General features: G+C 39.5%; 1 long non-coding RNA gene across 2 annotated transcripts; it reads left to right on the plus strand.

Moving 5' to 3' along the window:
• The first annotated feature begins 43,150 nt into the window (after positions 1–43,150).
• LOC126469762 (uncharacterized) lies at positions 43,151–56,484 on the plus strand. Of its 2 annotated transcripts, none has more exons than XR_007586067.1 (3): positions 43,151–43,303; positions 43,384–43,479; positions 56,407–56,484. It is a non-coding gene; the product is annotated as an uncharacterized LOC126469762 (long non-coding RNA). The 2 variants fall into 2 exon arrangements; XR_007586068.1 differs by lacking the exon at positions 56,407–56,484 and adding an exon at positions 52,613–52,740.
• Positions 56,485–72,089: the final 15,605 nt, after the last annotated feature.

Here is a 72,089-nt window from a genome sequence, read left to right on the forward strand (position 1 = left end):
CCAGAGTGTCTGTATGCATCTGAATGTTTAGCAATGAACACTAACAAGGAAATGGAAGCTATAGCAAAAAAGGAGTGAAAAATCATTAGAAAAGTACTTGGGCCGAGGTTTGAGAATGGGACTTGGAAGCTTAGAAGTAATAGAGAAGTGTATGACAAAATTGAGAAAGTGGGAGATACTATGAGGAAGAGAAGAGTAAGCTTTTACGCCCATTTGGAAAGAATGAATGATGAAAGGCTGACAAAGAAAATATTCATGTTTTTTGACAAGATCCCCAGAACCCAAATTACCTGGTTCAAAGAAGTCAAAGCAGACTTAGAGGAGATGGGTATAGGAGATGATGATATAACCAACAGAGACTTAATGAGAGACAAAATTCAACATTTTGAAGGATTTGAAGTGAAGAAGACAAGAACTGGAGGAACAGTGTGGACAGAAGACCGAAGGGAGCAGCACAGAGAGAGGATGAAGACATATTGGCAGAAGAGAAAAGAGGAGGAGCACAATAGGAGAAATGTACATTGAAAAATGGTTGTTTAACGCAGTCCCTAGACGGCCAAAATCGGAATAAAAAAAAAAAAAAAATACGAGGGTCACTCCAAAAGAAATGCACACTATTTTTTTTTAAGATCAATCTTTTATTCTACATGTTTGAAAGGTTTACAGTGTGTAGATACATCCTTTAGGAACAATATTTTCATTTCTCCACACAATTTCCATCCCACTCAGCTGCCTTACGCCAACTTGGAACCAGCGCCTGTATACCCACACCGTAAAATTATGGACCAACCTGTTGGAGACACTGTTTGGCAGCATGCACAAGGGGGTCATCATCTTCAAACCTTGTTCCATAAAGAGAGTCTTTCAGGTTCCCAAAGGGATGATAGTCACATGGAGCCAGGTCAGGACTGTAAGGTGGGTGTTTCAGTGTTGCCCATCCAAGTTTTGTGATCACTTCCATGGTTTTTGACTGACATGTGGCCATGCATTGTAGTGCAACAGCAAAACATCCTGCTTATGCCGATGTGGTCGAACACAACTCAGTCGAGCTTGAAGTTTCTTCAGTGTCATCACATATGCATCAGAATTTATGGTGGTTCCACTTGGCATGATGTCCACAAGCAAGAGTCCTTTGGAATCGAAAAACACCATAGCCATAATTTTTCCAGCAGAAGGTGTGGTTTTGAATTTTTTTTTTCCTTGGGTGAATTTGCATGATGCCACTCCATTGATTGCCTCTTCGTCTCTGGTGAAAAGTGATGGATGCATGTTTCATCACCTGTCATGATTCTTCCAAGAAATTCATCTCCATCATTCTCGTACTGTTCCAAAAGTTTGCTGCATACCGTTTTTCTTGTTTCTTTGTGAGCCACTGTCAATGTCCTGGGAACCCACCTGGCACAAACCTTTTTTAACGCCAACGCTTTCAGTATTCTGCAAACACTTCCTTCCCCTATCCTAATGTAGCGTGACAATTCATTCACTGCAATGTGTCTGTCAGCAGTCACCAATTCATTAACTCTCTACACATTGTCTGGAGTGTGTGCAGTATGAGGCCTGCCACTGCGAGGACAATCCTCAATATTGCTGCGTCCGCTTTCATCACATAACCTACTTGCCCACCGACTAACTGTACTGTAATCAACAGCAGCTACTCCATACACCTTTTTCAACCTCTTGTGGATGTTTCCCACTGTCTCGTTTTCACAGCACAGGAATTCTATGACAGCATGTTGCTTTTGATGAACGTCAAGTGTAGCAGCCATCTTGAAGAAATGCTGTGACGGCACCACTCACGGGAACAGGTTGAACTAAGTTTGAAAACAAGCAGGAAGGATGTATCTACACACTGTAAAACTTTCACACATGCAGAACGAAAACTGTATTTTTACAGAACTAGTGTGCATTTCTTTTGAAGTGACCCTCATATTTCTTTGTCTTCTCTGCCTGTCTGTCAGTTTTGAATATGAGTATTTAATTGATGTGCCATAACTGTAAGTCATATATTTAGTTTCCCATTGGAAACAGCAATATTTTGGAATATACAGTCCCCAACTACCAAAAATTCTCCCTTTAAGTGCTTTGTGCTGTTCTCTAACTCCCCTTCATTATGTTTCTTATTTGAGGCTGTTCATTTACATGTATTTGTCTTTTACAAAAAGAAATATATTCTCTCAGTTATTATTTAGCACCAAGTTGTGCAATGAATACTTGTATGTATCGATAGTCATTTGAGATCAATTCAGGTTCCATATACATCATGTTTCAGGACATGAATACTGGTTATTGCTGGTACCTTCATCACTGTTCTCACATTTTAATTTATCACTGTCTTATTTTATTGTTGATATTCCTTGTTTTTAAGTGCTATGTGCTGTTCTCTAACTGCCCTTAATTGTGTTTGTTATTTGAGGCTGTTCATTTACATGTATTTGTCATTTTACAAAAAGAAATATTTTTCTCTCTGTTGTCACTACTTAGCACCAAGTTGTGCAATGAATACTTGTGTGTATCTATAGTCATTTGAGATCAATTCGGGTTCTGTATACATCATATTTCAGGACATGAATATTGGTTATTGCTAGTACCTTCATCACTGTTCTCACATTTTAATTTATCACTGTCTTGTTTTATTATTAATATTTCTTATTTGGGCATAGTTCATTATGTTTAAGTGATATGTGTGCACATAACACCAAACGTTGGTTGATGGACCAGCTGAGTAGTGTCTTACTGTCTGTGAAAATGGTAGTTAGTCCATCAAGCCCTTATACAACACCAGACAAAGCATGACAAATATGCTTCTATGCATCAATTGTATGACCAGTCACAAACACTGGACTCGCATTCGGGAGGACGACGGTTCAATCCCGCGTCCGGCCATCCTGATTTAGGTTTTCCGTGATTTCCCTAAATCACTCCAGGCAAATGCCGGGATGGTTCCTTTCAAAGGGCACGGCCGACTTCCTTCCCTAATCCGATGAGACCGATGACCTCGCTGTCTGGTCTCCTTCCCCGAAACAACCAACCAACCAGTCACAAAGTTAAAGTTCTGTTGGTAGTTAAGGCCTCTACATTGGACAGATGACTTTCAGTGAGTGAAACGTGAGTTCAAGGCTGAAGATCTTTTAGGCTTAGAACTGCATCAGAGAATAGATACTAAAATTCTCATTTTATTTCTGTTCTATTTTGCTTCATTTTCCCCACAACTATTTCTTTTCTCCTGTGCTCTGCACTTTTTATATTACTTCTCGTTTCTTTTGTATATATGCCATTTTTGTTTACATACTAATTCATAGTTCTTTCTCACTTGATTTTCCTACTGACTGACCCAAAAAATCCCTCATTTTGTAATATAACCCTTTTTTTTCTCTTGGAAGGTCCCCATAGTTATTTCTGCTACCCATCTCCAGTGGTGTTTTCAGGCTCATTCTATCTTACACAGTTAACAATCACATATATGAATACTGCCGCTATCATCATCATAACTAACCACTTTAAGTGCTTCAGACGATGACTGTACCTTGATCCTGGCAAAATACATGTTCTGATCTTTAAAATCATCCACAAATTGTATATAACCAGTACAAAGGAGGTACCAGTAACAAACTAATGTTCTCTTATGGGTCTGGCTACAATTTGCTTATGTATTATACCGTATACATAACATGGTCATCATGATAAAGGTCATTATTTCCCTTTCAGAATTGTAAGTTTATCTGTTCAGATTTTCAATTGATTGTTAATTATGGCAGATATTCAACAGAAGAATAGGGACATCACATTGTTTTAGAAGCAACATTTGTAACAGACTGCAGAACAAGTGTACGGCTGCTGATATTCATCTCCTGTAAGAGGTGTAAGCAAAAATTAGGGGAGATGAGAGCTCATTCACATATCAAAAAAAGTTTTGCATCACCTTGGTTCTGAGGGTTCCAGAACCTGTACAGAAAATTGAAATAGAGACCAACATAAACTTCATTTCTGACTTTTATTGCTCATGAAAATCACACATTGCATATTGTACCACCATACAGCAAGACCTTCAGAGGTGGTGGTGCAGATTGGTGTACACACTGGTACCTCCAATACCCAGTAGCACATCCTCCTGCATTGAGGCATGCCTGTATTCATTGTGGCATACCATCCACAAGCTCAGCAAGGCATTGTTGGTCCAGATTGTCCCACTCCTCAGTGGAAATTCAACGTAGATCCCTCAGAGTGGTTGGTGGGTCACATCATCCATAAACAGCCCTTTTCAATCTATCTCAGACATATTTGATAGGGTTCATGCCTGGAGAACATGCTGACCACTCTAGTCGAGCAATGTCATTATCCTGAAGGAAGTCATTCAAAAGATATCCATGGTGGAGGCACCAATTGTCATCCATGAAGACAAATGCCTCGCCAATATGCTGCTGATATGGTTGCACTATCAGTTCAAGGATGGCATTCACGTATCGTACAGCCGTTACTGTGCCTTCCACGATCACCAGTGGTGTACATCAGCCCCACATAATGCCACCCCAAAATATCAGGAACCTCCACCTTGCTGTACTCACTGGACAGTGTGTCTGAGGCATTCAGCCTCATTGGGTTGCCTCCAAACATGTCTCTGACGATTGTCTGGTTGAAGGCTTAAGCGACTCTCATCAGTGAAGAGAATGTGATGGCAATCCTGAGCGGTATATTCAGCATGTTTTTGGGCCCATCTTTACCGTGCTGCATGGTTTTATAGGTGGACCTTGTCATGGACACCGGAACTGAAGTTGAGCATCATGCAGCCTATTGCGCACAGTTTGAGTCATAACAGACATCCTGTGGCTGCACGAAAAGCATTATTCAACATGGTAGCGTTGCTGTCAGGGTTCCTCCAAACCATAATCTATAGGTAGCGGTCACCCACTGTAGTAGTAGCCCTTGGGCAGCCTGAGTGAGGCAAGTTGTCAACTGTTCCTGTTTCTCTTTATCTCCGCCGTGAACGAACAACATCACTTTGGTTTAGACATCTGGACACTTCCCTTGTTGAGAGCCCTTCCTGGTGCAATCGTACTGCGACCGTCCAGGCATGGTTGAACTACAGACTACGTGAGCCGTGTACCTCCTTCCTGGTGGAATGACTGGAGCTGATTAGTTGTCAGACCCTCTCGATCTAATAGGCGTTGCTCATGCATGGTTATTTACATCTTTGGGTGGGTTTAGTGACATCTCTGAACTTTCAACTTTGCAGCGCATCAGCAATCGTAAGTAATATAATTATGAAAAATCTGCCTCGATAGCACGAACTACCTGGTGTTTACCTAGGTTTCAGCGTGGATAACCATAACTTCTTCAGAACAAATATAAAACAGCTTGCCTAAATAGGCATAGTCAAAGGCTAAAGTCAACGCCTACAGTGACAAGACCCCATAATTTTTTTTTTTTATTTACAAATACATGGTACATATGTTCCAAGTCAATAATATTACTTATCTCAACCCTGTGTGTGCTGCCTCGTCCCAGCCAACGTGTGATGGTCACTGGCTCTCCACCGAACTGACGCACCGCAGGCTGCTCACATGCGCGGTTATTGAAATCACTGCGCACGCGCACTGCCAGGAAACGCTCTTGTTATGCATAGGAGCGGGATTACAAAGTTAATACAGATTGGGACCTAGTTGATTGCTAAAAGTTGTCACACAAATAGCAAATTGAGCAAATGATAAAAGCGATGATGCGGGAATTAAGACATATTTAATAGCAATGCACGACAAACTTTGTGCATGGATGGTAAATCAGCCACAAGATAATATGGTGGCCCTAGAATTAGGTAGAAATTACAACTAAACTGAAAAGATAGCTATGCTAAGGATGTTATTGTCAATGGATAAAACCGCGCTAATAATATCTGCAGCAGAAGCAACCAAAGTCGCTACATTGCCATAATACTAAGCAGCCGACCAGGCCGTAATCAGAAGATGTTAAAGATTTATAACATACCTTGGCTCCATGATCTTATAATTACATATAAGCCAACGAAGATACATAAAATACCTCCAAAAGTGGGCATCAATAAGAAAATACAAATGGCGTCGTTACCATCCGTGAACAATCAACATCGTGCGCGTGCATCAACCAACTTCCACGTCATGCAACTTAATGTGAAGAATTAAGTAAGGGACCGAAACCTTAATTCTTCACATTAAGTTGCATGACGTGGAAGTTGGTTGATGCACGTACATGATGTTGATTGTTCACAGATGATAATGACACCCCTCCCCCCTTTGGAACGTTTTCCCTCCTTTTCCCTTCTACTGTGTTGAGGGTTTGGTTAGCCAAGAAGAACACCATTTGTATTTTCTTATTGATGTGCCTGTTGATGACTCATCACTGCTATTTGGTGAGTGGTCTCCTATGCTCCTAAATATTTTGATTTGTGATCTATAGCCACAGTGTTCAAACATAATCCATAGATAAGGAAAGTTTGTTTTTTTAACTGCATTAAACTGTATTCATATTACAATTGGTGTACTTCATATATTAAACACAGCCAGAAAAACTACAGCTATGTACTTGGTCTATTTAAGCAAACAAAGTAGAATATATTCATTCAGAAGTGTGATATTGTGTCATGGAGAATCTGTATTTTCTTCCTGTGCCATAGACACTGACACATTGCTTTGAAACTTCATTACTTTCTATTACCGGTACTAACATTTTGGTTGTCTATTACTTCAAACAACTTAAATCTTTTCATTCGCAATTAACAATTTTCTGTGTGTATGCTGTCTATGTTTGTACACCACTTTCCCATTGTGAAAAGTGTTTTGCAGCTAGCAGGCATTGTCAACAGTTGCATGTGACAGTTACTTGCTATTAAACAAAAAGGTCAGGACATGAGCAACTTATTTTCAAACACTTATAAGTGATTCAGTTGAAAGGCAATGATCAGCTTACACTGATACATGTGATTAAACGCTGACATTTTCCACCTCCATAGCTGAGTGTTCAGCATGGCAGAATGCCATTCGAGGGGCCCAGGTTCAATTCTGAGCTGAGTCAGAGATTTTCTCCTCTTGGGGACTGGGTGTTGTGTTGTCTTCATCATCTTATCATCCTCATTGACACTGAAGTCACCAAAGTGGTGACAACTAAAAAGACTTTTGCCAGGCAACTGGTCTACCTGATGGGAGGCCCTCATCACATGATATTCCATTTCAATGCTGATATTAATATATTAGTGTTGGTCAGTTTGCAATATGTGCTGAATGATTCATTTTAACACGTAAAATTTGTAAAATGTAAGTCTTTTGTTGTGCCTCATGAAAAACTTTGGTGCCGTGGTGTACTGAAGTTTGAAATAAAGATTTTCACTATAGTGATACTACTGCTTATGAATTTTTCTAGGTACAGTGTGCTGAGCACTGTATTGCACTTGAACTGCACCAGCTAAAGAAATCGACAGCTAACAAAGTACCACAGCTGAAGAGGAAGTAACAGTCTATATGCCATGTGTGGTTTCTTGCTCATTTACTGAGAAAGTTAAACTTTTATACCATATTCTATGTAACTGAATACCGGTATTAAAATATTTCAGTGTGAAAGGATGTGCAGACATTGTGCAGCGCTGTTTTTCAAAGATATTATGCTGTTATCTTGGTGACACTGGTCCTTTTAGGTAGGCTACTGCTGTTGAATAACATATTGCATATGACATTCCTTATTTAAGGATAACTATGTTTACCAAATTACCATAGTCGAAGAGAATATAATAATATGAATGTGCAAATTTTTCTTATAATTTCTGGGATAAACTAGTTCTTTTAATTAATAATGTTCTGGAAAATGTAACATGTATTAATATATGTTAAGTAACAAGTAAGCAGAGATTATTTTCATCTTCATTTTCTAATAACATCTGGGGTAAAATAGGTTTTATACTTAATAACATTCTGGAAAATGTAACATGTACAACATGTATTAACATATATTAATTACAATTTAAGCAAAGATAGAAAGTTTATTTCCATCTTCAGGTCGTTAACTACGTTCTCCATAATAAGAAACAACTGAGAAAGTAATTGTCTTCTTGTAGTACAAGGTTTTTTTTGTATTACTGTAGAAATTTTAAAAGATGCTTGTAAATATCCTGCCATCATAGACATCATGTGAAAATCATCTTTAATCATCTGTACATAACATTATCACTGGATATTTGTGAAATTCTACTCTACACAGCTGTAGATATCTCTTGAATTTCGAATCCTTTGGCTGTGGTCCATTATCCACAACAATTGTGACAGGAATTAAGTATGAAGGGATGATATCATCTAGTATTGCAGTAGGTGAAATTACTGTGGTTGAGAGAGCTACTCTCACATACTGCCATTACTGTAGGCATTAGCAATGATCAATAATATTGTATCTGCAGCTTGTCATGTGTAATATATTTGTATCTCCCCTTATAGTCCTTTAGGATACTCCCAAAGATGGATTCAAAATTTTCGAGTAAAATGTTTCTGTCTATCACACTAATTGCAAGATTTGGTGACTTGTTCAATAACTGCATGAGTAATATCCCAGTAAATGTAGCAGTGAGCAGTGACCATCATGGTGACATATCCTTCATTACATGTATGTAGAACATTCTGAATCATTTACCATAGTGTCATTGGAATTCTCAAACAGTATGCAGACAGCTACTAACACATTCTTAGCTTCTGAGGGTTGTATTCACCACATTTGAAGTTCCTTCCTGCCACCAGCAGTTGTACAATCCAACCAAAATCAGGCTCCTCCTAAACCATATTATTCCTCCCACACTGACCATTATCAGATTTGGCATAATGTGAATTGTCAAATTCTTAATGAGCTATTTCACCTTTAAATGCAATTTTGTGAACAGCTTGCATTATTTTTGGTAATGCCTCTTGAGAGTAGTAATTTGTATATGTGTTGTACTTTTTGAGTTAGCATTCAACCTCAAAATAGAAAGGAAAAAGGTAATCAGTGTAGTTTGTCATATTACTAACACATAATACTGGTAATTATTTATTTGGATGTAAAAGTTGTGTGAGAGGCTTATGCTCTGCTATCAGCAAAAACTACAAGCAAATTGTTAATAGAGGAATATTTGTGCAGCCTATACAATTGGCAATACCTCTTTCTTATTGTGAGTATACTGCTGTTCAGTAACGTTTAATGTATGGTTGGCAATTTTTGGCCATTTTTTGTCATCTTTCAGTTGATACACCGAAACAATAACCACTCCTATTGTATTTACATATCTTGTTAGCACTAGTGGGAGGGCAAGATCATCAAACATCAGAACTTGTGAACAAATTAGTGTACCATATTCTTGAAGTCATAATACTGTCTTTCTACAGATGTTGCCTTATGTAAAAGTGTCCATCAGAAGTGCACCTCTCAGTGGACTGCTTCTTGTTGTTCTTTATGTAATACAGAAAGGGTAGTACGTAGCTTTATGTAGGAGTGGGTGTAATTCTTCTTATGGCATTGCTTAGGAGCATACCATACTGCTTCAGTGTCCTTATTTGAACTTGTATGCCATTGGAATCTGTTCTGCGGCCTAGAAAATGCAATGTTGAAGTGCCGAAGATTCATTTCTTCCAGAAAGGCAATGTTTTCACAAGAAGTATTACTAGATTTCCCAATCCCTCTGCAAAAATCTAATTTATCATCAAAGAATTTTAACCAATGAAGAAGATCTTGTTAAATGGTTTCTGTATGACCATGTCAAATAGCAGATATGTCTGCCACACCACAGGCCATAGGCTCAAGATTAATTAATCATTGTCTTAATTTTTTTACTGTTAATGCATGCCCAAATTCTTCATTCACCGGTACATCAGTATAGGCATCAGTAATAACCAGACAGTAAAAGATTTACGCTATTACTATCCATAGGACAAATGTTCAAGTTTTGGCATACAATGATCACCAATGCATGAATTTAAACTCATCCTATGGTTACCAGTAATATGTATTTTTTCATTTTTTGTGGAATCTCAATTGGAGTATTTGACTTTTTCATAGAGATCAGATGCCACTTGAGACTTACCTATCGTCAGTAATTCTCACAAAGTTGAGCCTCCATTTGGTAGTGGCTCAAATCCTCAACTACCATGGATATACTTATGTTTTGTAGTCATTTTATTAGAGGTTGTAGATCTACTTCCATATGTCTGAGGTGCTTTGAAATGGTAGAATAATAAAAAAAACTGTGTGTGATATTTAAATATAATCACACATCACAAAATAAAAACATACTGCTCCACTATGGCCATCTACAGTGTTGGTTTCATATTATATATAAGAGTTATAATGAAAGTGATCAGTGGTACACACATTTATTTTTAATACACAAGCTTATACATTCAGTAAAGGCACTACCCAATTCAATAACATTTTTCATGTAACAAAAAATTTTGATTTTTTATTACATTTAACCAGATAGTAAAATATAATTTGTTGTATTCAAATGTGAAAACATGTAATGAAAAGCTTTTTCAGACAGAAGATTTTAGTACTGGAAATGTGTCAAATGTATTTTATAATTTGAACAGCATCCATTATGACTATTGTTATTATTATTATTTCTACAATTATGTAAGATCACTTGTAACATTTATAGTTTCAATTATCAAAAGTATTAATTACACATAAAATTGTCTTTGCTTGTATGATTCAAGTTTAAACAACATCTTCATACAGCAAAATATAACACTGATCTCTTTGTCTTTCTGGTGTGTTTTAAGCAGTTTTTGTTGAAAAGGAACTATAGACTGTCAATGGAATGTTAAGGCAGACATGTTTATAGAAAAGTTTTTTTGTAATTCACGATTTAGTGTGATATGATGTGGTCTTAAAAACAGTTATTATATGATCAAAATAATCAAGAGAAAAAGCTTCACAGAAAATCATGTTAATGTTAATGCATAGCCAAATTAACGATACTGGATCTCTTCTCTTCAAACGGGGAATATACTTCCCGATATACTGTACCAACAAAAAAATCAATAAAACTATAAAGAAAAGACAATGTTACAAGTGTTGTGAGTTATTATGCTTCACAATGATAATTCATCACACTTTTGTATGTTCTTAAGTTATTGAGAATTATTTTCACACACCATATCAATGTTTACCAAAGACGTTCACAGAACAATTTTGAAAATTACTTTTATCTCACTATGAATGAGAAGGTTAGAGAGTCGAAGATGTACAGTAACATCTGAAGCTCTTCCTCACACAGAAACACTCCACCAGAACTTGTACTTTCAGCTCATGCTGCCTTTTTTTTATTTTTTTTTTATGGTAACTTATAATATGATACTTAACCACGTCAGTGAAGGTCTACGCCAGATTTATGATTTGCCTTAGGAATCTAAATATCACATTTACAACTTAAAATGACATTGAAGACTAGTTATCAGTTTGATTCTGTATATCAAAACAGAATTTGTGGGACCTTCAAAGTTCTCCTTGCATGCTAATGAGTTTTACTGAAATGGGTTGATATGGTCACAGAAGGGCTTAACACACAAAAAATGGAACTCACTACAAATATGTGAAAATAAATAGCATTGTTGTTTTAATTTATATTAATGAAAACACTATCTTTTAGTTTAAAAAAATTATCAGTGTGTAAATCTTTTCACTTCATGCATCAACTGTGGTACTTCAACAGCTCCAGAATGCTTTCTAAAGAGAATGTTGAAAAATAAGTTGACTGATTCTCTCATATCAGACTTTGGGGACTACTCCATAGAAGCTATCTCTCACAAAAACTATCATGTCACACATAATAAGAGGTGGTTTTGTTTCCCATAAACTGAAGTGGGGTAAGCTGCAAGCAGGCCTTTAGAACCAGCCAAGTAATATGCAGCCTCAATCCTGCTGCTAGGTGTTGCAGATTGTGGCAGCACAAACTGTAATCAGGCTATCTGGAAACAGCAATATTGCATTCTGTCATTGGTGGTTCACCATATTCTTAGACAGTGCAGCACAATGTGGCATTTCCACAATTGAGTATGTAATGGGAGCCTGCCTGCTGTAACAATGCACCTGGCCATGGGGCTTATAAATATTTGTGGTTTAGTCAGCAAAATCATTATGCATCCTACATTCAACTAGTTCAGTCTCCTGGCTAGTCATCAACTGAATGTATGGCTAGATCATGTTGTCCCTCATCAAGCAGCTGTACTGACTACTAAATAGGGTCACTGGTCTATGAGCCATCAGTGATGCCTGATGATTCTAGGCCCTGAACAGGATCTGCTGTTGTGAATTCAATCAGTGGCTACCATTGCCAGATGCATTATCTGAGTGGCTGCAAGAGCATTTCGGAGTTCAAGTCAAAGTGTCTGCATCCCACCCAAAGTGCCAGTGTCCTTTCTACTAACCACCATAGGTCTTCGGCAATGTGCAATACCCAACCACCTCACCTTTTGATGGCAAAGCTGACATACTACTTGGTGAGCGAGGATGCCGATGCTGCTAGCAACTGTTGCTCTGCCTTAGCAACCATGGGGATATCTCAAATTACCTGAGGGTCATGGGTCACACTATGGCAGCTTTTGCTATGTATAGTCATTGTCCAATAAGTAAAGTTGAAATAAGAAAATAGTTTATGTCCAACACAATCACACTAATTTCTAAACAAAAAGCTGACAATGCCCAAAACCAATACGTTTGTTAAAACATTAGTGTGATTGAGCTGGACAGTAAATTTTTGAAAAGAAATCATTGTGCATCTACAGTTTGAGTAAAATGTTGTTTTTTGCAAAGTTCAATTTGTTGATCCATTCCTGACTCCGCATCTGCCATGGTAGTGTAGATTCTGTCCCACTGGCAGCACTGGAGGCAGAATTGGTACAGTAGTGTTCACATATTATTTTAATAATTCTGGAGATACTTTGTAACAGGGGACCCAGATGCAAAAATTTGTAATACACAAACGAAGTTGATGAAGTAAATATAAATAAAAAGATTGATATTTCCCCAAACAAACATAAGTAACATGTTGCATAAGGTATTCAGATTAATGAATCATGGTAGGAGTAAAAATATTGTGCCATAATAAGAGAATAGCACTCTGTCTTCAGGCCACAAGTGGCCCATCGGGATCATCCAACCGCCATGTCATCCTCAGCTGAGGATGCAGATAGGAGGGGTGTGTGGTCAGCACAAAGAGAAGCTTTTGTGAACACTCAAACCAAACCACAATTCCTGTTTTTATTAACTATTTTAAACAATATACACCAATAATAATGTAAGTCATATCAAATACAAAAATGTCAAATAGTGACACACAAAATTGCAGGACAAAGACCAAAGGAATCTAAAAACATCATCTAGAATGAAATGGATCCAATGGTATTTATTCACAGTAACCGAGAAACTAATGAAAAAAAAATGATCCCACATTAATGACTAGTATATAACAGTTACTTTTAAAATGTAACACAACAACTGATTATCAAACATCATGGCACACAGTTATATAGCAATAAAGTACTGCCACATTCATCCCTCTGTTGCCTGCAGAGGTAACACTTGTCATCCACACGATTTTCCAACTCTGTTTCTTTCTGACCAGGCTGGATTAAGTTTTTTCCATTTCCAGTACCATTCCATTAACTCCATTAGCTTCAGCCATCACTGGCTTTCTTTTATGTGGAGTTGCATTGCTTATGAAACATTATTAAAGGTTGGAGGGACCTGGTCATCCATACAATCATTGCTACTATGATTTGAAACAAAGTAGATGTATGTTACTTTTCTGATCTCCTAGAGTCAATTCAACTTTCATATTCATAATTTTAGGTGTATTGAAACTAATAACAGTTAATTTGATTTTATCTAGAATACTTACCTACAAAAAGTAAGTAATAATTTATGTTGTGGATGACATATGTCATCCGCAAGAGTGACAGTTTCAGGAATTATTGTGAGAGTAATGGAGAGTTGAAATTTCATACAAATACACTGTTCATGTCACCATTTTGTCAAAAACTGACATTTTAAGACTATGGCTGTGTACAAAATAGAGATTAATTCTTGCAGAGAAGGAAACAGCAACCAACCACTTTTAATAATTCTATTTATTCACATAAATAGTGCTGTCGCCAATTTGAGCTGAGAGGTTTATAATCAGATGCCTGTTCACATTAATGTGCATGTTCACACCAGTTTTCACTTTTTATTCCTCCTTGCAGTGAAAAATTCCTTGGGGCACTGGTGCCATACAACAAAAACCTGATGTGAGACACAGCCTGTTGGAATGTAATTGTACAAGTAGTGTGCTGAAATAAAATACACATCAATAAATGCTGAGAAAAATGTCTACTTTGATTTTCTGCAAGTAAAATATGGAGTAACTCATGGTTCAGGACTAGGATCTCTACTCCTTATCTTATACAAATGACATGCCCACTGCAGTAAAAGGAAAAAATTAGTTTATTTATCTATTTATTTGTTTGCAGTTGCCTAAAACACAAACTAATATCCAGACCATGAATGTAGTGTACTGATCTCTCCATCATCACCAAGAACTCTGTTGGATATCCAAGGAAAGCTCTCAGAGAACATTGTGGAATTATATGGTGAACTGTCTGCTTTTCAGTATGACAGTCACAACCTGGAGAACTTACTTTCTTCCACTTGTGCAGAGACTTTGACACCTGTCAGTGTTGGTTCTTATTCAGTCAAGAGCTGACCAGATCTTTTGTTACATTCAAAGCCAGCAGGTTTGGTTGATGTGCATGGCACCTTAAGTTGTTCCATTGTAACATTAATCTGCCAAATGTCTCTTTTAGCCAACTACAGCTTATCTACATCTGCTAAAGAGATACAACATAATAGTCAGGCAATAACTTCTTATTTCCTTAAGCTTGAACACTAATAACTGACAAATCTAAGTCAGTACAAAGAATACTGATAAAAATCAAAGTGTAAAGCATGTTGTCTGTGCACTCATTGCCACGGAATAATGCTGTGTTTCATTGCACATTCACAGATGTTCTTCTGATGACTCCCACACAGCTCCCACACCTCTGAGAATGTAGGAGTATTTATATTTCACCCAATGTCCAGCTATTGTGTGTTCTGAAGGCACTGCTTGATATTCTTCAGCCTCCGGTGCTGGCAATGATACTGGTACTTTCTCTGTGTGAAATTATCTATTGCATCAAGGAATGGCTGTCCATTCCTGATAAACTGGAATTATGGCTTGAAATGCTCAGTCTAACTTTCCAGCACCATGGTATTCTAAACAAAGATACCAAATTTTTGGTCGGTGTTAGTGTGCTTGAAAACAAACAGCAATGATCAGCACAGATATAATACCCTGCCTGCCTGCCATATGGAAATATTCTCATTTTAAACAGTTACTCCTTGAGCAGTTAGGTCGACCAGTGGTACAATGTACCCCACAAGCACTACATGGTGAAAAGAGAGGAGATAAGTCACCTTCAGAATTTTGGCGGCACCTGTGAAGCGTAGTCGATGACACAGAGTTGCCAGATATGACACTGCAACATGTGTGGCATGTACAGTTGCCAGAGGCAGTTAGAATGGCTGTGGTGCTTTCCGATGCATGCAACATTTCATCATTGCTCTCACTAGCTGATGAGGTCTACGTCTCATTAGATGCAGGGCATATATTATCTGTGATGTTCAAACACAGCAGTACAGACATTCAGGAAGCTGCAGCGATACAATGACATCAACAAATTGACATTATTCAACAACTGGACAAGCTATGAAATCACATTGATGACTTGTGGTGACAGATATCGATGTCGCTCTAAGGCAAACCAGCCACGTATGAAAAGAGGAAGGAAGATGGCAAAATGTCTAAGGAATGTATCTGCTGGTATCATCGTCACTTCAGAAACAAGGTGACACAATGGACATCACACTACATTCAACCAAATGGTGACAGTGGTCAGCGATAGGCACCACTGATTGCAAGTCCAAGCACCAGCGCCTACCACTGCAAGATGACAGCATTTATGGTGTTACTTCCTCTTGTGGTGCCAAGACAGTGTCATTCATGTCCAGTGGTGTGGAAGATGACACATCATGTTCAGTGTGTACATCCTCTTTGGTTGGTAACATAAGTGCAGGTTTTACACATTCCAATGGTACCAACCGGGCCTTCTCATTTTAATCTGTATGCATGGTATGTTCATCCCAGTAGAGAACTGTATAGGTCCCAGAATATGGGGCTGCAGCGGTGACTTGACAGCGTCTGTCAGAGGCATCAGATATGTACATGTATATAGTTACTGCCCCATGTCTTGAGACAGTGGATGGGCGAAGTCTGGCCATATGGTCCTGCACTGTTTGCAGTACATAAGGCAATTCAGTGTTTTGTGCTCTGGTTTGATTGGTGAAGAATTCTGCGGGCAGTCTTAAGGGTTCACCGTAAACCAATTCTGCAGTGGATGCTCCTAAATCAGCTTTTAATTCTGTACAAAGGCCAACAAAACCAGTTGCAAAGCTGGTGAGCAAGACTGTGCATGGCATATTAACGCATCTTTTAATGTTCTATGCCGGCATTCCACCATTCAATTGCTTGTTGGGTGGTAAGCCATGGTATGATGATGGTGAAAACCACAGAGTTTGATCAATTCTGAGAACAGGGTTGATTCTAATTGATGCCTGTGATCTGTGGGGACATGTAAAGGGCAGCAAAAACATGCATTCCACAATGAAAGAAATACCGACACCATTGTTCCAAGGAAATGTCTGATAATGGAACCACCTCCGTCCATCTGGTGAAGTGGTCCAGTACAGTGAGGAGATAATGATATCCTTCCGACAGCAATAGATGTCCCTCAATGTCCAGCTGCACATGTATGAAATGTTGGTTATAAGTGGGAAGTCTACTACCGCTTTGAGCATGTGTCATCCAACCTTGACCCTCTGATGATCTAAGCACATATCTGCCCAACTATGGCAGTCCTAATTTATATTGGGCCACATGAATCTGTCTGGTATCAGTTTCACACTGGCGTTTATTCCCTGATGAGCAAGTCCATGGATGGTGTCAAATAATTGCCATCGCAATTTTGTAGGTAGAAAAGGTCTCAGTTTTCTCAAGTATACGTTGCACTAAACTTGCGAACATTCACCAGCAGGTTGTGTTTGCCACAGACATAACCCAGATGTACTGTTGCAGTGGAATTCGGTGAGCTGTTGGACTGTCTCTTGCACAGCAGCTAACTCCTTGTAGTCAATAGCCTGAGACATTGATTACAACTGAGACAGGAAATCCACTATTAGGTTCTCAGCTCCTTTTATATGCTGCATTTGCTCATCTAAAATGGAATTCAATATACTGTGTGGGAGTCACCAGAAGAATATCTGTGAATACACAATAAAACGTTGCATTATTCTGTGGCAATGACTGCACAGACAATCCGCTTTACTCTTTGATTTTTATTAGTATACTTTATACCAACCAAAATTTTTTAGCTATTACTATGATTACTGTGTTGTATCTCATTAGCAGATGGAGATAACCTGTGGTTGATAAAAGAGATAAAACATAGTAATCAGGCAATAATTTTTTATATCCTTATGCTCGAACAAAAACAACTGAAAAATCTAAGTCAATAGAAAGACTACTAATAAAAATCAAAGAGTAAAACAGACTGTCTGTGTGCTCATCACCACAGAATAATGCTGCATTTCATTGTGCGTTCACAGATGTTCGTCTGGTGACTCCCACAGTCTCAAGCACTCATTAGTATTAAAGTTATTGCCAATTAACATTGTTGCTGTTTCCAGATATGCATGATGAGACAGAAGATTTCCTTTACTGATGGTTGGAATGTCTGTATGAACATGGAGGAGAGAACTTTTCTATAGTTTTTTGTACTCCCATATAAGTGCTCTTTCCTGCTGCAGAGACGGAGGAGCTCTGTGAGCTAAGTAGGGTAGCCAGAAAATGGGTATAGGTGTGACTGTACCAGTTATAAGCTGCATGACATGGTTGAGTTTTGTGTTAATAAGTCTTGCGTGAGAACTATTTATCCAAGCCTGTGAGCAATACCCCACAGCAGTGTAACCCAATCTCACAACTGAGGCACGGAGTGTAGATGCAGAAGAACTATAGCAAACATATATTATTTGAAATACATCTAAATACCAATGAGGATATCTAATAATTTAGTTTGCAAAAGCACTTCACATAAGCTCACATACATTAAGTAAATAAATGAGAATACCATGTTGTATTTGATGCACAGTGCGTGTAAGATCATTTTATGCATTCCACTTCACATAAAACTTCCCAAACCACTGCAAGCACCAAAAAAATGGACAGAATTTTATTGACAGACAGAATCTACAAGGCTCACACTATCAGTGCCCTACTGTTAGCTCAGAAAACGATTGTGTGTCTCATCTGAACCAATCAAACCCTACTCATAGGTGCACAGAGCCACCAACAGCCTCAACCTGACAACCACAGTAGTTAGTGTCCCATGGTATCCACCATAATTCATTTCAATAGTTGATAAAATTACTTACATTACATTTATTAACCAGTTTGTCTCAAGTACTTCTGGTACTTTCCAGTATACTTACCAATCACATACACACTGTACACAAATGCTGCTAGGAATGATCTGACTTTCAATGTTGTCAATGTGTCCCAGACTCAACATACTGACTGTAGGTAGGATTTCATGATTCAGTTTCGTAAGTCACTTGATACATCCTCTCCTCAATATTGGTATTTGTACTTATTACACAAAAAATGTTCATCCAAAGTACAGGACTACTACTGAAATTTAGTTACAACAGACAACCTTATACCAGCATTGCATGTTAGTAAAAAGGAAGGCCTGCATAGTGTTGAGTGAGGGATCAGTCCAGTGACTGCTGTCCACTTCCCTCACAGCTTGATAACTTGGCTTCCTTTTCTCAGCTGCTAGAGTTGTTGCAATACAGATAGTTTTTTCAGTGCTGCCACACCACAAGAATGCTTTCAGTTAAGTTTCCAGAGTACCATGCTACCACTCAGGAAGTCATATTGGAATGTCAATGACTGTCTTTAATGATATAACAAAACAGGCAGTCCATATAATGACAACTCTGTAGTCCTAACCAATTGCAGTCAAAAGTGACCATCTTCAGATTGGTGACTCTGAAATTAACAAAATGGGTCAAGTATGATGCAGATATTTACCTTCCAAAATAAGTTACAAGCAATAACAAATAGCCTCTATTTATTTCTCTTCTGTTTCAATATTTTTGTTTTTGTTTTCACTTTTGTTCATCTTTGGAATGTACCACTATGACTTAAAGCAACATAGTTTTATCCACATTCCTATGTACACATTGTTGCCTGTTTTTACAGTGAGATGCCTTTCATATTTTTTGTTACAATTTATGCCTAGTAGTTGCCCCATATTTGGCAAGCACTCAGTATTGGGCACTGAAAATCACTGTTCTGGCACTTAAAGAGTTTATTATGGTTGTGCAACCATGTTGTTTCTCCAAACGAGACTATTTGTTTCCTACTTAATATACTATGTGCTTACCTGATGAAATTTCATGCTAGTTACCATTACATTCAAATGCAACTGTAAATAGTTCATGCAAACACATTACAGACCACAGTTTGGTAGTGTTGTCTCTATATTTTAAATAAAAATTCTAGAAGTTGTATTTTATAAAAGTTTCTTTCCTGATTTGTAATTAATTGACTGTCATTCTGTGCATGTAAAAGTTTTGTAATTAAATCCCACACAATGCTGAACATGAGATGGGACACACATCAGTCTACAAGCTCATTGGATTTGCAGGACATGGTATTGCTGGGACAGTAGTATGAGTAATCATGTGTCCTCATGGCAACTAGTTATGTCCTGCACTACATGTCTTTGTTTGGTTGCTTGTATTGTCTGTGTTACACCAATGTAAATATTCTATCCAACACACACCAGCGGGCAGTCTATTTATATTCTACCAATTACTATCATACTTTTAAGTTTTTAATTACTTTATAAATGGTTTAAACATATTTGCAGATTATAAACAACTTTACATCATGTTTGCTTATACAATATCAGGTTCTTGCTAATTGTATGCATGTTGTTTGAGAATTTAATTGCTCATTGATTTACTCAATGATCACATATGGAATGGTGGTTGGAGCAGTTATAGCCAGTAGCATCCACATGCTAGTCAGCAATTGTTGACTGGTAGATATCAGTATGAATAAAATGTTCTGGGTTTTCTAGCCACATCAATTCAAACAAAATCTTCGAGCTTTTGATGACCACCTCCACCATCATTGTCAGGAGTTCACTGACTGCTGGGGCTGCTATGGTTTCTTGCGTGTATAGGCATGATGACATCATCAGCAGCCAATCAGATAGACCAATGTGGCCAGCGCAAAAGTCGACATGGGCAGCTAGCGGAGCTATTGCCCATGGCCACACTGGTGATGTGATGTGGCGCCAGGGGCAGGCGCCATGTTTGAATGATGTCATCATGCCTATATAAGCAAGAAACCGTAGCAGCCCCAGCACTCAGTGAACTACTAATGACGGTGGCAGAGATGGTCATCGAAAGCTCGAGGATTTTATTTGAATTAATGCTGCTGGAAAGCTGAGAATGTTTTATTCATGTATGTCGTCACAAAAGAGGACACATAGATTTTAGTATGTAAAGCAGCTTTGTGTACCAGTTCTGCACATCATCAAGGGTATACATATAACATGTTTTGTAACTATGTTGCATGTATCTTAGTTTGTAAGGTAAATAACTATATAATACTTGGCTCCTCTTGTTAATTTCAGAGTTACTGATCTAAGGATGCCCAACTTTGAGTGAAAGGGGAACCAAAATTAATAAATAAATATTTGTTACATTCTGGACTGACTGTTTTATTATAGTGTGCTATTAAAACATTTAAGTTTTAAACTATTTGATTTTGCCATTGACACCAAAACTTCAGATTAATTAATCCAGTTCATTCCATTTACTGGTACTGGTATCTTGACATTCCTTCCATGATCTAGTGGCAGGCCTGTAAAAGATCAGTAGTGACTGAATATTAGGATGTAGGAACAAAACTTGTAGAAGTTTACTTTTAGTTTTACTTGGAAAATGTGTCATTTCTAATATGGATAGCCCCATGAATCATGGACCTTGCTAAAATGGGGTGGCTTTTGTGCCTCAAGAATGCACACCAAACCATATCATAAGTTAAAATGTAGCAATATAAAATAGCTCCATTGACTACAGTTACACTCCCTTATAATATATTTTTTCTCTTATCTATCCATTCCAATAATGTGTAAAACATCATTACATGGAATTACAAAATCCTTAGTTACACTCTGTCTTGCTACACTTTAATTCTCACGATTCAGACTACAGATTATTGATGACTCCTACAAATATTTTTGTGACACATTCTAAATTTAAGATACATGTAAATTTGATCCCACTAGAAATTTTTTGTTTCTAGCTTGCCATTTGTTATTTAAAAGCAATCAGTCCTCACATTTTAACAAACATTTAACTTTTTCAGGAACCATAAAACTGAACAGTTATACAGTACGTATACAAAATTATTCTCTTCCAGAATGTTTGAATCTTAAAATAAATCCTGTTAAAATTTTACTGTTCCAGTTTTGCAGCTATGAATTTTCTGGTTACAAAAATGTACAAATTTCTTAAAGTAACATGTTAGGATTCGAAATATTCCAGTTTTAAAATTAAACTTTCAGAAAATTCTTGGCAAGCTTTGGAAATCCAAGTGCATATGAAAAGTTCTGCATTGTAAAATAGAACCAACAATTTATTAGTTAATGATTATACACTTTATAGTTACTCAAGATAACTGCAATAACTAACTCTTGTATTTCACTTTTGTTTCCTTTATATTATAGGCCTAATCTGAAATGTAATAGCTTTGTATTTTATTATTTTGTAATTGCTGTCCCACACATGCCACTCAATTGAAACACTACGCTGCTCATGGGCCAGTAGTCAAAATGCATGCATCTGTAGTTAGTCAGTGATGAACATTTAGTCGGTTCAGTTGCTAAGGTCAAAGGTATGCAGCTATCATTTGCCACTTGTGAATTTATGAAGCCACTCATGGTCTGTGTAACTTACTGGCTGATTGACAAAATCTGTATTAATATGACGCTAGCCAAACGTCAATATTGAGCTTAGTGTCAATAAATGTAAATATAAAGAAAAATTAAGTTCAACAGTGCTGTGCAGGTCTGCTTAAAATCGGTTTATAACATCTAATAAGTGTAGGAGGAAGGTCAAAGAAGATGAACTTCCATGAGACTTAAGATGTACCCAAAATCAGGCCAGTAACATGACAAATGATGCTCAATGCCCGATGAACTGTGAGATATAGGCATTCCATAATATCAGTAAAAATGACAGAAATTTTACCACAGGTTAAGGGAAATGAAATACATACAAACACATGTATAAAGTGCAAAGAAGGGTGTGACATCACATAAGACTTTAACAACTAGCAGTATATTGGACACGAATACATCAACTGTTTGTGAAGTGTTTATTAGTGAAGAACAAGAGAAGATAATATTTAGAAGTGAAACGGGCTACAAAATTGAAGTATCTTAAAGCTCAAGCCATATTTACATCCAGTCATTGAGACATTAGATGGAGTCAACAGACTGTTAGCCATATTTGGAGGATGACAGAGAAGGGAAACCTGCTGGCTGTAAACAAATGAACTGGGTGGAAAGAAACAAAACATCAGTAACATGCATCAGCAGTTAACGCCGGCAGAAAATTATAATTCTTTTGTTAAAAGCAAATTATCATTTTGAAGGCGAGTATTGAAAAAGGTGTGGGCAATTCATTACACAGAAGAGAAAAAGAATAATTTAGTAACAGAGGAAATGATATGCATAATGCCTTAAAAGTGATGACAAATTTAGTGTATAAATGAAAGGATATAATGATAAAACAAATAATGAAGTCAGTATTTAAATTCAAAATCAGATAATAATGATAGTGACATAATTAAGGAAACTAATAAGAAACTTGATGGTTTGAAAAAATAACACTTTCAATGAAGGTTGTTTTGAGAATGGAATGAAAAGTATAAACAGAGAATTTAATTATAAAACTGCATCTGTTACAAATGAATGTGTAGTCAGAGAAAAGGAAATTGAAAACAGTTGTAAGAAGCAAATGGTAGTAGCTGTTAATTCTTGTTTCACCAAGTTAGAAGTAGTAGTGCCAGCATATATGACGATAATACCAAAGACCTGGATCAGATCTGAACTGATGATCTACAGCATCCCAGTAAATGATGTTAACCACTTCTCCACAAGGATGTAGAAGAGCTGTGTTGATTGTGTAACTAATGGGGACGTATTGAATCGAATTGGGGGGAAAATATATTGCACAACTGGATTAAAAGAAGGGAATGGCTAACAAGACACATCGTGAGGCATCAAGGAATTATCAGTTTGGTAATTCAGGGAAGTGAGGGGCGTAAAAATTGTAGAGGGTGACGATGCTTGCATTATGAAAGTTCAAATGGATGTAGGTAGTAGGAGTTATTTAGAGATGAAGAGGTCTGATTAGGACAGGGAAAGACGCATCAAACCTTTGAGACTGAAGATCACAGCAAAATAGTACATGCCATTTAAAATAGTTTTTTGCGTAAACAGAACATATAATGCTACACCAACATTACATTGACTACTGCACTTATAACTTGGCTTGACTTGAGTGAATAACTGCTTTACCTTTATTTGTTGGACGATTTCACTTTTTTGCAAATACGTATGTCTCATCCACTAGGCAACTTAGTATAAATAATTAAATTCTAGTTACGTTATGAAATCGGCTATCACTACTTAATGATTGATAATAGATTAATAAGTGTAGAACGTTATAATTTCATAAATTAGGAGCAAAAGTTTTGGAGTATAATTTACAAGTGCATTTAAAACAACGCGCCAAATGTATTGCCTTTCATTGATTGGTTGGTACTTCGAGGTACGTCAGCAGCAATCGAGTAAGGGAACATTATTCCTCTTAGAAAACAAATCTAGAATTTTCTACGTTTGAACTTACTCACTATGTAACTGTAGATACGCTTTAAATATATGTAACATCATACGTTTTAAGTTTAATTACAGAGAAGGACAATGTCATCTAATAAAATCTTTGGCGCGACAGGTTATGTATTCCACTTGTTGCTTGAGCGGCAAGAAGGTGCGGCTTCGCAGTATCGCGCTGAATTTATTGTGGAAGTGGCAGTGGTGCGTGACACCTAGGCAAGCAATATTATTGTTCTCTAGAAACTTAAATTCTGAATACTCAGATCTGATTTTTTCTCAACATGGCTGGAAATATAAATGACCCAGTAAGAAAACTGTCAATTCTTACAGATTGAGGAAACAAGAGCAACTTCGTTTGGTCTTAACATTAACTTATTTCTTACAGTATAAGCGTTTGCTTAATACGTACCAAAATATTTCGATACAATGCCTCGAGTCCTGCGTGCCAACGCTAAGAAAAACGAAGACGAGGCGCGGAGAGGTAATTACTATTGGAGTGATTTATAGCCTTGTGTTTCTGTATGTAGCTTCCCAGTTTATACGGCTTTTGAGCACGAAGAATTGTTTGGTACCATGAATTGTATCACGAATCCCTCCGCTTCCCCAATTTCAGTAGGAATTGCGTGTGTGTTTCAGGAGAGCAAAAGTTTCGGGGAACAAGTTTGTTTTAAAGTCTAAATGTAGATTCATTGGAAAGAAACACTAGAAACAAATTGATAATGAAAGACAAAACTGATATCTTCACCTTCGAAATACAAGGACCAGCACACTCAGCAAGAGGCTTAAAGCCATGTTTTATAAATATTGGTCGATACTCGTAACTCAAGCCATGATTGATTGCTTTGTAAATCCAACTGGGAAGCTTTTATTTTTTAATAGGGCTTGATAAGTTTCTCTCTAGTTGAAGCGACTGATTAACTATCTAGCTAGGGCCTATTATTTTAGCGTGCTATTATACCGTAACCTATGGAAATACATTTCTCTTAACGGTGTCGCAATCAAGTACTTGAATTTTTATTCCTTTCTTTCACGTGTTCAATGTTTAATTTTGGGTTTACGTTAAGGAAAGATGGCTCACAATTATATTGCATTTAAACTTTGTATTGGAATTTGGCGGATTTCATACTTCCCTTCATCACACACGCCGTATCGTCATCCATATTTCAAATGCAATTCATTGTGTTTCTGTTCTACAATATGCCAATCTATCCCTGAATGATGCTCTTCTTAATTTTCACGACTACTAAATGACGTTCAGCCACTCTTATGACACATCTGTTTACACTGATCATTTGAGTTATTCATCTGAAATGCAGAAGCAAGTCATTCGAATTATATTGAAAAAGAATCGTGTAAAAGTTGTTTCAAAGAACTAAACATTCTAACGTTTTCATCATTGTATATATTCAAGACCACTGTGATTGCACTGCATGATCACACAAAACTGGAGACTAATGAGACTGTTCATACACACAACACAAGGAACAGAAAACAACTGCAGTGCATTCCATGTAGATTTAAGATTTTTGAAAAAGGACCCAAATACTCTGGCATCAAGTTAATACAAGCAATGCCAAGGGAATTACAAGACCTCATAACTGAGAAAACGTCCAGCAAGCTAGTATCAAATCTGTAATTGCTTGTTGAAGCTGTCATCTGCGTGCAGATGTATTGAGGTTTTCAGTTTGCCCCATGTTCGTACAAAAATTCTGCAACATATTCCATGTCACTCACACTAGGACACATAACATTAATGTTATTGATATATACATATCTCAGTCACATATTTCTTGCACACAAGACAATGAGCAAGAGCTTTCACATTTCAGTTTGGCAGATCATTTTGTAGTGAAAATATGTATGAAATGCAATTTGTTTGATGTTAATTAATGAAGAATAAAGGCTCTCATCTACTTATGGCCTTATATGGGCATAGACCTCCATTGAGAAAATTGAGATGCAATGCTTTTGTTACTTCAGATATGCCTCCTCTTGGCTCTTGGAACAGAGAAATATGTATAAACGAATAAAATAACCAGGACTAAATGTAGTACCCTGAAGTTAGTGAAGATGAATGTAATGGATGAAAGAAATCTTTATGTTAAATGTTATGGAATTATTGAATATACTTAACTATGTTCATGAGGAAGATGAAGGAAATCAGCTGCAGGTTCATTAGAGGAAACATTTCAGCTTCCTCCTTAAGTGATTTAGGCAATTATCAAAATCTAAATCAGGAATAGAAGGGGACAATTTGAGGCCACACTCCAAATGTACAAGTCCACTGTGTGAAATCATGCACCATATGACTTCATGTTATTGCAAACATTTTGGATATTTTTTTATTTTGTGTGTGTCTGAGTGCTATGGATATACGTTATCTGGTTATTGCATATTGGAAAGCTGTTGATTAATAACAAACTCATAAAACTATTGGTGTATTATTTGAGAATTGTACACTGTATCTGGCATATTAACAAAATTTCATAGTAGTTCTTAACAGAAACCATCTAACATTGTAAATGTGTCACTGAGAGAGCATTGAAACCCAGTATTATTGTTAAATATCAATTTTATCACGACAGCTCAGGAACTAAGGTTACTATATGAACTCTTTTTTTCTGTGATGTGTTCTGAAGATTCTCGTAATTTGTATTTACAGTGAAAGAACTCTTTTTAAGCACCCAGTGCCTTAAAAATGACAGTTGAACATACAACTTTTGTGTATAACTGACTTGCTTGTTCTAGTAGCTGGTAAGGATGTACTCCCACTTAGTGTTTTATTCAGTGTTCAGTTGGTACTGTATCTGTTATTTATTGTAAAACAGGCCCAGGTTGCATCTGACACCTCTGAAAATCAGTGTCTGAGAATTTAGGCTAGACTGGGCATTTTGACAATCATGTGAGATGTATGATCTTTTCACCAAATCACAAGATGTGCATAGTAGAATTGATTACACTCTGAGATCCAAATGAAGATGTTAGATGTCTATTTACTTATTTATTTCAGGATCATCTCACGAGGGTATTAGATTTGTTATCGTAGTACAGTAAAAATAAATAACTCAAAAATATACGTGCAGGTAGAATATATAAGAATGCTTTTATGAGGATAGCATAACTGGTTAGCCATAGCCTTCATGAAGGAACCATTGCAGCATTTTCATGAAAAGGTTTAGGAAAATCACTGAAAAACTAAATCAGTATGGCTGGACAGAGCAAACTCCAGCCTCCTGGTTATGGGGTCAGTGTCTTAACAACTCCACTGCCCTGCTCAGTTGATCCATGTTTTAAATTGTTCTTTGACATGAACACATTCATTGCTGCACACATCAGGGACACCTGTTGGTGACTCTGGAACAATGAACTTGCTGCTATGTCCCTTGAACTAACCCTAGTCCATTAGGAAAACTGGTTGCAATAAAATTATTGTACATGGAGATTTTAAACTTTGAGTTGCTATCAACCAGCAAAAATCACAGGCAGTTAAAAACATTGATGCCTGGCTTTAACATACTCCCAGTAATCTTATTTCCAACAAGGGCATATGACTGCAGTATGAATGCTATTGACAGTGTTTTCCTGCATCCCACATATTATAATGATGTAAAAATACTGGCTATGTTAAATGGTCTGTTGGATCATGATGCTTAAACAGCATAGCAATCCTAAGACTTGCCAACTGGGAAATAGCTAATGAAGATACCCAAGTTAGGTGTGTTAGAATAATAAACAGTGAATCCACTAATATGTTTAGTAACAGTCTACAACAGGAACTATGGGAAGAAGTCTACCATGAATACACTGTGGATAAGAAATTTAATTCATTTCTAAACCTCTTTTCCAAACACCTTGACAAATTAAAATTAAATCAAATGCAAGTAGGCATTAGGAGTGGATAACAACTGGGATTAGAATATTATGCACCAACAAAAGCACTTTACCTAGAACAGAAGAATAGTACACACAAGCAGTGAAAATGCACTATAAGAGATATCCTAAAATCTAAACTATGTAATCAGAAGAGCCAAAAATATGCATTATACACAGCAAATTAACAGATCAAGCAATAAAACAAAAATCTTATGGAAAATCATAAAAACTGAAATATATAGGGACAAAAAATTAGAACAGTTAGGAGTACCACATTTCATAGATATGGAACAGACAACAGCAATATGAAATGAGTAGCCTCTGGGCTCAATAAATTTTTCCCATCTCTTACTGAAAGTATGGGAACAAAAATCACTCAGCCTCCCTCAGATGTCATAAATTACTTAATCTTACTAAATGTACACTGATGATGACACTGCAATTCAAGTGCACAACACATAATGAAATTACAGAAGTCATCACATACCTAAAAATCACCAGGTTTTCTGAATATGACAGAATATCAAACAGGGCACTAAAAGTGAATAGTGACTTAATCAATAGTGACTTAATCACCAAAGTACTGTGCTATTCATGCAATGAAAACTAGATTATTTCCTTATAGATTAAAGCATTCTACGATGATACCAGTACACAAAGGTGGTGGCAGACATGTGATATCTATCAGCATGTCCCACTGCTGCCAATTCCTTCAAAAATATTTGAGGGGGTAGTGTACAATAGGCTACATGAACACCTAACACAAAAAGGATCACTAACACCCTCCCAGTTTTTCTATCATAAAGGGCTCTCCCCAGGTGGAGCAATATTCAGTCTCACGAAGGAAAGTCCAGGTGAACTGAACTGTAGAAGGTGTCCTGCGTGGATTCTCTGTGATCTTGTTGAGGCCTTTGGTTGTATAAAACAACATATTACTCCAAAAACTTACAAAATATTACATCAAAGACCAGCCACTAACTTTATCAAAATCTTACTTACATAATATGAAACAAAGAGTTGCCCTAACAGATTCAGGTGGAACAACAAAATCAGAGTGGAGAGTTGTTGTGTAAGGTGTTTCCCAATGCTTGATCCATGGGCCATTGATCTTCGTAGTGTACATTAATGACCTACCAGCATCAGTAAATAACAATACAAATGTAGTAATGTTTGCTGATGATACTAGCATCTTCATCAAGGATTTGAAAACCTCAGTAGAGATTGCTACAGAAGCTATAAATAGATGGTTTGCAGTGAATATTTTATTGTTAATCCATTGAAAAATGCAGTTTCAGACAGCAAATAACAAGTGACCAGCTCTTAAAATAGATATATATATAATCAGAAAATTAATGAAATTTCAGATGTAAGATTTCTAGACATACAAATGGATAATTGGTTAAAATGGAATGAACATATTAATCACCTCCTCAAGAAAGCTGCTGAGAGTACTTTGCACTAAGAGCTATCTTGTTTTGTATTGACAAGGTAATAATAATGTCATCATATTACACATATTTACACTCTCTCATCTCTTATGGTATGATAGCCTTGGGAAATGCTTCAAAAGTGGAAAAAGTGTTTAAACTACAAAAATTAGCTGTGAGGCTGTTCTTTGGTGTTACAAAATGGACATATTGTTAAGCATATATTCAAGAAACTTGGGATATTGACATTCACAGTCATTGTATCTATTCATTGGTAATGTCTGTAATAAACAACACAAAACAAGACTAAATATGACATGCACAACCATGGCAAAAAGCAGAAGCAAAGCCAGCACAAAGTCACAATAGCCCTCATTGTAGTGCAAAGAGGAATTATCCAGTCTGTTATAAGGGGTTACAATAAGCTCCCACTGCATATAAAAACTAGTACTGACAATCCTCATATATTCAAGAGGAAACTGAAACAATTCCTCAAAAATTATACCATGTATAATTTTAAAAAAAATTGTAGAGCTATAAGTGGTGTAAAAGATGTATCAGGTTATAAATGAACCTATAATATTCTGTGCATACATATGTAGCCTTGAGTACCTTGTATGTATATTTCTTGCAGTATTTCCACTTTTTTTAAACTTTGGATATAGTATTGAATGCCTTAAATTTATATTGTTTGTTCTTTTTCTCTTTTTCATCAAGCAGTATTGTATACTTTGGCTGGTCCTACATTACAGTACAACCATTGTACTGAATGTATTATCGCCACCAAATAGATATAAAGTCCAGGTCTGTAAACATGCCACTGTGCCCCATGCACATCTTCATGGCCCCCATCAGTTCACCTGAGAACTGAGTCAGCATCACGCCATGATGAGATGTTGAACGCAGAAGAATGACAAGGCATTACCATCAGGCACTATAGATATTGGCACCTGTTGTTATATATTAATTATAATTTTGATCTCCTTGGCAGTTTATCATATAGTTACTGAAAGAAAATGCTGTTTTCCACTTTTTGTTTGTTTTTTTGTGCTAAATGTAAGTTCACAGTGCCTTTTGTTCCTTGATTATATTCCTCTTCAGGAATAAAGGAATATATGTTCCATAAACGTTAGAGGAAGAAGGCTATTTGTCTTATTTTGTTGAGAATGATGACAGTACTAATAATGAGATGCAGTGGGAGAGGTATGAGGAATGTATGCCATTTTATTCTGTAAGAAACACAGCAAGCTGATATGCAAATGGACAGGAATAACTTGCAGTAACAAAGGCATAAATGGAAGGAGAACACTTGAGCAGAATTACAAATAATGAGTGAATAAAAGAAGTTGAGATGGGATTAGGATAGGATAGGACAAAGAAGTGAATATAATACTGGAAAAAGAAGTAAAACAATTAAAAGTAAAGGAAAAACAATAAAACAAAGGGAAGTGTAAAAGCAACTTATGAAAGCATAGGAATGGAAAGAGGAACTGCCTGGCATTGGAAGTAATAATGACACACATATCAGTATCAGATGCACTATGGGAATGTAACTTGTTCTAAAAAGACAAATGGATGGTAATAGTTCTGAGGGCTTTTGTTTCTTAGAGATACCACAGTGCATCAGATGAAATTATATTACTTAAAATTAAAATTATGGAAATCATAAAAAAGTGTACAGTCGATGGCAAAAATGTTATTGCTTTAAATATTAAAAGAGACTGAGGCTGGCATGTGTCAGGTATCGGGTATTCAGGTAGACACAGCAGTGGATAGAGGTACATCTGCCAGGTAATGATGGATTTGCATTATATGAAGTATATGGCAAAGTAATCAGCCAATCCAGAAAGGGACTGTTTATCATCAGAAGGTACATATCTATGTATATGTGAATCAAACAGCAACACTGGAAGTTGATATTCTCTCAGAGGCTATTGTGTGATGTGGATGCACTTGTGTATGAACCCGTCTAACTAACTTTGAGGTGCAGGTGACATCAAGGAAGTATTGTTGATAGATTAGAGGCAAGGTGACCTGAATCTGCAACAGAATTTGTCATTCCCACATTCATAATCATGTTTTATTTTTCTTCCCTCTAGCTCTTTCCAGAGTCCTTCTCACTCCTCTTCTACACACACAGTTTGTATTTTAATGTTCATTTATTATTTTTTCTTTCCTTGTTTCTTTTCCCACTGATCATTCTTTAGTTTGTGATCTCTTACTGTGTGATGAAATCTAATCATATACCATCATAACTCTCCCTTGATGTCTTGTCTCCCAACCTTCCTTAACTGTTATCCCTTCTGTGTCTCATTATACACCATGGCAAAACTTTGAATAGTCTCATCTGGTCTCCAGGGAATGCAACTTCTGATTTGATAATTCACATTAGAAAAAAAAGAATTCCACTTCATTGCAGATTCTCCATCATTGACATAATACAACAGGAGTAGTCATGAATGTAAAAATGAGAAGGGTATTAAATTGTAATGTTAAAAGTGGCAGCATTGGCACAGTTTCCCCTTACTGCATATGTTGCAATACATTTTTAATAATGTGAACATTAAGTGAGCCTATGTGTGCCACATTCTGTTTTACTCACTCCATGATGTAATGTATTTTAACCAGCAGAAACAATGACATATACTTACATATATTTTACATTGTTCCCCAAAAGCTATAAAGATACTTGACTTCAAATGAATCAACACCTCCAATATTATAAAAAATGTTAATTTCTGGGGTAACTTTCACTATTAGGACCAATGTTGGGACCCTGAAGATTTCTTTGGCTGTAAGGAAAATTTTAATCTAAATAAACAACGTAATGTGTTTAATGATAGTCGTACTGACTAAAAATGACAAACTAGGCAGCCCGATACAGAGTCACAAAACTGTGATCATGTTCTTGAATTTTGGAGGAAACTGAAAACAAAAATATAGACTCTGAGATGTGTTAACAAAACACATGTAAATCAGGCAGTTCTCCCACGTCAGAATCAATAACACTTATTTTTTAAATTAAAATCTTTTCTTATCCCTCCAGTTTGCATTGTATTGTGGCCCTATTCCACACTTCTTTAACCTCTGACTCCTCTCTAAATTTGTGACCCAGTAAATGTGTGACTAATGCTTTCATTTCTTTATGTATGAGTGGACTTCTAAGAGTAAGTTGCACACTATTATGGGGGGCCAAGTAACTTTCATTGAATACTGCACTACATTTCCAAGTGACACATATAAATGACACTATGATTTGTATTGACTGTTTTGTTTAAGATTGATAATTTCCTCACTACAAAATAATGTAAAAATCAATTTGTAAAAATTACTTGTAAATATGCTCTCTTGACCTGTCCAATATCATATGTACAATTGTGCAATTCTATGATTGCCTAGATAAATAAAATACAGTACAATACAATACAATACTATTTTTCAACACATTCATCAAGTATCTGTAAACAACAGTCAGATTTTTCTACCAATGATTCAGCTCCTCAATGATAAAAATCTGCTGCTTGGTAATGGAACCATTTGAGAATGTCTGTGTGAACATCCTCATGACTGGAGAATCTCTTTATCACTCAGATATTGACCTTTGACTACCTGGTCATTGCCTTCTGTGGCCAATGTCAATGTCCTTCCTTCCAGATCAACATTACCCACACTGGTACATCCTTGATCAAATTATTGGCACCATTTCACTACGCTATATGTGACATTGCATTAGACCCATTTACACCAGAATTTCACAGGGAATCTGTGTGCAAATTAAGCATTTTGCCCAGAAGAATCCTACTGTGGTACGGACTTCAGCTTCGGAGGACATTTCAAGTTGCTGTACCATTTCACTCTGACAGTATGATGCACTTGTTATTGTAGGCTGTTCTGACAATGTGGCACCATTAGCGAATAATGGTCTTAGCATTGGATGGGATGTGTAACTTGCTTTCTAAAGCCTCTACATTATTTTTTCTGCGCAGTTTTCAAAATATTTTAAGACTAGAATTACATACCGGGTGATCAAAAAGTCAGTATAAATTTGAAAACTGAATAAATCATGGAATAATGTAGATAGAGAGGTACAAATTGCTTGGAATGACATGATGTTTTATTAGAACCACAAAAATACAAAAGTTCAAAAAATGTCAGACAGATGGCGCTTCATCTGATCAGAATAGCAATAATTAGCATAGCAAAGTAAGACAAAGCAAAGATGATGTTTCCAGAATGAGATTTTCACTCTGTGAGTACCGGGCGTGAGTCGTGCTTCGGTAGCTCAGTTGGTAGAGCACTTGCCCGTGAAAGGCAAAGGTCCCGAGTCCGAGTGTTGGTCGGGCACACAGTTTTAATCTGCCAGGAAGTTTCAAAGATGATGTTCTTTACAGGAAATGCTCAATAGGTCCACCATCATTCCTCAACAATAGCTGTAGTCAAGGAATAATGTTGTGAACAGCACTGTAAAGTACGTCTGGTGTTATGGTGAGGAATTGGCGTCGGATGTTGACTTTTAGCATCCCTAGAGATGTCAGTCGATCACGATACACTTGCAACTTCAGGTAACCCCAAAGCCAATAATCACACGGACTGAGATCTGGAGATCTGGGAGGCCAAGTGTGATGAAAGTGGTGGCTGAACACACGATCATCACCAAACGACGTGCGCAAGAGTTCTCTCACGCATCTAAAAAATATGGGGTGGAGTGCCACCTCGCATAAACATTGTACGTTCCAGCTGGTGTTTATCAGCCAGGCTGGGGATGATGCGATTCTGTAACATATCGGTGTACCTCTCACCCTTCACGGTACAGTTGCAAAACCAGAATCACACAATTCCCCGAAGAAAAAAAGGCCCTATAACGGTAGATGTGGTAAATCCAACCCATACCGTGACTTTCTCATTGTGCAATGGAGTTTCCACGAGAGTTCTAGGATTTTTGGTAGCCCAAACCCCGCAGTTGCAGGTGTTGACAGACCCTCGGAGCATGAAATGAGGTTCGTCGGTCCACAAAACGTTACTCAACCGATCATCATCTTCCGCCATCTTTTGAAACACCCACACTGCAAATGCCGTCCACTTCACTAAATCGCCAAGTAACAGTTCATGGTGCCAATGGATTTTCTATGGATAGCATCAGAGGGTATGCCTCACTGCCAACCAAACAGTAGTGAATGGAATGCCAGTGCAATGTGCGACTCCACGGGCGCTGACTTCCCCGTGCATAGACAAATCCACTACAGTCTCCATTTCTTCCTGAACTGTCTCAGCGGCATTATATCTTGTGCTCAGTTGGCCACTATGGGGTCTATCGTTTAAACAACCTGTGTCTTTGAAGTTCGAAATCATTCTCGCCACAGCTGCATTTGTCAACGGACCTTTACCTGTTCGAATCCCCTTCCTGTGGCAATAGGATTGTAATGCTGAACTAGCACATTCCTCATTCTGATAATACAGTTTCACTAAAAGCACCTTTTCAGGTAACATCAACATGCCGCGACTGCTGGCGCATCTGATTCTGTCTCTCATTACACCTCCTGTTATACATGATTGTCATGCACAGTCACTGACATTTTGCTGTCCAGCACCATCTGTCGGACATTTTGTGAACTTTGTTTTTCTTTTTTTTGGTTCTAATAAAACCCCATGTCATTCCAAACATGTGTGTCAATTTTTACCTCTCTATCTACATTATTCCGTGGTTTATTAAGTTTTCAAATTTATACTGACTTTTAGATCACCCAGTATTTTAACATATTATTGCTGTATATTTTCCAGCACTATATTCTTTTGCATTGCTTTCCTTCTGAATTTTATAATTTGTGTTACCATTCCATTATCAATAAGTGTGTAAACATCATGTTGCTCTGTAACTCAAGGAAACATGATATTACTTCTGTATATCTAACTGAGGATGTTTTTCAGATTCTCTGTGCCGAATACTGTATTGCACATGAAATGCAGCTATTGAGAAAGTCTGTGCTCACCAAACTGCCACAGACAACAAAGAAATAAGAATCCACATGACTAAATGTTTTAGCACACGGTTTATAATAAAGTGAAATTTTGGTTCATAACAACACTATGGAAAATGTTGTATTTATCAGTAAAGATAATTTGTATACAAGCACTGTTATAGAGTTCTGTTTTATCCTGTATAACTTCAAATATAAGAAGTACTGTACATATTTTATTCAGAGCAAAAGGAAATATGGAAAGGAGCATTTGAAGTAATTAACTAAAATTTGAGACACATAGAAATGTTGTACCTGTTTAAAAATGTGAAAATCAGTATTTAGAGGAAGAACTCACATCATGTTTTACAGAATCTAGGTATAAAATTACCTATGACTCTCTGTAAGGTTTACTTACTTGTGTAGTCATATTTTAAATTAAAGGTGTCTTACTGTATGTATTTAATTATTTATAATGTGTCTCAGACTAAATGACCTTGTAGCTACCACCAGTTCAGTTAATTTACTAATCCCTTTATTGATATTACCAAACTTAGGATGAGTTTTTACTTAAGGATACAATACAAGCAGATGGAAACTGTGAAAGTGATACACAGCTATCACTGATGAACAAAATTACAGAGGCTGTTGAAAGATATTTTCTGTGTATTTTGGTTTAAGGGAATCAAAGTTGCTTGTGCCTTGCTACAAAGTAATAATTTAATCACAATTTATTTGGTTTGTTACACCAGTTGCACTTGTTTCTGTGAAAATACCTTCACAAGAGAAAAAAAGCCTATAATACAGAGTCACTCAAACATATGACACAAACTACAGTTATGGAGCAACATTCATGGAGATGTACTGTGATTTGGTTGCCATCACTACAGTAATAGTTCAGCATATTGTCACTGCACATCTGTTCCATTGCATTCAATGAACCTATAAATGAGGTGCATATTGCCCAACTCTTAATCTCTAAATCTATCCACACTCATGTATTTAACTATTAATGTACACCTATGCGCGAAGAGTAAGGGGGCATTACTGTCGCCAGAAAAAAGTGTGGTGAGTGGATGGAAAAGATTTGTTTCCAAACAACACACACAGTGTACCCTGTAGACATTTGGAGTGTTATGCAGATATCTGTAGTATAATACCGGTACAAAGATAAATGGGGGTAAGAACTCTAACATAATTCAGTTACTCTGTAATAAACCATTGGAGACCAGGCATCCCCTATAAATAAATATCCTTGAACAATGTCTTAACATTTATCGGAACTCAGGTTCATCCTTTATTGTTGTACAAGTGGCCAACCACAAATTAGATACCTTTCAAGAGGACCCATTCTAGAGTAAGTAGCTGTAAATAGATGAATTTGTAGTAAACAGACCTCAATCTGATCGTCTGTTAACAACGAAAAAAAAAAAAAGAATTAAATTGGATGTGTGATAACCAGTTTTTACGATCAGAATGTACAGCAAAAACATGTAGTGATTAACCATGATAAATTAGTGCAATGAAATTAGATTGTCAATAGGTATGTATGATGCCACAAAAATGATGGCTCCATGTGATAATTTTGCACAATGTCACTTTGAAACAAATCGTCAGCTTGCCAATGTTGGACTGCATCCACAATATTTCCTACAGTTATAAACTCAGAAAATCATAGGAAATTATTTTAATAATATAAAGGGCAGTTTATGGCTATGAGAACAATTTTTTCTAATGAATGTGTTGAATACATTCTCACATTTCGATTTTTAAATAGACCTAGTACTTACCAAATTTACCACGATGGAAGAACTGTCTTTTCCTTGTGGAGTAGTAGCTGTGTGTTTATTGCAATCCCACCTTTAAGTCATATTATACCATTCTTGAATCTCATTCACTGCTGCTTTCTTGGAGTGAATTACTTCTTTGTATGACTTCTGGTCTTTGGTTTCACATGCTCGGTTGTCTTGTGTGAATCATTTCCTCCAGTCTTATTTTCACACTGATGTGTTCCGATTTAGAAGTTCTAATATCTAGCTCATAATTTAGCTAAAACTAGAAGAACAAATTTTCCTGACTTAAAGATTCAATAAACATGAATCCTTACACACAAATCCTTATTCAGTGATTAAAATTCCAAAACATTCATTACTAATATTCAACATTCACATTAATTTCATCTCACTGTTTTTTCAATGACTTATATTTTTTATTCTCCCAGCAAAGATCATATGTTTCAAGTAATTATTTCAGTTTCATACTTTTTTCCTTGTTAGTAAGAAATTAATTTTTACTGTACCCCTCCCACTTACCTGTCGAATACTAACATTTTGATCCTAAGTGATAAATAAAAGTTTCAACTGTACAAGAAGCTGGATCACGGAATAGACATTGTCTTCAGTTCCCACCACTGCATATTTAACTTGTTTGTGGTGCTGTTTATAAGCAAATGACAGCCAAATATTGTCAGAGTCTTAACTAGTATCATTTAAAAAGTGAACATGCATCAATCATTCATATGATGTTAGTTACCTGAACATCATCCAAATCTTGTAAGTATTGCAGTGCTGAAAATAATGCTGATAATTAAACACACTGTGCCATAAAAACAGAAAAGGTTTGCAATTCTTCAGTTGTAAATACTCGTATACTTTCTTTGAGGTCCAAACTTGCCACAGCCATGTGGACACCTGTATCCAATAAAAACTTATGTTCCCTTTCATCCACTAAGCCAGTCAAGCAAAATTCCACCTCTGTCGCTATTTTAGTTGTGTTACTTCCTGATCACCTACAAAGGTAACATTGCATGTCAGTGGAAAAAATCCCCCTTTTATCACGGACCCCATGTATCTCCTCCAATGCTGTTGCCATTCCTAAGGTTCCAGCTAAGTCTTTAGGAAACTATTCATATACCTTTCTCAATAAATGGGATGGCAAACCCTGCAAAAATGTGTATAATGCTCTCTGTTCTGATTCTTGTAGGAAGACCTAATTAGTGTTATGACCTTCCATTAGTTCATATGTTCTGACATTAAGTTTCCTGACACTGTCCACAAATCTCTCAATGGACTCTAAATGTTTTGTGATACACTATTTAATTGCTCCTGCTAATATATACAACTATTTTTCCTCCATGATCACTGTAGGAAGCCTGTCCTCAAATGTCAGAGCATTCCTTAACTCCTCATAATACATCACAATTTCAGTATGACTGTATATGAGAGTATTAAAATCATTTGAATGTCTATATTGACAATGTGAGTAAGTATTACTGACTGTGAACTAATAAAGTTAATACTGGCAGAACTTGTACTACTGCTGTTGCTGCCACGAATAGTGATAACAATAATAATAATACTAGCAATGATAACAATAATGACAGTGGTAGGTACAAAAAGAATTTATAGGTGTACAAAATTGAGCTTTTCTGGTATGGCAGTTTCTAGGGACAGGAAATTTAGGGAAACTGCATCAGCTAAGAACACTGGGGAAAGAGGAAGATCTGGTTGGAAAGGAGGATGTACTACGATATTGAGTACATACAAGGACAACGGTAATCTTATTGTTGCTTTAGTTGATATGTCATTAATTGTCTTCTGAAGCCGGCCGGAGTGGTCGAGCGGTTTTGGGCGCTACAGTTTGGAACCGCGCGACCGCTACAGTCGCAGGTTCGAATCCTGCCTCAGGCATGGATGTTTGTGATGTCCTTAGGTTGGTTAGGTTTAAGTAGTTCTAAGTTCTAGGGGACTGATGACCTCAGAAGTTAAGTCCCATAGTGCTCAGTGCCATTTGAACCATTTTTGTCTTCTGAAGCTGGAAGTGTTGTTCTGTTCTATAATATAATGTTGGAGCTTATTCCAGAGTCAGGTTCCTGTCACTGAGGAGGACTTCAAGAAAGTGGGCGAACAATGGAGTGAGAAAGAAAGTATTTTTCTCTGATGCAAATGGGCATTCCTGCCATGGTGTTCAGATAAGAGCACTAAAGTTCAGGAGGGATATAAGGACAGTGTACACTAATAAGGCTGTAGAGAAGACAGAGGGTATGGAGCTCTTTGCGTTTGTCTACACACAGCTAGGATAGCTGTGCACATAATGGTGAAATGTAATCAAAGAGTCGAACGGTACAAATATAACAAACACATGCCTTGTGGGATAACATCATTGTAAAAAATGGTTCAAATGGCTCTGAGCACTATGGGACTTAACATCTATGGTCATCAGTCCCCTAGAACTTAGAATTACTTAAACCTAACTAACCTAAGGACATCACACAACACCCAGCCATCACGAGGCAGAGAAAAATCCCTGACCCCGCCGGGAATCGAACCCGGGAACCCGGGCATGGGAAGCGAGAACGCTACCGCACGACCACGAGATGCGGGCTAACATCATTGTAGCCAATAATTGAAAGTATAAGTGTTTGTATATGTTTCTATCGGCTGGACCAGTTGTATCAGCTGCAGATTTTACTTCGCCTACGCCAAGAGCACGCAGATTTTCCGCGGGACAGTTAATGTGTGGGGATGGCTGAGTTGCATTTCTCATAACTTTGCTTACGCTGTTCCGCTTCTGCTTGTAAACAATGTAATTCTCAGGCGTGAGCGCAACTTGCATGCCCAGGATGCAGAGTCTGTTTTAGTTATTTAGCTAGGCAATGTGCAGGTTTCCTTCTTACTTTTATGGTCTTTAGGGGAGCCTATTTGTCAAATACTTGAGTAGGTTTGTTATTAATTCCATGAAGGTTTTCGCTATGTACGAGAAGGAAATAGAAGACGTCCACGAAGCTATTTCTTGCGCCTCAGTACCAAGTTCATATAAGTTAATGTGTTTGGACTCTCGGTATGCAGTCAGTAGCAGTTTTTTTCTGGGACGTTCTAGCGAGTACGTCATGAAACTTATGTCATGGGCAGACATGCCAGATGCGGATATTTAGGAGCTAAGAATTACTCTGACGATTTCGTTGCAATCATATCTATGAGAGTGTGACTACAGTTCGTATGACGGGCAGGAGCAAGTTCAAGCAGTGACACGTTTGAAGAAGAATGGATCCACTTAAATTTCACACTGAGAGAACTACTGAATAGAAAACTTACGTTAGTGTCATCAGTCATAATTGTATGCTCGTGTGTTAATTCGAGACTTGAAAGAGCAGTTTCGAAGCTGGCAAACCCACCTACTTTAGGAGGTTTGCAAACGATCCATATCAAGCACATTCTGTTAAGGGATTTGCTGTCCATGAACATATATTCCACTTCTTTATCTTCATTATTGTTGCACGTGTGCACAGTATGAGACAAATCAGAATTTATGTACGCCCCTACTCCATCCCCGCTTATGTTACATCTGACATGTCTTAGTTGTGCGAATACTTGGTCTGAGCCATGTCTATGGCAGAAGTATTACATAGATGCGAAACGTTATAACCTGGTCAACCACGGCCACGAAAAATCATGTTGTGAAGTAAAACCGCTTCAGTTCTGAAATCATTTTATTCTTAGGCACTACCAGTTTCACAACACTTTGAGCTGCATCTTCAGGTGCAAACTGAAGTCAGTTCATGATATACATATCAAATTACAGGAAGATCCAGCGTTCGTAATCAGTCCCTTGTACTAAATTATCCGCAAAAAGAAGAATTAATAAGATATAGTGGAGGACACCCCTGTAATCGAACGTCACCATTTAGAGGTGAACACCCACTATCACATGCTACCTAGGTGACGGTCCACAGGTTTTTAGGCCATAATGTGCACCATTGCTTGCGTGGAATGTTTTCGAGCCAACCCTGAACTTAAGATACAAAATTAATGAACCTAATTTGAGGAAAAATGATCGAAAGAAAATTGCCAAAAATACTTTGAACACAACAAAATTGTATCGGCCCGTAGTTATTTTCTAAAATACCATAGAGCCCATTGTGTGTAGTAGTGTAATGTTCTAAATTCAATCTTTTGTCTTTAAAAAGGAGATATGCTTTTGGCTCCCTTATGTTCTCTTTTCCCCCTGTTTCGCCACCTTCTCATGCTGCCGTGCTGCTGTACTGATTTCGAACGAGGGCGCTGAAACCGTCTTTTCTGACTCGCCTGTGGTGCTCGAATTTAATGGACGCAAACAGTATCTTTGTCGCTTCGGCGCCTCTCGCACATGTTTCTTGTGCTGCTCCTGTCATATGGGCCATAATTAGAGCAGTAGTCGAGTAAAGTCGGGACGGAAGAAGATGATGGAAATGCAGTGTGCAGTTATTGCGAATTACTCAAATACAGTACCGGTACCTTCAAGAGTACTGCGTGTTTTGGAAGCTTGCTTCGTTATCAGTGACTTTTTCCAGTACGATTATCTCATCTCTCTCAGGAAGCATTTAGGCCGTATATTGTTCGGCCGTCTGTGAGCCTTGCGCCAGACAACGGAAACAAGATGCATCCTTCGCGAGTGTCGGAAGCCGCCATTCGCGAATGACAGGCGGTGAATCGAGCAGCGTCTGCTAATCTGACAACCGTTTCTGGGACGCTGGGCGTCCGTTGCACTTCGTCATCACGGCCGGTGACCACTCTGCGCTTGTTCGAAAGACACAGGCTGTGGCAAAAGGGTATGCTTTGCATCTAATACGGCCCCATTTCTGCCAAAAATTGCGATCGTGTGTGTTAGGAGAGGAGCTGAAGGCGGATTCTGGGGTGCAACCAAATGGTACATCGCTTTTATTAAAAAATATTCTCGATCCAGCCCTGCTTTGGGCACTGATACACGCTATAAAGTGATTACGGATAAATGTACTGCATGTTCAATTTCATCTGGACTTATTGCAGCACAAACCTATGTTTTATGGTATTACATGTCTTAAGGAGTCATCACTGTTTCCTTCTAGACATTTTGTTTTAATTTTCCCCACAGATAAAAGTTCAGAGGTGTTAAATCTAGTAGGCGTGCAGGGTATTTGGTATTTGCTGAATGACTAATCCAATGAATCCCAGGTGTACTGTTGAGAAGATCTATAACTATCCATGCACAATGAATAACACATCATTCATATTTGTTACACACGGATTACTTTGTATCCTGTGGGACGTCCTCCAGTAACTGCAGCAGCAAATCTCTCAGGAACTGTAGATTTGTATCACTATTTATAGTTCCATGACAAACCAAGATTGTTGTTTATCCATTTACCTCAGCCAGCATGAATTTTCAGCCGACAGCAGTCCGTATTGCCTAGAGTGATTTGCCCATGGTTTATAAACGGTGTTTTGTATAGAAACGCCACATTACTTGGCAGTTTTCGTGGACATCATAAACGATTTCGAAAGTCATTGCCATGAAACATTTGGTGGAACGAAATGTGGAACACTCCCTTATCTCATCCCATTTAAAGATTCAAGTTGCCTAGAAGTGACATGCTTATTGTGTGTTACTGCTAAAATGTTAGTTGCATTTGTGTTATAATCTGCCGTTCTTTTTCATTGGCATATTATGGCGTTAAGACTTTAGTTTTATGAAACTTCTTTATAATCTCTACAAAGATTGTGATGATTTGGCACAATCAGGATGTGACTCAGCACAACCGCATCGATCCTCTATCAGTTTGGTAACACTCACTATAGAAGGAACCCAACATATCAGTCAGGTTTCCACGTTGATTTGTTGTTACTAGGACATAGACAAAGCTTTCTAAAGAAAACACGTTCTTTGTGAACCAAAAGCAGAAAACGTCACTAAAGACTATAGACTAATTTTGAAATTACTTGTATTATTTACATGGCTTTTTTATTCTTCCAAGTGTCTAGGTTTGATGACTATGATAAGCGAAGGCCCCGTAAAAATATGTGTCGCCGGTACTATCTTTGGCGCAACAGTGGCGCGTTTTTACTCGCTAGTTGTCTGAGGAGAATACTCTCAATTTCAACAGAAATCAGACCCATTTATGTCCTAGCTTATCAATATGGCATCAGAAAATGATGAAACTGTAAGTAGCTTACACAATTTATCGCTAAAGTCGTTCTACATGATTATATGGAACAAATAAGCCTAAGTAATTTATTGCAGTATGAACGTTCAGTCAAACAGTACATCGAGATATGTGAGAGATGTTTCCGAACTTGTCTCAAACCTCGTGGAACAATGCGACTTAGCCCTGGAGAGGTAATTAATACTGGCTTAACATAGAGGTTTTAGTGTGTAGAAGAAATTTATTCAGTCTATGCGCCTTTTTGGTTGTGCATAAGTAATATTTTTTAATGTGTCATTCACAATGCACAACAATATTTTTAATGTGTCATTGTTCCATTGGAATTTCCGGAAAGAGCTGCTGAAACAGTATACTACCTCATGTTCGTAGAGCATGACAATTGATTTTAGTGTTTTGTCAATTCAGTAACTTTCAACACATCTCGTAATATTTGTCTGTATGAAGAATGTTGTGAACCTTTAATTGTCTGCCTAGTTTCCGAGCACTTCTTCCAGTCAGGTCAAGATTTACAGATGTGAAATTCGTCATTAGCCACCTGCTGTAATACTAAAAAGTAGAATATCACAACAGTTACTTCCGGAAGTAAAGTAAACACAACTACTATTGCGAAATTCCAAAGTTTTTGTTTATTTAGGAGATATGGAGTATAGAAATAAATTTACTTATGGTAGTTTTAAAGCTAAGTATCCCCTTTAGTAAAACTGTAAGAAATGCTTCTGATTCAATATTATTGAGCAGTTTTTTTGTAATATTTATAATCTCATATGTTTTAGTGTGGTACTGTACCAGAATTTATATATCTGTGTCCATGTTACATTGCTATTCAAAATTCGATTCTCAGGGGACAGGATGTTATGTGACTGAACAGAAAAGATGCCAATGACTACCTTTAAATGATATATAATAACATTTATTTATTTTTAATGTAATTATCATTCATGGGAATTATGTGGGATTATTATTTTTCTGTAAGTCATAGTAATATACAGGAAGCAGTTTTTCTACTGAGGATTACATATGTAGCCATTCAGAGTCACAGTTTTCCCAGCAAATTTATACTGCTAGTGACACAATGAACTCTTTAACTTCAGCCTCCACAACACTGAGGTGAATGAGGGTGTTTTGGTGTGAAACATACAGTGGAAGATACATTCTTCTCTATATGCACAAGACTATATTAGTGTGGGCTTCAGTACGTGACCATAGGCATGTCTGTGCGTAGTCACTAACTTGAATGCAAACAATGGAACATATGTCCGTAGGAGTTTCTGATATGTAGCTAAGTGTATAACTGTCTTATTTAGATAGCTGCAATGAATGTCTGAGTCGTCATATGTCGTATTTGTGTTGTTATGAAAATTTATGAACTGAAAGGAAGAATGACCTTAAGCATTTATAGCTGAATTTCTAACCAACAAGGTGAACTGACTGTTGACATAGAATTATATTTTTTTCCAGTTTACTTGTCCATAACTTATCACTTCCCTTCTTTTGAAAATTCCATAAAGATAGTGATGCCAATTATGTGAATCACTCCTTACCACTCTTGTTCTGAGCCATTTCAAAATATTCTCCCATATGTTGTTGGCATTTATATTGCCGTATACCCTGTTTTGCCCAATATACCTGAGTATAGAGATATGGATGGTTACTAGTGGGATCACATTGAAAATAACTCCTCTTTGTGAGTGCTAAATACTCACCTGTATAGCTAATACCAATAACACATACAATTTTGGCATTGACAGTGCCAAACAGTGCATATCAGTCTGTATAATGCTGAAGTGTTAGCCTAGTGCATATCATTTTTCCATCTAGTACTCACTGAATGAGTGTTGCAGTTGCTTCTGAATGAGTCAATATTGACAAAAATCACATGGGAATATATATATATATATATATATATATATATATATATATATATATATATATATATATAAGGAAAAAGATAGATTGCTACTCACCATAAAGATGACACACTGAGTCTCAGACAGGCACAAAGAAAAAGCTGCTACACATTTAGCTTTTGACCAAAGCCATCTTAAGAAAAGTAATTACAAACACACACACACACACACACACACACACACACACACACACACACACACACAAACGTGCACATTCACTCCCATGTGTGAATGAATGAATGAATGGGCAAGTGTGCTTTTCCTTTCACGAAGAAGCCTTTAGCTGAAACCTAAATGCGTAATGCTCTTTTTGTTGTACCTGACTGCAACTCGACATCTCATCTTAACAGTGAGTAGCAATCTGCCTTTTTTCCTTATATCAATGATATTCCAACTTGGAGTTTCCCTGGTTTGATTTCTTATATTTAAGTTATTTATGAACTTTCATGTAAATACAAAAATTTTAAATCAGTTTAGGCCTATGTAAATAATTTCACTTTCTTTATATTCAGACATTCTTCAATGTTATACAAGTGATTTGTTTATTCAATGTTATAAAAGCAATTTGTTATTAAAAATTGCTTTACCTGCACTTTGAATTTATGAAATTCCTTAACTTCCTTTATTGCAGCAGGCAATGCACTAAAAAGTATTTTGGGTTGATAAGGTACACATTTTTGGCAAAGGACATTTTTGTGAGTGTCTCTGTGAAAATCATCTATGTTTCTTGTTTCATAGTTGTGACTCTGTTTGTTCAAAGCTGAATATTTATGGCAACTTTTCAGAAAGCACAGACATCAATAAATGTATAAGATAGGAAGTGTCATTGTTTTAAATTATTTAATATTTCCCTTCGTGACTCTCTATGGGAGACTCATTTCATTATTCCGATAACTCTTTTTGAAATTAGAATGTTTGTGTTTTCCTGAATAATCACACCATATCTAAGCAAGCTGTTCATATAAGCATAACAGTCAAACAACAATGATTCAGTGGAGCAGCAGTCCCTAAATGTTCTTATCACATTTGAGTATTTACTTAGTTTTCTATTCAGAACTTCTAGATCCTTCTCCCCTCGCAAGTGCCAATCCACCAGTATGCCGAGAAATTTTGTGTATGGAGCTTGTGCAATAGTAGAGTTTTTCAACTCAGCTTTTATGCTGCTTCCAAGAATGTATTCTGTCAACCCTTAATCCAAAGAACTTAAAACCATCAACCCCTCTGATGGTTTGATCACCCTGGGCAATAAAATTTTGCTTTTACAAGAGGTCAATGGCAGAAACTATATGCTTTGCACTCTGTTATAGTGCAGCATTAATCTCTCCTCAGAAAGCCACATGCTCATGTTACTGACTGTCTTGTTACCTACATAGTGTACATACTGAAGTAATTAAAGTTGTGGGATACCTCCCAATATCCTGTAGAAACCCCTTTTGCCCGGTATAGTGTAGCAACTCGATGAGGCATGGACTTAAAAACCCGCTGGAATTCATTTGCAGAAATTTTGACCCATGCTGCCTCTAGAGCTATCCATAATTGTGAAAGGGTTGCCAGTACAGGATTTTGTGCATAAACTGACCTCTCTATTATGTCCCATATTGGGGGCTCTGGGTGAGCAAATTGTTTGCTCAAATTGTCCAGAATGTGCTTCAAACCAGTCGCAAACAACTGCGGCCCAGTGCCATTGCACGTTGTCAGCCATAAAAATTCCATTGTTGTTTGGGAACATGAATTCCTTGAATGGCAGCAAATGGTATCCAAGTGGCTGAACATAACTATTTCCAGTCAATGATCAGTTCAGTTGGACCAGAAGACCCTGCCCATTCCATGTAACACAGCCCACACCGTTATGGAGCCAGCACCAGCTTGCACAGTGCCTTGTTGACAACTAGGGTGTGTTGCTTCAAGGCATCTGTGTCACACTCAATGCTACAATCAGCTCTTACCAACCTATGTAGGGACTTGTCTGCACAGACTGATATATGTCCAACTGATATGGTCATGAGCCCAGGAGAGGTGCTGCAGTGGATGTTGTGCTATTAGCAAAGGAATTTACGCCTATTGACTGCTGCCATAGCCCCTTAATGCCAAATTTCACCACACTGTTCTAACGGATACATTCATCATACATTCCACATTGATTTCCTCGGCTATTTCATGCAGTGTTGCTTGTCTGTTAGCACTGACTACTCCATTCAAATGCCGTTGCTCTCGTTCATTATGTAAAGGCCATCAGCCACTACATTGTATGTGGTGAGAAGTAGTACCTGAAATTTGGTATTCTTGGCACACTATTGAACCAATGGATCTCAGAATACTGAATTCCATACTGATAACCAAAATGGAATGTTCCATGCATCTGGCCCCAACCACCATTCTGCATTCAAAGTCTATTAGTCCCTGTTGTGCAGCTTCAATCTTGTTGGATCTCTCTTCGTATGAACCAACTCAATACGAATGACAACTCCACCAGTACACTGCCCTTTAAACATAATGTACGCAATACTTCCATCATCTGCATGTGTGCATGTTGCCATACCGTGACTTTTGTCACGTCAGTGTATAACACTCTATTTCTTTCAGATAACACTTGTCTCATCCTCAAAGGGATAAATGTTTGGGCCAACTATCACGTTTAGTAACAGATCTTTTATAAGATCAAGAAAGAGCATATTGAATACTTACTGTATTAGTAAACAAAATAATAAAATATAGGTATTAGCAGAATACATGAGAATGGTTGCTGAGTTCTTCGGGATTATACTGAACACCAGTATCATGGAATATTTGCATTTTTTTCTAAATTTTGATAGCTTTTGAGGTCATCAAAGTCAACATGACCGTGTGGCATGGACATTTTTTAGCATTTCTAAATTATTGTGCTTTATGACTTGTCTATAAGACCTGTGTCAATGACAGGTACACAAACAAAAGGTACAGAGCTTTGCTTTACTAGCTTTTGGAATGGAATTCCTTTCTCAAGCGTGTACAAGAAATGTGCATACAAACACACACACACTCCCACACATGCACATGCCTGTCTCCCTACATTACACTGAATCGACTGTGCACAATGTAGAGAGATGGGCATGTGCATGTGAGTAAGTGTATGTGTGTGTTTGTGTGCATGTTTGTCCTACAAACTTGAGAAAGGAATTTCATTCTGAAAGCTAGCAAAGCAAAGCTCTGTACCTGTCGACAACACAGTGCTTCTTTCAGTGAAGTGTCTCCTATAGTCCTAAGTAATTCATTATTCTCAATTAGAACTCTCTGTACATAATTGTCTTTAAGACCTGTTCCATCTAAGTAAATAGCTTTGTTTCTAATTGGTTTGAACTGTAACAGGTTAAGGAATAGTGTTACTCTATTAACACAAATCCATCTGTATCCTGCCAATTCAAAGATTTTATTATTCACTTTACTAACCCAGTAAGTATTTAATATGGTCCAGGCTATGAGTGGAGACTTCCTCTTTTACAACTATAATGGTAACACAAATTAAAAAATTTTCTGTAAGTTCATAAATTTTATAAAATCAAATGAATTTTCTCAGTGCAGTGTGGCTTTTGACATTTACATGCAATGTTGTTATGACAGTTCTAAAATTGTTGGTACTACTATGTTAAGGAAAAATTATGTACATATCTAAGTTCCAGAGGAAGAGAAACAGCTAATACCATGCAAATCAAACCATTAAGCCAACTGTGAGTTACCAATTTATACTGATTGTGTGTTCTGGGACAAGACAGGGTCATAAAACCACATAGACTGCAGACTATTCGTGTGATTATCTTTAAAAGTAGAGACATTAATGAAAAAAAGGCTCCTACATGTGCTAGAAGTGTAGGTAGTTTCGTTTGTTTAATTTTATTTCTAGTTTTTCAGGTCAGTGGAAGTGGTTTCAATACCTTAGGTGTTAGAGGAGTGTTAATTCCTTAACCATTTGTGTGTGTGTGTGTGTGTGTGTGTGTGTGTGTGTGTGTGAGAGAGAGAGAGAGAGAGAGAGAGAGAGAGAGAGAGAGAGAGAGACTTTGGCTCACAATTGTCTTTTGTATAATGTTCTGCATGATTGTTCACTCTCTCTACATATTTCAGTAACTTACAGTAGAGTGTTATATGTGAGTAAAGTGAAGTATGTATATTGAAAAACTAAACAGGAAACAGTCTGTTGGGTAACTTTATGGCTATTGGCCATGCCACAGAACCCACAGTGTAGCTGTACAATACTGTTTGCAGCAGATAGATATATACAACATGATATAATTTCTATGCAGTAAGGCTGGTGGGTGTGTGAACAGGTGAAGATTTATTTAAAGCCTTAATCAAGTAGAAATCACTGTCATTTCATAACAGTATTAGTTAAGAGACATAGCAACAAACAGAAGTTCAAGAAGCTCTCTAAACTGTAGCATGATACTGTATTTATTCTGTATAGACTTTATCAATTTAGTCAGAGCCTGGAGAGAGAAAAAACAATAATTGTGAATATCATAGAAAGTAACTGTTCCAAGCATAATTTTTGAGCTTACAAACATAAGATACACACTTCAGTGTCAAATAGGTTCACTTTCTTAAATAAAATAATATCAAACTGTTTAATATGTGGCTCACACTCCTGGTTTGTTGTACAAAATTTTTTACCTCTCCACTGTGCTCATCTTTCCTTGTCTGTAGACTCTTCTTCCTTCCATAATCCTTGCATTTATTACCAGTGTCTTCTCTTTTGCTCTGAAAGATAGATATGTATTCCCATCTTTCTTAGTTGTTGTTGATGCAGTAGGTGACAATGATGTGTCAACCAGCCTGAAAGACTTCAAGAAGAGGTATACATTACTTTCCATTTAAGGAATTTGATGATGTTTTGTATGGAATGTGACACCACAGAGTACACAGAAGATCTTTAGGGACCTAAGTGAAACAAATGCCAGTCATATCCAGTGCGATGACGTAGTTAAAATATACAAATAATTCACAGCATCCTCCCTGTTGGTGAAGAAGTCCTGAACTGGCACACATAGTAGGGTAGAGATACACTTCAGCTCTTGGATTATAAATCTTTTTCAGAAAGAGGCAGTGTAGAGTGTCATTGCAAATTTTCTACTGAGATTTGAATACAGTATCTGCAATGTATGTGGGCTTCTGAAGTGGGGAATGGGAAACAAGTAATGATTCTAATGCATGATTGTACTCCTGTTACCCATTAAATGCCAAATTCTTCTGAAGTAGCGCCAAAACAATGCTAGAAACAGCTTCAAGGTGACCAGGATAAGCCTGTATATACACTGTCTCACAAAAATGTGAAGTACTCAGAAGGAGTGCAGGAAACAAAAAGAAAGCTTTATGGCTTGTAAGGGTATTTGATGTAATTTCAGTGATTACAAATTTCAGTAAACTGTATAAAGATTCTGGAAGTATTAGCCTGCTTATCAGTATGACATTGCACCCACTCTGGCTTATATGCATGGACCCAATTTGGTAGGGAAGGGTGTTATAAAGCTGTTGTATCCTCTTTTGAGGCAATCTGGCCAACAGCTGTTGTAACTGGTCCTGCATATCCTGGATACTGATACTGGTATATAGTTGATAACCAAGCTACTCAAAAACATGTTACATGGATATAGGTACAGGGATATAGGTGGTCATTGTAGTTATAGGTGGTCATTGTAGTACTTCAACATTATGCAGACAGTTTGTAGAGATATAAGTTGTGTACAAAGAAATAGGAGACTTCAGCTATGTGTAAAGAAACTTTGGTAATAATACTATAACTACTGTTTTTGAGGAACAGTACAATCATAACTACCACTGATATTGATAGACCAATTCCAATATGTAGAAAGGGACTGGATAGCTTCAGTGTAGAAACTTCTGGGTTGCTGAGAGACCAAGTTTGCATCAATGTTCTGCACTTCCTAGTCGCAACTGAACCTTTGACTTTTCACAGAATGTTTTAAGGGGCCAATGATATGCGAGTCACATGGGGAGGTATTGGGGGTGGAAGAAGGATGTTCTATGACTCCCATCAAAGTTTTTGAAGGAGTCTGAAGAACTTCTTGACCATGAATCCTCTTTCATAACTGTGACACCAACGAAATATTGTGCAATGTGTGAGACACTGGTCTCCACACAGCTCTTTCATCTTCCAATAAATTTGTGAAGCATGCTCCCCTTCTGCATGAAGAAATCAGATAACCGCTCTTTGTGGTGATTGGAGGAATCCATCAGGCATCTAACTATGCAAACATCTCTCTGGTAATGAGGAAATTTGTACAAATCTGTTATGCAGTGGTGCTACAGTTAATTTATCCCTTTCAGTTGGGTATATCTTATATGTGCCATATGTGGACAAGAAGTGTTCTATTAAAGAATGGCACCATGGTACTGTCATACGAGAAGTAACACATGAGGACACAGGAGGTTCATCATGTACCGTTGTGCCATCAGAGTCTGAAGACTGTAATAAACAAAGATGTTATGTAATTTCTTCAGATTATGGAGACCTAGGTTAACATCTTATTTTCTGCCATGGTTGTAGGTACTTTGAGATATGTAACATCTGATTCATGTCTTTCAATATTTACACAATATTTTAGAGTCTGTCAAAGGTCTGGCTTGCTTAAAGTTTGTAAAGTATATATCAATATTTTTATACACTACTAGGTTAAACTGAGTAGTCTTCCTTAAAATATTGCAACAAACTATAAAATACACTCCTCAATTTTGTTTTATGAAATCAATATAACATAACTTATGTGAGTTTCCACTTTTATGTGTTGAACTTCATAAACTATGTTATTTTGAGCATAGGGTATGGCATAACACCTCTATTTCTGATGAACATTTAATTAATTTTGTCGCTTTCATAGATACATTTTAGCTCCTTAATATTTTTGAGTATTTTTTATGTGTGAGAAATATCAACTAATTTTGAGTTGTGTGAAATATTAATAGAAGAATTTCATTCTGCCACCAGTTTTCTTCCTCAAATGTTCTGGATGCTTCTAGAACATTATATTATTGACATATATACTGTAATTGGCACCAAAGACATGAAGTTTGTCACTAGTATTTCTAGTGTGCTGAGTTTCAGTTCATGACATTCATTGCAATGGATGACTACGCATAATGTGTTTATACTGTGATTTTACCTGATGTGAAAATGTTTCTGATTGCACATAGTAGAAAGAAATAGTGGATATGTAAAAATCAACAAGCTATGCCTTAGCCGTCTCTGAAACAAAACGCAGGACCAAAGTTTACTTTCAGTAAGGTTGTTAACTCAAGACAACTCCTAGACACTGACATCAACTGCAACATAAAGTACTTTTTTCTTTGGTATAAAGTTGTAATATTAGCAATTTGTTAAAAGAATTTCAACATACGTGTGGTGTCATTACAGTGCAGACAATATAGGAAATTTCTTGAACATCAACAGTAGATAAGGGGGGACTTAATAAGACAACCAATGGCTCCCAGCACCATGACTCCAGGAATACCATTGCTGTGCCTCTCCAAAAAGAATGAGACCTCTCCAAGGTGAGTACCATACTCACCAACAATGGTCACCCAAGATAGTATAGAACTGTGATTCATTGCTGAACACAATGCGATGCCATTCATAGCAGTCCATGCTTCTCCATTGTGGCACCACTCCAAATACAGCCATTTGTGTTGTGGTGTTAACGTCAGCCTATGCCTGGGACAGTAATTCCCTAACCCAGCTGCCACTAGTCTCTATCCAATGGTGGGGGATGACACAGAATGTAGCAGGGAGTCCATTAGTTTTTCTACGAGGGCAGGCACAAATGTTAATTGGATACTATGTGCTTCGTGTACAAATGGTGAGTTTCTCTTTTGGTGTCCAAATGTGGTTGACCAGTACCTTGATTATGAATATTCCTGCCCTTACATTCCCTTGCAGTCCAACATCAAGCCATTTTTCACTTATAGATGCTCCAATAATGTGGGTATTGCATGACTTCACCATCCAAAAAACTGGAGACACACAATGAGGTCCCTTTCAAACTCTGTCAGATGCTGATAGTGCTGTCTCACAGGAAACATCTCAATGTCCTTCACAGTGATCATCAAACAGCTGATGCTATTCACACCCCATACAAATTGTACCAGGTCTGGTAACATACTAAACATGAACAACACTAATCCAATGCCATGGCAGCTCTACCTGTCCCAGAAAATTGCAAATCCAATCATTACCTAATTGCTGATGGTGTCTACAAGTATGAAGTTACACTGACAGCTGACTGTGTCTTCGAGGTGCTTCACTTTTTTGCATCTTAGAAAGGAAGGGAGAATTTTTTTTAAGATTAATGTGGGATGATTATGGAATAACAGTGAGAATCAAACATTCTGGGAAATGTTTACTAATGACAGTAAAGCCTCTTAGTCAAACTGGTGGAAGAAACAGAAAAATGAATTAAATAAAAAGTGAGCAACAAGCTTCAGATTGTTCTGCATTCATCCTACTTTTGAAAACAATGAAAATAGTGAAGGGTCAGGTGTGGCTGTTAATCTGTTGAAAAGTGAAAGTAAGAAACCTAGTAAGAAAAGTATAGTGCGAGAATAAAATTTTAAAGAGATTGAAGATTATGAGAGAAAAGACTATTGATATATGAAAGTCAAAATTGTTGGCTGCAAAAAGGAATGCCCAATAGACACAGAAAGCCCTGTCTCAGAAATAACACAGAAATTTTGAGATAGAATTATGACTGGAATGAATTTTGGTGAGTTATCAATAATAGGACTGAAATCAAATGTTGTTCACTCTTGAAATTAAAAACAGAACCTTTAAACATAGGCAGGCAGTGATTCAAGAAAATTTCCTTCTGGACATGGATTGGATAGTAAAATAAAATGCCAATTTTGTTTGGGGTGGAAAAAAATATGATAATTACTGAAACTAAAATAATATTACTTTGTATAAAGCTAAGTTTGTTGTAAACTATGCAAAAGGGTGCAATCATAATAGCAAAATAACTATTATAGGGATAACCAACACCATTTTTATATTATTTATGTGATCAAAATTTTTTAATAATTTGTTAACTGTAAAGTCAATGAAGCTATAACTTTAAACCCTGAGTGGAAGACAAAGTTGGATGAAATGTCATGTGATTTGCTAGATATGTTTTGTTATAAACTAGGGAAAGTCAAAAGCTATCAATGCAAGATACACCTTAGACCTCACCAACCATTTTTATGAAACCCTATGGTATCATTTTTTTCAAATATCAAGGCAGTAAAAAATGAGATTAAAAAAATGGAATCATGGGAAATCATAGAGTTATGGAAAAAGAATATGAATAGCGGTATGCGGAATAAACTGTTCCCACTAATATCTGCACATACATATATTTCGACAATTATCATACACATACACACAGTACAAGGTATGAGAACAGACTGAATTAACATGGCGGCTCAGATGAGCTACCTGAGTCCCAAAGATTAATGTTGTCGATGGCCGATAATGCCTATCGACGCCACAGAGTAAAGTAACAGTGAATACAACTACCCTCCAATAATTTTTTCATAATAAGGTGGTCATGTCAGGCTTGTTCTCAGTTCAAGACAGTTGAATAAGTTCCTGCAAAGAGAGAATCATGGTCAAGAAAATACGGGATAACTATTATATAAAGCTGAATGTGTGAAGTTTACAAGCAGCTAAGATCTGACTTAAAGTTTTCACCAAATTTGTCTTGATCCATGTTCTAGAAAATACACAGCATTTTTATAATAAGGTAGATGTTTTCAAATATCACGTTGCACCTTTTGATTAAATGTACCTGTTGCTGAATCTATTAGAGCCTTGGATTTTGTTTTGTGGAATGAAGTCAATTCAAAAATAAGTGTTTATGTAGGTGACATTCTAATAACAGGAAAAACACACACACACACACACACACACACACACACACACACACACACACACACACACACACACACACACATCCAGCCGCACTGATTTAGTTTTTGTGTGATTTTCCTAAATTGGTTCAGGCAGGTGCCAGGATACAGTTTTTGATGTTGCTGACCAACAATAATACAATAATTTTTAAATGGACACACCACTATTTAACTGTATTGTTTTTTTTTAATTATGCCCCAGGTTTTGGACTTTACCATTTTAAAGTGATTGAGTTTTTTGTCATTAACATATATTGAGCTTGATGTCCAGCATTATATGGTAATGACATAAACTCAATCGCTTGAAAATGGCATAAATAGCTGAAATCTGGGCATAGTTAAATAAACAACAATACTGTCAAATGGTAGTGTGTCCATTTAAATAGTTGCCAGGATGGTTCCTTTGGAAGGGTACTGCCAATTTTCCTCCCACACCTTTCCCTATTCCAAGCTTGTGCTCCGTCTCCGTCTCATTGTCGACAGGACGTTTAACACTGATCTCCTCCTCCTCCTCTTCCTCACCCTCCCTCCATATTGTCTCTCTTGCTGCACATCTCACAGTGTTCTGTGCTGGGGAAAAAAAAGTGCTTGTTTAGGCTTTTGACAGGAGATGACATTAATGTGACTGGTCAGTGTATAATAAGTGTTAACCTGATATGTAACATAAGAATAATTTAATTTGATAATTACACACAAAAACTGGACATTTAGAAAAAATATCCAATCTATCTGCTTCATTTTTTTGTTTTGTTTTTCATTGTAACATGTGTTTGCAGTCCATCCTTAAAGATAAGGAGCTGACTCCTTAGTGGTAGGGATTTTGATTGATCTGTGGAATTATGGTGCATTCAGAAGATGAAAGTGACTGTGCCATAAAGATTGCTGATATACTTCTGTGGGCTCTATCATATTCACAATTATTTGTGTTTATATCCATCAATTTCTTCAATTTTTGTATACCCACAGCCAACTCAATGAAAGATAGCTGCTACACTGGAAACAGAATACTCCTGTAGCATTAGACCTATAGTTGTGTCCTAAGCATTGCAGTTTAGTGGACTAATTATTTACTAAAATATTTTCTGTTTATTTAAATTCATATGCTGTATGACTTTTCAGTATATTATTGTGCTACATGATTGGTCACGTGAATTTTTGCAACTATATTATTATTGCATTATGAAAGAATATACGGATTTCATACTATGTTGTATTTAGACAATTACTATCATGTATGTAAGAATTACAGTGGCTTGTGTGTTTCAGGTAAATTGTATGGAAGCATGCATAAGGAGAGAATTAAGACGCAACAAACAGAGGGCAGAAATCACCTCTCAGCAGAATAATTAATATGTATTTGGTAGTGGATTCTGTTTTGAGTTGAAACATAACATTTAATGAACATCATCTTCAAGTTTTTAAATGTAACACTAAAACTTTGCACATTATTGGAAGAAAAGTTAATATGTAATAAAAAATGTTTGCCTTTGTAGATTATCTCTGTGTTTATTTCCCATAGTCCTTGTACAGATTTCTCTGAAACAGTTTTTATAATTGTGCTGTGCTGAAGATTTCAGTCTGTATGTAAACGTCCTTAACTACACTGATTGTGACTCATCAGATATTCGTGGGTCTCATCAGATATTTTTGTGCTTGATGTGAATCCTTACACTCTTTCACTGACTCTTTAGTTGATTGTGCATTTTCAAGTAGCATATTTTATGAAAATCCCATTGTATCCATAACTCTTTCAGCATTACCACAGAAGTACTACCTGTAAATGTTTCAGCATATCACATTCCAGCCATTCTTGGTAACAATCTTTCACAGGTAGATAGGCCGATGTTTCTACAGACAAAAATGAAATTGCCATTGACTTGAGATGTTCAGAATTTAGTTCTGGTATTGTGTGCTACTTCTATTTATCTGTTTTAAGGTGTAGATCAGTACATAATACAGTTACATACAGAGGAAATCCAGAGGGAAACTTTGAGGAGCAGTAACACACTCTAAGAGTAAAAAAAAAAATTATCCAAATGGGACAGAAAATGGTAGTCCAAATGGGACAGATATTGGTAGATATGACGTTCATGCACAGGCAAAAAAATGATATCACTTTCAGAAAAATCGTATGATTTATTCAAGAGAAATGGCTTCACAAATTGAGCAAGTCAGTAACGTTTTGGACCACAATGTGTAAACATGGACAAGTGTATAACAGAAAACATTGATACCAGCTGTAGTGACCACCTTTTGCAGTTAAATCATACCTGCAAATCACATTTCGACCTATGTACAAAATATTATCGATAAAAACTGTTATAGTCACAAAAATATTGAACACTTCCAGTATCCAATCAGCAAAAATTCTTGGAGAGAAGTATATGATACCTCAGTTACCAATGGAAAGATGGGGATTTTTTTGATCATTTTCAAGCATAACTTTGACATAGCTTTTCTACAAAGGAAAACGATTTCCAGAAACACAGACACATACAAAAACTGGATTACATCAGGCATTAGAGTATCTTTAGAAAGGAAGCATTAACTTTTTCTGCACCCAAAAACTGACAGCAGTCCAGAAATCCTTAGTTATTTCAAAAAATACAAGTTGGTTTTGAAACGTGTCTTAAAATGATTGCCCATTACATGTTAGGCACTGAGAACCAGTACTGTTTGCAGATGACACCAGTCTATTGATTGAAAGAAATAAAAAAGAAAATCTTACTGTATCTGCAAAAGATATTATTGAAGAAGTCTCTGAATGGTTCACCGGAAAATGGCTAATAGTTAATCCCCGAAAAACAGTAGTCATGAATTTTCACACAGATCAGAATAAAAATGCAGCACAACCGGTAATTTATATAGATAACTAAAACATTAGTGCTATCGCTGAAACTAAATTTCTTGGGATTCACATCCAGGAAAATCTTAAATGGACCTGTTGTATCACGTCCCTAAATTCATAACTAGCAAAAATGAGCTGTGTAGTGAGAACTGATTGCAATAATACCAGTGCAGAATCAGTTAGGACTGTATACTTTGCTCATGTACACTCAGTACTGAAGTACAGTACCATTATGTGGGGAAACATACACCAGGCCATAACTGTTTTGAGTAAACAAAAAGCAATTATAAGCATCATGAAACAAGCAAGCAGCAGAAAACCATACAAACCTCTCTATAAAGATCTAAAGAGGCTACCCCTTCCCTGCATTTATATACTGGAAGAAGTCATGCATGTCAATAACAGTATACCGAGAAAAGAAAGCCTTTTTCCTCAAAACAAAAGTGTCCATGATTACAGTAACATGTCAGACAGTGAGATACATGTTAGTCGTTGTAACACCACATTATACCAGAAAGGTGTGTATCATGCGGGAACAAAACTATACAACAGATTACCAAGGTATGAAACTTCCTGGCAGATTAAGACTCTGTGACAGACTGAGACTTGAACTCGGGACCTCTGCTAAAGGCAAAGGTCCCAAGTTCAAGTCTTGGTCTGGCACACAGTTTTAAACTGCCAGGAAGTTTCATATCAGTGCACACTCCGCCGCACAGTGAAAATCTCATTCTGGGAAACACCCCCCAGGCTGTGGCTAACCCATGTCTCTGCAATATCCTTTCTTCCAGGAGGCTAGTTCCGCAAGGTTTGCAGGAGAGCTTCAGTGAAGTTTGGAAGGTAGGAGATGAGGTACTGGCAGAAGTAAAGTTGTGAGGACAGGGCGTGAGTCATGCTTAGGTAGCTCAGTTGGTAGAGCACTTGCCTGCATAACGCAAAGGTCCCGAGTTTGAGTCTCGGTCCGGCACACAGTTTTAATCATCCAGAAAGTCTCACACTCCACTGCAGAGTGAAAATCTCATTCTAGATTACCAAGACATGTAAAACCTCTTCCTGAACTACAAAACTTTTAAAAAGTCTCTGACAGCTTACCTAGTGCAAAACTGCTACTATTCACTCTCACAGTACCATTTGCAAGAAAAAAATTTACTTTGTAGAAATAAGCTATAAATATACTGTATTTAATAAAATTTGTAATTATTAACTACATGGATCCAATTTGCCATAAAAATTGAAATGATGTATGTTTGATGTCTGTAAAACCAATAGCTAAAAAGGTTTTCTGCCCAATACCTGGTGTATGATATGTATACTGAGAAAGAGATTTATTTGAACAAATAAATAAATAAAGGGGTAAGCTGACACTGTAATTGATACACCTTATGTAGAATCCATGAGAGGAATAAGGCTTTGGACGAATTCGAGTCTGTCACACCGAAAGCCAAAATACGTTCTCCCGGTCTTTTTTCATAAAGTTCCAATCCTGTGTCCGCCCCGATAGCTGAGTGGTCAGGGCAGCAGCTTGTCACACTGAGGGGCCCAGGTTCGATTCCTGGCTGGGTCGGAGATTTTCTCCGCTCAGGGATTGAGTGTTGTGTTGTCCTCATTATCATTTCATCATCATCTGTGGAAGACAATGGGAAACCACCACTGGAATCACTTCCTTAGACGCTCATGTGGTGGACCTCTCTGATGAGGCTTCCCCCATGACAGAAAGTGAACTAATCCTGTGCTGAAGCATCATATGGAGGTAAAGTGTGTGGATAGACCTGCTGTGGACGAAGTAATGTTCAAATTCAGTGACTTCTTTTGTACAGAGGGGTGGTTACCAACAATTCTGGCAACTCAACACCATATAAGAGTAGAAACTAGCGATAGTTACTGGAGCTGAAATATAATTATTATCACTAAGAAATCATTGCATGGAATGAAGAAATATAGGTTTTTCTTTAGTTATAGGTTTTTAAATGTCTAAACCCTTACAGGCTTGTATCCAATCCTTAATCTTATGGAAACTTTGGATAATCTGGATCAGTGTTATTACTTTACTATGATAGATCTCGAAAGTGGTTATCATCTGTTAGAAGTAGCACCTGAACATAGACCAAAGACAGCATTTATGGCACCATGCAGATATTATCATCATAAACAGATGCTGTTTGGTTTAAAAAATGGGCCTGCTACATTTCAGTGGTTACTGGATGGCCTTTTAAGTGTGTTAATGCCTAAAACTTGTAAGTTCAGATGACATAATAGTTTATTCAAAGGATATACTGGAGCATATGAGATGGTTGAAGGATGTGTTTTGTAGGTTATGGTCAGCACATTTGACACTGGGCATGGACAAGTACCATTTTGATCAAACTCAAGTTAATTACCAGGGACACACAATTAGCGAACATGATGTGCAGACCAGTTCTCGTCTTACAGAAGCAATTAAAAATTTTTCAACACCACAGGCAACCACACAAATAAAGTCATTCATCAATTTTTGTAACTTCTACCATGAATTTGTAAAGGATTTCACAAAAAAAGCTGAACATTTGAACAGATTAGTCAGAAAGGCTGTAAAATTTCGGTGTGTACAGGAGTGTCAGCCACATTTGTGAAACTGAAGGAGGCATTGATTTCAGATCTGTATTAGTTTTCCCTGATTTTGCAAAAGAGTTCAATCTCTCATGTGATGTTTCTAATGAAGCAATCGGCTGTATTTTGAGTCAGATGGATAATATATAAAGGAGCTGCCAGTAGCATATTCTCTGAGGTAGTTAAATGAAGTAGAATGTAACTACTTGAGAGCTAAGAAGAAACTGTTACTTTTCATACATAGCATCACAAATTTACAGTGTTACTTGTACGTTAGGAAATTTAAGATTCTGACTGATCATGTGTCATTGAAATGATGTATGGTGTGCAAAACCCATCTAGTCATCTAGGTCAGGCTTTTAAGTCACAGCCACACTTTATCTTACATGAGGATCTATTGTGTAATGACACAAAATGCAGGCCACATGTTGTAGTCCTTGCAGTTTTTGAAAAGGAGGAGTTACAACAGGCTCATGTCCTTGTGTTGTCAGGTAACTGATGGCCAAGAGATAGATGTAATGCTCAACGGTTTTGGTGGAGGAATAGGATGTGCAACATAGAGCAGTATGTAAGAGAGTGTGTACTATGCACACAAAGAACAGATATTTCATACCAGAAAATCCCTCTGTAGATGTTACCAGAGGCCTGGAAGTTCACAGGGACATCCTGGGGGATATGGAAATGGATAGGATTAAGTACAAAGGGACAAAGGAGATGGTGTAGATTTCAGATAATAAGAGGGGCTCAAGTAGTTATGTCATTAGTGGCTTTGAAGAAGTGCACTCAAGGTAGTATTGTTTTTTGTCCACGCAGACCAGTACATGCTGATATGCAGACATGTGATGCAAGTATGTTTTTGGAGTAAATGATTGAGATAAGTTGTGAAAAGGAAATCCTTCCCACACATTCTTACTTCCAAAAAGCAGGGATACATTTGATGTACAGTCTTCTTGCCAGATATTATAATGACAATTGGCTATGAAAAAGGAAAACCTGAGGAGTTGAAGGAATTAGAGTTGCAGGGAAGTGGTGTTATGATAAGAGTACTGCTGGTGAGATTGTCAGGAAGGATATCTGTCTTCAGGTTACACCCACTGGTACAACTGTCATGGCATTGACATGGAATGTGTTATGTTGGTGAGAAGGGTACTAGGGGTGCTACCAACCCAAAATTTAACTTACCATAATGCCATCTTCTACACTGAGCTTATGGTAGGCAGATGTGGTCACCACTCCGCCATCTGGGCACAGTGACCGGCGCAACTGCATGGACTATGCTAGCAAGCCTCCCATCTGACCCCAAATTCTCAACTTAACCACACACTACTAATGTAGTGCCCCTCGGCCATTATCCTCAGTCCTCGCGACATTTCTCCGATTCCCATGAGAGTTTGAGCATGCTGTGCATCTGCATTACAGTGATCAATTAGTCATCCTCACCTTAATGATATATGTGGTGTCTGTCTTTCGGACATGTCAGAAAGAAGAGACACCACATATACATAGTTAAAGTGAGTACGGCCAATGATCTCTTCAGTGTGGATCTACACTAAGGTTCGAACTCTTCCAGGAATCGGCGAAATGTCGCAAGTAATGAGGATAAAGGGCGAGGGGCACTACATTAGTAGTTTGTGGTTAAGTTGAGAATTAGGTTCTGAAAAGGCACTTTAGGGTAATCTGTACAGTTGCGATGATCACTGTGTCCAGATAGTGCATCTACCTACTAAGCAGGAGACCCGGGTTTGAATCCCGGTACGGAACAAATTTTCATCTTTCCCCATTCGTTTAAATCAATGCCATCTTGCAGCGAATGTCTGTAACTCCGCTGTGTCTTAATTCATAGTGGCTGCTGGATCAGAATGGTGTCTGCTCTTTCGGACGTGTCCGACACAACAGACGACACATACAAGCCCGACGAGATGCGGGCAGGAGGGAGGGCAAAATTCCCAGGGCTCAAGCCTCATGGGGGTGCCCAAGTCTATCAAAGCTTCACATCCCTTAGGGTGCTAAGTTGGCAAAATATTAGGCTACTAATGTAACAAATTTTATAGCATATAAAAAGTAAGAGAAAATTATCACGCACCAGCACAACCAATCTAGCTCTTGCTTTCTACTTCGGTACTCCAGTTTTATGAGTCATACTGGCAAATTGCATTCAATTACACTGAAGTGCCAAAGAAACTGGTATAGCCATGCGTATTCAAACACAGAGATATGTAAACAGGCAGAATACGGCGCTGCCTGTATAAGACAACCAGTGTCAGGCGCAGTTGTTAGATAGGTTACTGCTCCTAAAATGTAAGTTTGTCAAGATTTAAGTGAATTTGAACATGGTGGTATAGTCGGCGCACGAGCGATGGGACACAGCATCTCCGAGGTAGCGATGAAGTGGGGATTTTCCCATATGACCATTTCACGAGTGTACGGTGAATATCAGGAATTCAGTAAAACATCAAATCTCCGACGTCGCTGCGGCCAGAAAAATATCCTGCAAAAACGGGACCAATGACGACTCAATAGAATCGTTCAACGTAACAGAAGTGCAACCCTTCCGCAAATGGTTGCAGATTTCAATGCTGGGTCATCAAAAACTGTCAGAGTGCGAACCATTGAAAGAAACATCATCGATATGGGTTTTCGGAGCCGAAGGCCCATTTGCGTACTTGTGATGACTGCACAACAAAAGCTTTACGCCTCGCCTGGGCCCATCAACACCGACATTGGACTGTTGATGGCTGGAAACATGTTGCTGGTCAGACGAGTACCGTTTGAAATTGTATTGAGTAGATGGACCTGTACGGGTATGGAGACAACCTCATGAATCCATGGACCCTGCATCTTAGTAGGGGACTGTTCAAGCTGTTGGAGGCTCTGTAATGGTGTGGGGTGTGTGCAGTTGGATTGATGTATGATTTCTGATACGTCTAGATACGACTGTGACAGGTGACATATACGTTAACATCATGTGTGATCACGTGCATCCATTCATGGCCATTGTGCATTGCGACGGACTTGGGCAATTCCATCAGGACAATACGAACCCTCCACGGCCAGAATTGCTACAGAGTGGCTCCAGGAACATTCTTCTGAGTTTAAACACTTCCGCTGGCCACCAAACTCCCCAGACGTGAACATTATTAAACATATCTGGGGTGCCTTGCAACGTGCTGTTCAGAAGAGATCTCCATTTCCTCGTACTCTTACAGATTTGTGGACAGCCCTGCAGTGTTCATGGTTTCAGTTTCCTCCAGCACTACTTCAGAAATTAGTCGAGTCCATGTGACGTCGTGTTGCGGCACTTCATCATGCTCGCGGGGGTCCTACACGATATTAGGCAGGTGTACCAGTTTCAAAAAATGTTCAAATGTGTGTGAAATCTTATAGGACTTAACTGCTAAGGTCAACAGTCCCTAAACTGACACACTACTTAACCTAAAACACACACTTCATGCCCGAGGGAGGACTCGAACCTCCGCCGGGATCAGCCGCTCTGTGTACCAGTTTCTTTGGCTTTTCAGTGTATTATTCGTACTTATTTGTTGGTTATGCGTGCCAAAGTACATAAATATGACTACGTATATGATTAAACTGTCAAAAATTTACTAACCTTTAGAATTCGTTTCATATAAGCTGTATACGTTGCTGCGCCGTATTTTGCCTGTTTACATATCTCTGTATTTGAATACGCATACATATTCCAGTTCTTTGACGCTTCATTGTATAAAGTTAACAGGAAATTGTTTGCTTTGCATTTTTGTCAATACGTTGCTCATGAATCGCTGTTCATCGATCACGCCCAGATTAGGATTTGTATCATGAAAGACTAAAAACGTTATTAAGAATTGTATATAATTCTCAGTCTTTCCGGTTTTGCATAACTATTTGGCAGTCATTTTAAGTTCTTTTCAGGCATTTTAAGACCCTTTAAAGGAATCAACGATCAACTTAAACGAATGTCCTGTGACGTCCACCCAGACCAAACGCAACGACGTCCGCCCCGAGCAGATGCAACGAACGAAAACGAGCAAAATGAGATTAATAACAAAAAAAAAGATGGTAGAGCACTTGCCCGCGAAAGGCAAAGGTCCCGAGTTCGAGTCTCGGTCCGGCACACAGTTTTAATCTGCCAGGAAGTTTCATAGTGTGATGGCCTCCGAATCCTTGCAATGTCCATAGAACCCTTTCCTGGTGTCCACAACGTCTGTTAAGACAACATTTACACCTCAGACCGGATATTACGCTCATATTTTACTGCATATGTTCGACAACTTTGAACCCTGGTAACGAATAATGATATCGAAAAAAATTTCTAACTTCCTCGAGGGTACCATCTTGAGGGCAAAAATTGTACTTTTTCGGATTTTTGTTTTTTTTTTTTTGGGGGGGGGGGGGATCGCCCTTGAGCAAATGGTTCTTTTCAAGCCGACTAAGGTGCACTCTAGAACGCAAATCATTTACTGCGGACGAACCAACTGACTTCCTCGATTTGACTGGGCTGGAGAAAGTGTGTAATGTTTAAATTCTAACTCTGTGCTCTAGGCTAGCTACAGTATACCACTTTTCCGATAGGTATGCAAATGGTCGATCGGACGAAGGCTATCCAAAATTGTTGACCCTTATCTCTGTGATCAATAGAACGGGAGATATGACCTGAAAAGCCGCTTTTTTCGCGTGCGGCCTTATGGGACATATTGATAGCGTGCACTGTCCTGCGTTATACTTAAATCATGTCAAACTTCCTTTTACAGTAACAAAATTTGGTTACAACATTTGGAAATGTGGCCGATCACACACTCGCCGCCAGTAATCCAGACCGCGTACATGAGTGGATACGTACAAGGGCACTATGTTTGCTTGATTTTTGAGAAGGTGTACAGTTTGACACCCTCTTCCAAAAATTGTCAGTCAAGTCAGTTCAGATTTCCCCAAGCAACTTGCTCGGGTTTAATCCCCTCGGAGAGGGTCCGACACGTGCTGATGCCGTTTTTTTTTTTTTTTTTTTTTTTTTTTTACTTTATTGTTATTTTAAAACCTGTACAACTCAGGTAGGCTGGCAGCGGCACACTACGCCGCTCTTCAGCCATAGCGGTTTACAAGAGTATAAAACATGGTGAATGACAATGAACAAAGTGACGGGCAAAAGAGAGAGGTCACAGAGACATAAAAAACACGGAGTCGTTCACATGTGACGATAACAACACTGAAAACACGTTGGCACGGCGCACAATACACTGATGAGTCCGACGGCACAAGTGAACGTAGGAGTGGGACGGCGGACACCAAAAACACTATACGACGTCACACACACGAGACACAGAAGGCGACGATCTCCGGTGCGCGAATGTTCACTATATATGTGCGAGTCCGGGGACCTGCCAAGAGAGGAGGAGGAGGAAGGGGAGTGGGAGAGCGAGAGGGGAGAGCAGAGATGCCACGGGCAGGGGAGATAGGGGGGAGGGAGGAAGGGGGAGAGGAAGTCCGGGGGAAGAGGGGGAAGGGAGGGGACAGGGAGATGGAAAAAGAAGGGAAGAGAAGAGAAGGGAGGGAGGGTGCCGAAAGGAAAGGACACGGGAAGTGGGGGGCGGGGCAGGGTCAAAGTTGATAGGAGGGGTAGATGGAGGGGACGAGGACATCATCAGGGAGAGGGAGCTGGCGGAAGCCACCGTAGGAGAGGGTATGGAGGGTAGAGAGATTGAGACCGGGTGGGACGTGAGAATACAGGCGCGGCAGCGGGCGGGGGTGGGAGAGGATCGGGGAAATGAGCGGGTGAGGAGGATCAAGTTTACGTGAGGTGTACAGGATACGTATCCTTTCAAGGAAAAGGAGGAGGTGGGGGAAGGGGATGAGATCATACAGGATCCGCATGGGGGAGGGGAGACGGATGCGATAGGCAAGGCGGAGAGCATGGCGTTCAAGGATTTGGAGGGATTTATAGAAGGTAGGGGGGGCGGAGATCCAGGCTGGATGGGCGTAACAAAGGATAGGGCGGATGAGGGATTTATAGGTGTGGAGGATTGTGGAGGGGTCCAGACCCCACGTGCGGCCGGAAAGGAGCTTGAGGAGACGGAGTCGGGAACGTGCCTTGGCTTGGATTGTCTGGAGATGGGGAGTCCAGGAGAGGCGACGGTCGAGGGTGACGCCAAGGTACTTAAGGGTGGGAGTGAGGGCGATAGGACGGCCATAGACGGTGAGATAGAAATCAAGGAGGCGGAAGGAAGGGGTGGTTTTGCCTACAATGATCGCCTGGGTTTTGGAGGGATTGACCTTGAGCAACCACTGGTTGCACCAAGCGGTGAACCGGTCAAGATGGGATTGGAGAAGGCGTTGGGAGCGTTGCAGGGTGGGGGCAAGGGCGAGGAAGGCGGTGTCATCGGCAAACTGGAGGAGGTGGACGGGGGGGGGCGACGGCGGCGGCATGTCCGCCGTGTACAAAAGGTACAGAAGGGGGGAGAGGACGGAGCCTTGGGGCACACCGGCGGAGGGGAAAAAGGTGTAGGAATCGGTGTTATGGATGGTGACATAGGAAGGACGGCGGGAGAGAAAGGAACCGATCAGACGGACGTAGTTAATGGGAAGGGCAAAGGTTTGGAGCTTGAAGAGGAGACCAGAATGCCAGACGCGGTCATAAGCGCGTTCGAGGTCAAGTGAGAGGTAGATGGCGGAGCAACGGGAATTAAAGTGTTCGGAAAGGAGATGAGTGAGGTGAAGGAGAAGATCGTCGGAAGAGAAGGATGTCCGAAAGCCACACTGGGTGACGGGAAGGAGGCGGTGCTGGCGGAGATGCTGGTGGATGCGGCGGGTGAGGATAGATTCTAGGACCTTGCTGAAGACCGAGGTAAGGCTGATGGGACGGTAGGAGGAGACAGCGGACGGCGGTTTGCCAGGTTTAAGGAACATGAGGATACGGGAGGTTTTCCACAGGTCGGGGTAGTAACCGGTGGACAGGACTACATTGTAGAGCCTGGCCAGGGTGGAGAGGAAAGAGACAGGAGCTTCACGAAGGTGACGGTAGGTGGCACGATCGTGACCAGGAGCGGTGTTGCGTTTTGTGCGGAGTGTATCAATGAGATCCTGTGTAGTGATAGGGGCATTGAGTTCCGTGTGTGTAACGTCGTCCAAGTACTGGAAACCAGGAGCGAGGGGAGGGGAAGAGGTGTCAGTTCGATCGCGGATATCTGGGAAGAGGGAGTAATCGAACTGGGGATCATCGGGGATGGAAAATACATCGGAGAGGTAGGAGGCAAAGTGATTGGCCTTACTAAGGGAGTCAGGGAAAGGGTGATCATCATGGAGAAGAGGATAATAGGGGGAGGGTTTAGTTCCGGTAAGGCGACGGAAGGCCGACCAGAACTTGGACGAGTTGATTGGTAGGGTTGCATTTAAACGGTTGCATGTCTGTCGCCAGTCCCGGTGTTTCTTAGCCGCGAGCAAATTACGAACGTGTCGCTGGAGTTGCCGGTGGCGTCGTAGTGTGTCCGGGTCACGCGTGTGGAGGAAGGCACGGTAGAGACGACAGGATTCACGGAGGAGGAGAACGGCCTGTGGGGGTAAGGTAGGACGGTGGGGGTGGATGGCGACAGTAGGAACGTGGGCCTCCACGGCCTCAGACAAGGTCTGCTGGAGAAAGGAGGCGGCATGGGTGACATCGTCAGGGTGGTGGTAGGTGAGAGGGTGGCTATCGACCTGGGTGGAAAGGGTATCCCGGTAGGCATTCCAGTCGGCTCGGGAATAGTCGTGGAGAGACTTAGGGGGAGGGTCAGTACGAGGGTCGGGGCGAGGGCGACGACCGTCTGAAACGGTGAGGAGGACAGGGAGATGGGCGCTACCAATAGGCTCCAGGACATCCACCGTTATGCGGCCAAGGAGGTTGGGGGAGGAGAGGATAATATCAGGAGTGGAGTTGGATTCAGGACGGGTATGCCGGGGGATGGGGATGAGGTCACCTTGAAGGGTGGAGAGGAACCGATGCCATCGCCGTAACTGGGCAGCGGAACGACTATGGATGTTGAGGTCGGCGGCGATCACGTAGGAGGAAAAGGTACGATCGACGTGGGAGAGGAAGTCGAAGGGAATAGGAGCGTTGGGGCGGACATAGATGGTGGCGCAGGTAACGGTAAGGCCGGGGAAGAAGAGACTAAGGATCAGGTGTTCGGTGGGGTCGGGAAGGAGAGGTTGGAGCCGAACGGGGATCTGGCGGTGGTGACCAATGGCAACTCCGCCACGCGCAATCGGGAGGGGATTATCGGAGCGGTGGAGGAGGTAGGGCGAAGTGTGAATGGTGTGGTGGGGTTGGAGGAAGGTTTCATTAAGGAGGAAGGCATCCACGCGGTGGGTGGCAAGGGTGTGCAGGAAGAGGTTCCTGTTGGCGGGTAGGGAGCGGATGTTGTTGAAAAGGAGACGTTGCTGTCGCGCCATGATAGGGATTTAGACGAGGGTGTCGAGGCGGGAGAAGGTGAAATGGGCCTGGTTGTTGGAGTAGGTGGTGTACATCTTGAGTTGGAATATGGAACGGGCGGCGAGGGAGATCTGTTGGAGGGTGTGTGGGCGCTGAAGGGGATGAACATTCTGGAGGACGATGGTAAGGAATCTGATGATGTCCTCAGCGGTGGGGGGGGGACGAAGGGAATTGCCAGGAGGGGTGGGGGCGTCCAGGGGACGGACAGGGACGGTGAGTTCAGGAGTGGTTGGAGGGGGTCGGGCTTTACACTTTTGGGAGTAGGTGGGATGGGGGAGATTGCAGGTATTGCAGGAAGAAGGGGATTGGAGGTTGGGGCACTGCCTGAGGAAGTGCGCTTGCCGACAATGCGGGCAGGTGGGGGACTCGCGGCACTCAGCTGTGGGGTGCGCGTTATAGTGTAGACACCTCTGGCAGCGCAGGGATTTAGGAGGGGAGTGGGAGGTTAAAAAGGAGGGCACCCTCCTTCAGGAGACGGTCAATGGAGGGGGCGTGCTCAGAAAAAACCCGCATAAGGCGGGTGGGGCCGGCAGCGTTATGTATGCGGCGAACCGCACGCACCTCCAAATGGGGATGCGCCTGGAGCTCCGCCAATACCTCCTCCTCCGTGATCACTGGACTAAGCCGAGAGATCACGGCGGTGAGAGTTGGCGGGCGACGCGGAGGTTGGGGTTGGCGGGTGGGAGGTGGTGAAGGAGCAGGGGTGAGAGAGGCATGAGGGCCAAAGCGGGTGACAGGGATGCAGGAAAGGAGGTAGGTGTGGAGGGTTGGGCTGGGGGAGGAGATGAGGACCGAATCTCGGCGAGGAGTGAGGAGGGAGATGGGGGCACCAGGACAATGCTGGCGAAGGAAGAGGGTGAGGTTCTGGGCTTCAAGGAGAGAGGGATCAGGACGGGAGAGGAGGTAGCGGTAGGAGGAAGGGGGAGAGGAGGAGGATGAGGGGGCAGGGACAGGCGGGGAGACTTCCATGGCATCAAGGGTGGGGGAAGGAGGACGAGGCGCAGCCTTTTTGGAAGCAGAGGAAGCAGGAGTGCCACCGGGGCGCTTGACGGCGGTGGAGGAGGTGTGGGGGATGGGAACAACGGGAATGTGGCGGGGAGGGGCAGGTCCCGGGGCTGGAGTCGGCGCCGGAGAAGGTGACGGTGACGGTGAAGGCGAAGGCGACGGCGACGATGACGATGACGGTGGCAGTGGCGGCGGTGATGGCGAAGGTGACGGGGAGAGCTGGGCGTGGGCAGTGGCCCGACGGGCCACCACCCGAGCCGGAGCTGCAGTGACAGGCTGGGGGAGTGGGGGGAAGAGATCAGAACGAGAGGAGCGGGAGGAAGAAGCGGGAGAGGGGGCGACAAAGATAGAGGGTGAAGGGAGAGTGAGGAGAGGGGGAATGGAAGGAGGGGGGTGGGACTGGGCACACCAAGTTATAGTGGTGGGGGCGGCGGAAGGGGAGGTATAGACAATGGCGGTGGTGGTAGTAGTGACAGTGGTGGTGGGGGCGGACATGACGGGAGAGAGAAACAAGAACGAACAGAACAAAGAGGAGAGGACAGAAACTGGGGACAGACAAAGATGAAGACAGATGAAGGCGAAGACGGCCGTAGACCAGGGTCAGGACGGCGGCGACCAGGCGGCACCGGCGGGCACCGGCGGCGGCGGCGTGCCCCTCGGCGGCGATCAGCAGGCGGCGGGGGCGGCGGCGGCGGCGGCGGCGGCGGCGGCGAGCACCGGCAGGCAGTATGGACGGCAAGCAGACGACACGGCAGGGATCTTCCACGTCGAAGGCGCACCCTGAGAGTAGCCCAGGCAGTGAAACTCTTCGATGAAGAAGAGAGGGAATCCAACCCTCGAATGGCTGATGCCGTTTTTTTTTTTTTTTTTCTTTATTGTAATTTGGACACCCCATACAAGGTGGGCTGGCAGCGGAACAGTGTACTCCGCTCTTCAGCCATAAGCAGTACAAGAAAAAAGAAAGGGAGACAGACAAGTAACAGAATGGCGGTTAAAAAACAGGAGATACAATAGTTAAAAAACATGAAGCCGTTCACACTTGACGAAACAAACAAGAAAAACCGTCGGCACTGGGCACAAACACTGACGAGGTAGATGACACACGTGAACGAAGGAGCGTGGACGGCGAAAAACACTGAGGCACAGACACGACGGCACAGACACTAAACCGAGGGCGATGATCTCCGGCGCGCGAAAGTTCACGATGCGTGTGCGAGTCCGGGGACCTGCCAAGAGAGGAGGAGGAGGAGGAGGAGGAGGAGGAGGAGGAGGAGGGGGAGAGGGAAAGCGAGAGGGGAGAGCAGGGACGCCACGGGCAGGGGAAAGAGGGGGGAGAGAGGAAGGGGGAGGGGAAGCCCGGAAGAAGAGGGGTGGAGGGAGGGGATGGGGGAAAAGGAGAGAGAAGGGAAGGGAAGAGAAAGGAGGGAGGGTGCCGCAGGGAAAGGACACCAGGAGGGAGGGGGGGCAGGGTCAAAGTTGATAGGAGGGGTAGATGGAGGGGACGAGGACATCATCAGGGAGAGGGAGCTGGCGGAAACCACCTTGGGAGAGGGTAAGGAGGGTGGAGAGATGGAGACCGGGCGGGACATGGGAGTACAGGCGCGGCAGCGGGCGGGGGTGGGAGAGGATCGGGGAGACGAGCGGGTGAGGAGGATCGAGTTTACGGGAGGTGTATAGGATTCGTATCCTTTCGAGGAAGAGGAGGAGGTGGGGGAAGGGGATAAGGTCATACAGGATCCGCGTGGGGGAAGGGAGACGGATGCGATAGGCAAGGCGGAGAGCATGGCGTTCAAGGATTTGGAGGGATTTATAAAAGGAAGGGGGGGCGGAGATCCAGGCTGGATGGGCGTAACAGAGGATAGGGCGGATGAGGGACTTATAGGTGTGGAGGATGGTGGAGGGGTCCAAACCCCACGTTCGGCCGGAAAGGAGCTTGAGGAGACGGAGTCGGGAACGTGCCTTGGCTTGGATTGTCTGGAGATGGGGAGTCCAGGAGAGGCGACGGTCGAGGGTGACGCCAAGGTACTTAAGGGTGGGGGTGAGAGCGATGGGACGGCC

This window comes from Schistocerca serialis, chromosome 3, assembly GCF_023864345.2.
Source record: "Schistocerca serialis cubense isolate TAMUIC-IGC-003099 chromosome 3, iqSchSeri2.2, whole genome shotgun sequence".
NCBI classification, from domain to species: Eukaryota; Metazoa; Arthropoda; class Insecta; order Orthoptera; family Acrididae; genus Schistocerca; species Schistocerca serialis.